Source organism: Gobio gobio (genome assembly GCF_949357685.1).
Source record: "Gobio gobio genome assembly, chromosome: 17".
NCBI lineage: Eukaryota > Metazoa > Chordata > Actinopteri > Cypriniformes > Gobionidae > Gobio > Gobio gobio.
Genome location: NC_137110.1, coordinates 44075148 through 44147236, shown reverse-complemented (window position 1 = coordinate 44147236; position 72089 = coordinate 44075148). Strand labels below are relative to the sequence as shown.

At 40.5% G+C, this 72089-nt stretch overlaps 1 protein-coding gene across 1 annotated transcript; it reads right to left on the bottom strand.

Moving 5' to 3' along the window:
• Nucleotides 1–41729: 41729 nt before the first annotated feature.
• LOC307141146 (uncharacterized protein) lies at nt 41730–45215 on the bottom strand. The gene is made up of 4 exons (XM_079841123.1): nt 44430–45215; nt 43785–44145; nt 43303–43585; nt 41730–43092 (listed from the first exon to the last, which is right to left on the bottom strand). Exons 2-4 carry the CDS (start codon nt 44096–44098, stop codon nt 42421–42423), a joined length of 1269 nt encoding a protein of 422 aa, XP_079697249.1. The 5' UTR covers nt 44099–44145; nt 44430–45215; the 3' UTR covers nt 41730–42420.
• Nucleotides 45216–72089: the final 26874 nt, after the last annotated feature.

Below are 72089 nucleotides of genomic sequence, written 5' to 3'. Positions count from 1 at the left end.
GACCACAGCTGCTTCTCGTGGTAATTGACATGCTGCAATTAAGCGACGAATTATGGAAGCATGTTGTATTATGCTCCCACTGCTGGTGATGAGTCCACGTCTTTTCCATAGGGCAAGGTAGTCATGGACCACCCCGAAAGCATAACGACTATCTGTATAGATGTTGACTCGACCTCCCTCCGATAGCTCAAGAGCTTCCGTAAGCGCTATGAGCTCAGCTACTTGTGCTGAAAATTGCCCAGGAAGAGCTCCTTGCTTCACAACAGTTCCATCAGCCTTTACTACAGCCCATCCAGTATGTCGTTTTCCATCAATGTAGTAACTGGATCCGTCGACCCATAACTCATTATCTGGATTTTCAAGAGGGATTGGATTAACTGGACCAAGGCTTTCTTCTTCTACCTGTTTTTCACACTCATGTGGTATTCCCTCATGCGGTTCCAGCATCATTGTTGCTGGGTTAAGTGAAGTGTCTCTGATGATTTCCACTCTCAAGTCCTTGTTCAGCAAAGTTGCTTCCCATTTTGCTCTCCTCGCATCAGTGATAGTCTTGATGTTTGTGTTGTTCAACAGCGTTACTATACTGTGTGGAGTGTGCAATGTGACAGTTTGTGCACCAATCAGATTTTCCACAGCATTCACTGCCCACGTGGCACCATCGAGGGCTTGTATACATCGTGGTTGACCTATCATGGTGACAGGAATCTTTGTGGAAAAGTATCCAACTGGTTTGTATCGATCACCTGGTTTTTGACACAGTACTGCTGAATAGGTCTCATCTCCCACCCTGGTCCACAAATGAAATGGCAAACGACCATCAGGAAGACCCAAGGCTGGGGCTGAAATCAGTTTCTTTTTCATAGCAGTAAACGCTTCCTCAGCTTCTGGTGTCCATTCCAGCTGTTCCACTCCAGGCTTTCCCCCTTTATACAGATCAATGAGAGGAATAGTGATGCTGGCAAAATCAGGGATATATTGACGACAATAGTTAAAAAGTCCCATCACCTTCCGCATCCCTGTAACTGTCAGAGGTTTTGGAAGTTGCTGCAAGGCCTCTACACGCTCTGTTGTCATTCTTCTTCCCTCAGCAGATATTTCTTGGCCTAAATAAATAACTTTAGCTTTGGCCAGCTGTGCTTTGTCGGGGTTAACTTTAAATCCACCTTTTCTTAGAGCTTGCAGAGTAATATTTAGAGCAGATAGATGGCTTTTTTCATCTGGGCTTGCAATCAACAAGTCATCAACATATTGGAGGCAAACACTTCCTGAACTCTCAATTTCAGCTTTTCGCTCAGTTAAGAATTGGTCCAGGGCTCTATGAAATACAACTGGAGAAAGGTTAAGACCTTGCGGAAGTCTGTTCCAAACATACTGGTTTGCGCCGACTGTGAAGGCCAATTTCTCTTGAGATTTTTCATCAATAGGTATAGACCAGAAAGCTGACAGCACATCCAAGACCGTGAAGATTTTTGCATTCCCTGGAATATCATTCAAAATGGTAGCAGGGTTAGCCACAATAGGGTGTGGTTTCGGCGTTACACTGTTAAGTCGTGTGTAATCTATGGTTAATCTCCATGAATTGTCTGACTTTTTGACAGGCCAGACAGGGCTATTGGTAGTAGAAGAAGTTCGTCGAACAATTCCCTCAGCTTCCAAGTCTGCCACAATCTCAAAAACAGCTTGTCTTGCTTCTGGTCGAATGGGGTATTGTTTATGAGGGGTATGTATTGGTCCCTCAATAATAACAGGGTCAATGTTGGCTTTACCACAATCCAATTTGTGTTTAGCCCAAACATCTGGATATACGCTACACAGAAGACCCCACACACCGTCTTTTCCCCAGTCTCTGGTAATTGGTTTTGCTATACCAACAGAACTTATGTTACATGTGCGATCTTCATGTGGTATTCCAGCTGTTGTAGTAATTTGACGACTGTCGGTAAATATGATCATGTTTAACAATGGTAAAATGTCCATACCTATAAGGCTTCCTTGTGAATTCGGCCCCACCCAGAAAGGTGTCCATAAAACTTCATCTTCATGTATTTGCAGAGGAACTGGTATACTTTTGTGAAATATCATGATATCTCCTCCAACTCCTTCAACTTCTATGGTTTCATGTGTTGTAGGTAGGTTCAAATCAGTTATGGAGAGTGAGGCTCCTGTATCGATTAGACAGTCACATTGATGGCCCCCTATCAAAGCAGGGATGAAAAGTCGATTGTCTCTTTTGTTACTCTTACAGGGGGCCGCTAATTCCTATTGCGGACGTATAATTCCCTCAATGAGCTGACGAACTTGTGCTTCAGTCCACGTCTTTCCTCGAAAGGTTTTATCATTGTTTTTGGCATTTACCTGTTTAAATGATGGGCCTTTACCTTCTGCTCCACCTCCTTTAGCCCAGCAGTCTTTTACGATGTGGCCAGTCTTTCTACAATTGTGGCAGAACTTCAACATCCTATCTGCGTCGATGTTGGATTGAGCGAATGCCACTCCTCTTCGATTTGGTTTGTTTCCTTCATCCTTGTTTGATCTAATAGCCATCTCTAGACGACCAGCCCATTGCATAATTTGGTCAAACGTTTCTCCTGGATTGACTCCAAGTGATAAGGCTTGTTGGTATTTTGTGCTAAAACCATCCACAAGTGTGTCAGTAAACTGTACATCATCTCTGTCTGGTTCTTTTTTAGCACAGAGGGCCCATCTTTCATAAGCATTCCATTTACGCAAGGCATATTCATCTGGAGATTCATCATCTTTTTGCTTAATCAATGTTACTGATGTGAAAGGAATCTTACCACTGCCCAGGATCTCTTGGATTTCTTTTCGGAACACATCTAAGGCTTGCCAAAGACCCAGGGGTCGTCCCTGGCCATCAACCCACAAGTCTATCCATTGGGCTGTTGTTATTGACGCTGGCAAGCGTTCCCATCTGTCTCTTGGGATTTTAGCTTTCACAATGGTGTGTATGTCTCTCAGTGTCATTTGATGTGCTTCAACCAAGGAATCTAATTCTCGCCAAAACTCTGTGTTTGGATCTTGTCTCTTCAGAGGAGGCAAGGCTGTGAGAATGGCTTGACGTTCTCCTGGTGTGAATGGTCTTTCCTCCATCATCATTTCAGATTGTACTTCTTCCCTTTTAATAGCAGGTGAAGAAAATTCAGGACCAACCTTATCAATTGTTATCATGTCGTCCTCTCTTGTCTCATCACCCCAATCAGAGGCAGGTGCTGGTATAACTCGCAGCATGTCTCTGTTTGGCTGGGTTGATTTGGATCTGGTTATTACTGGAGCGGCCTGTGCAGATGCAATAAATATTTTGTCAACTGGCCCTCCATTTGGCTTACAAAAAGTTTTACATTGTTCAGGCAAAGTTGGATAAATTGGATTGTAAGGAGGAGGCATTACAGTTTTTGCTGAGTTTACTGGTGCTTGCAAAAATTTACTTTCAGCCTCAGCTATTATATTTGTCCAATCTGGATCAAATGAATCATTAATGATTGTTGTATCTTTTTCTGAACATGTAATAGACATGATTTTATTCAACTTGTTATATGCTTCAATCTGTGGCTTCATTGCTTCAACAAGTGGAACTGGACTCCCATCCGCACTGCAACAAATCCCTCCTTGTTTCACAATCCAGTTAGCTGCAAGGATCGGAAAGGCTTTCAGTTTAACAGAGTCTTTTTGGATCATGAACCATCTAAACTGTTCATCCAAAGAGGCATCAATGTCCAGTCCTTTCTTTGAAAACTTGGCTTGTTTTTTGTTCTTCTTTTCTAAGTACCAAGCAGATATTGTTCTGCTATTATAAACACCCTCTGCCATTTTGCAGATGGTCTGTGTCTCTGTGCTTCTCAGCAGCAGGGCTATGTATAGCTTTGTGTGTGCGTGTATGAGTGTGTGTCTATGTGTGTGCGTGACTGTGTGTGTGTGTGTGACTGCTGGGGGTCCTGCCCTCCACTCTCTCCCTCTCCCTCTTTCTCCCTAGCTGACAACTCAGAAAACAAAGAAAGAAGAGAAAGAAAACAAAAGTTAAATCCTAAATATTCTTATAATTCTTACAAATTTACAGTTGAACTCAGATCAGTTTCTTCCCCAAATATTGAACAGCTTTACAGTCAAAATCAGAAGGCCAACGATTCTAGCCACTTTTATTCATCAAGGCGCCTTTATACCTTTAGCGTGTTTAAACGTTTTAGGGTTTTCTAAAGCTGCGCACCCTTTAGCGCAGACCCGCCACTTTAAACCGCTTTAATCTCACAGTTCGTTGCACTTCCCCGTACTTCTTCTAAGGACGGTTCTAAGGCCCGAAGGACACATTAGAGATTTTTCTCTGCTCCAAAAATAACAAAATTTAAAAATAAAACAAAACTGCAGTCTCGCCGTGTTCCGACCACCTTACAGTCACAACGAACTAATTGCTAAATCGCATTACGGATTAATCTCCCGAAAATTTGACTAAATGGTCTTTTGCACAAAAGATTCCACTTTTAAACCCAGCTTCATTCAATATTTTGGAGGTACACTGATCAGAACAACTCAAGTAAATCACATCCAATTAAATTACTTAAAATGTAACTATGTCTGACACATATTCATTGGCAACACAACTGGTATTTCAAAATAACACAGATCTTTTTAGCAGTTTCAGTCACTGTCTCAACAATATAGATCATCAGGCAGACTTAGAATCTTTAAGAAAAAGAAAATGTCTTACCTGATGAATTGATTGAGACCAATGTCTGAAATGCAGATCCTGTTCGTGTGACGCCAAGTTGTAGATCTGAAAATTCAGCTTTTGTCCCCGTTATGATTGAATCACAGGACCGGAACACCAGTTGCCTTGTCAAAAAGCTCTTTATTGTCATATGTCTCGACATAGGAGAGAAACGTGTTGTTATCGTGCCAGCTGTATGTTTCTCTGAGGTTGTACATTAACAGTGAGCATTATATACCACTGACCACAGGATTTGCAATTCCTTACAAGGTAAAGAAACATGTTGGTCTGTTTAAAATAGAATGTATACTTCATGCTTACATCAGTTGATAATATAAGCTACTGTTACATCATCGGAAACAGGTGCTACATGTACAGTGAGGTCCTTCATACAGAACATGTACACACATTCTTGTATGACCAAAATATCTCCCTGTCCTTCTCCATCCATATGACAGTAATATGTCATGCAAACTTTAGCTCATGCAGTATATATAACTTTCTCATGCACTTAAACTTCACAAATACATTATAGATTTAATTATACATATAAATAATATTAAAATAACAAATTTCTGATCTACAAACGCACACTACTTGTTCAAGTGTGACAAACCCTGTCCCTGTCTTTAATACAATTACACTGCCAATACTCTCACTTAGACGGAAGGAAAGCTTCAATTCCCCCGTCCGTCATGCTGGTTAGCAGCCTCTGAGCTGTATCAGTGTATTTGATTTGTTGCTGTCCTTTGGGATCTAAAACACCAGCAGTATTGAAGCTCATGACGCTAGCATGGCAGCTAAATTTCACTGAACACATCTAACAATTGTCCGCCCGTGACCTGTGACCTTTGTCACACTCCTCTGAGGACGTTTTTCTCAGAGACGGTCCAGGGAGTGCGTTCATGTGTTGTGTTGTGTTGTGTGTGTATATATATATCGTAAAAAGAAAGACCAAACACACAGGACCTCCAATCAGAAATGTTCTGTGCTTTCAGAAGTCCTCGACTGCACCACGCCATGAAAGATTTATGAGGGGCCGATCAGTGTGTGTTTATATGTGTATGTCAGTGTTAGGGAAGCAATAACTTTAAAGCAACATCTAAACACACTGAAGCAGCTTTAAATGATCTAACTATAAGAGTTATATGATTCAGTAGAAACAAAAAAGATACCATTCAAAACTGACATTGCGATTTCTTGTTTATGTGCAATATATACTGCATTATGAACCACCAATACATTTTCACAGAATGATTAAATAGCTATATTTAAAAAGAATGAATCATTCTAGAATGGATGGCGTGATGGGGAGTGCATAATAAAAATAATTTAAAAAGCTGAAAAATTTCTTTTTCTGAGAGCTGTTCTCTTAGGGCCGAATTATTTGGGCATAACTTGAAAAAGTTTTTGACCCATTCAATATATAACTATAAAATAACATCCTTTTATTGTGATTATTATTAAATAAACAATTTTTTTAATTGTGTGTACAGTAAAATAAAAAAAATGTATTAAATAAATAAGAAAACATTTTATAGTACACTGTAAAATTACAATATCAATATTTAGGTTTTAATTTCTTAATTTTCAAACTTTAATTCATCACAGCCATATCACAATATCAATTTTATTTTGATATACTGTATAATGCAGCCGTTGTAAATACAAATTTATAAAAATTACAAATATTATAACAACTAATACAAATTACACAACAAAATTGCTAAAACGTCAAATTAAAAATATTAACAAAAACTACAATAGTATATCATTGATAATAAAATACTAAAATAACGCTTCATCAAACACAGTATATTAAAATAAATAAACTTAAACTAAATTCTAAGCTAATAAACAATATCAAAAAAATTTGTTTAGACACATTTTGTCACAGAAGTCTACACACATTTACTGTGATTTCTTCTGCAATAGTTAATGGAGACCATTACACCTTACACATTACAAATTATTATTATTATTATTCGCATGCTTGTCTGTTATTGTGGTATTTGCACTGTCAATTTCGTACAAACCCGTCCCTAAATGGCACAAATAAAATAAAAATAAAAACCCTGGCTGGTCACTTTACATGTCAGTCAGACGTTCTCTTCCTGTCTAAGTGGACCAGACTTAAGACTTAACAACATAAGACTAGTTACTTCTCAACACTGCTGCATGTGTTCATGTACAGGAGAGTGAGTGACACCAGGGACTAAACCGGTGCAGCCTCCTGTGAATTAGCTGTGATTACAGGCCTGGCGGGCACCTCTCTCTCTCTCTCTCTCTCTCTCTCTCTCTCTCTCTCTCTCTCTCTCTCTCTCTCTCTCTCTCTCTGTGTGTTTCTGAGGGCTGGAGGGCTGTGGGACACTCATAAAGATGGCATCCGCTCTTATTGGAGCCTGTCAGTCTGTGTGTCTGTCAATAGTATGATTAATAAAGCCAAGAGACAAGCGTGAGCGCTCAGAGCCACAGTCTCTCCGCAAGTATACAGACTGCCAATCAAACACCACAAAGACAGAGAGGAAATGAGGAAAGAGAGGGAGGACATCCCCTCAGTCCCGGCACAGGGGCACTCAGCTTGTCCAGAGGGTCAGCGGTTATGGGGTAAAGTGTGCCATGCCTGTGTCTCTCTCGACCGCTGTGACAGTTTGAGCTCCTTGCAGTCGCATAAATGTCTGAGCATGCTGTCATACTTGTTGACCATGTGAGTTGGTGTAATTGGTGTGTGTGTGTGGGTGTGCATGTGTTTTGGCTTGTGTAGGAGCCAGGAGAAGTACTCTCTAAAAATTAACATAACAACTATTTACTCCAAGTACCATTGTTATTACATTTATTCTACTAACTACTAAAAGAGTACTAAAGAGTAGGCCCTATCAGAATAAACCGGTTCTGTTTTGCTGGTTTAAGATGGGTACTTATCAATTGAAACCAATTTAAGACTAATTTTAGACCAGATTTAGACCAGTAAAAACATTTTAGGCTGGTTCTTTTTTATAGACATGAAAACAGTGTTGTATTTGTATTAACCACCACAGACACACACAGACACACACACACACGCACACACACGCACACACGCACACACGCACACACACACACACACACACACACACACACACACACACACACACACACACACACACACACACACACACACACACACACACACACACACACACACACACACACACACACACACACACACACACACACACACACACACACACACACACACACACACACACACACACACACACACACACACACACACACACACACACACACACACACACACACACACACACACACAATGAATAAATAAATAAATACATTTTGGACTTCTGGAAGTAGAAATTGAGATATATTCCATTTATATGAACTCAAATTCAAAAGTCTGAGGTTTGTGAAGTCTCTTATTTGATAAAAAGATACAGTAATATTGTATTTTTGTTTATGTGAATACATTTTAAAACTTTAAATTAAAAAGTGATTTATTCCTGGGATCAAAGCTGAATTTTAAGCATCGTTCCTCCAGTCTTCAGTGTCACATGATCCTTCAGAAATCATTCAAATATGCTGATTTGCTGCTCAAGAAACATTTCTTAGTATCAATGTTGAAGTTGTCTTCTATCCCACGTAGTTAAGTTAAAAATTGCCCAGGACCTCTCTAAAACCAGCAAACAGATCAGCTTGACCAGGCTGGGAGAGCCAAAAAAAACATCTAGCAAGCCATTAAAAACAATATTACCACATAGCAACTCTCTGGCAACCATCTACAATGCTCTAGCATTGTGGTAGTGAGATTAGCATGGACACTTGACATCAGGTGCGTTACTTGTCATCACTTGACATCAGAGTCAAGTATCAGTGAGACTTTAAATGCAAGACAACAAGCTTCATTTTTTTGTGTGCGCTTGTCTTCAGGTGTTGCAAAAGCTATATAAATGTGCATTATACTGTGCATTATAGGGTTTAAGGTTCACTAGATGTGCATCAGAAAGAACAGGGACACTCAGTTAGCCACATGGGCATGCAAAGTCACAGAAAACTCAGAGATACAGAGAGAGAATGTGTCTTGAGGCGACTGCCTGTGTTTGGGAAGCTGTGATTCGCGCATTACAGAACACAAGTTCTCTTCACAGCGCAGAGTGAGAACAGCAGTATTCCCACTGAGACTGATTAACCCAGGCCTGTCAGAGTATGAGGGGGAAATGACGGGGGTCTCGCCGGGCCGTATTTCTCCTAAACAAGGTGAAGGGCCATCGGCTATCAGCGCCACTGCACATGGGCTGCGGTTCACCAGCCATTGGAAGCCCACAGCTTGGCACGCTAGAATCCACTCTGAAAAACATTTAATGCTCATTAAGATTAAAATCTATTTCTGTCTCCATCAGCAACATTTAATGTAATCTATTCCATCTTTATTTCTAAGTCTACCTACAAATAATTGTCATATCCATGAGAAAAAAAAGATATTTACCGGTATGTAATAATTATATATCCTTTTTTCAAATACTTCAACTTTTTCATAATTTAAACGTTTGCCATATTTATGATTTATCAAAGCATGCTTTAGAATGATTTCTGAAAGATTATGTGACACTAAAGACTGGAATAATAATGCAAAAAATTTGCTTTGACTTCACAAAAATAAATTGCTTTTTTAAATATATTAAAATAGAAAACAGTTATTTTAAATTGTAATAATATTTCACAATATTACCGTTTTTACTGTGTTTTTGATCCTCGGCAAGAAACAGTAAAAATCCAACACCAAGAACTTCTTGACATTAGTACATGTTGATATTGGGGGGAAATTGGATTTAAAGGGACAGTTCACCCTACAATGAAAATTAAGTCATCATTTACTCACCCCGGTGTCGTTCTAATGCCGTATGTCAATCTTTCTTTTATTGACCACAAAAGGAGAATAAAAAAAAATCCATGTCCATATGAATTATTTAAAGGCACAATATGTAATTTTCGCCGCTAGAGGTCGCTTATTCAAAACAAAGCTGTAGCTTGATCACGATTGATTAACCGGAATCTTGGGACTCACCTCTACAGCTGGTGGAAAATAATCTGACAGGACTCGGGCAGAAATCATATTCATGAATGAGCTAAAGTATTAAAGATTTATTAATGTTACTGTAGTATAAAGCAGGATGGGGCTGAACGCTGTTGGAGCGGAACGAGGCCGCTGGAGCAATTGCTAATGAGAGGCAAGCGCGACACACAGCTCGAGAGCAGTGGAGCTTTTCTTATGCCGCAGACGATTGTTTCCACTTCTTCCGCTCATGCGTATGTGGGATAACGCAGCATTGTTTTATCATATTACACACATTTGAGTGTGTTGAAAGTTATGTTATAATGCTACTCTGTGCGTTCGCTCGGCAGCTACTATGAGACACTTGTTGCAAACTCTAGTAAGCTAGATCAACGCTATCTCACGACCAATTCGTACGTATTTTACGAGGTGGCTAATTAGTACAAATTTGTACGACCTCACTCGTACGAATTTGTAAGTTTTTTCTAAACCCCAGTGACTGGTAGGGCGGTGTTTGAGGTAGGTAATTCGTATGAATTCATACAAATTTGTCAACTCTTGGCAACTCGTCAAATACGTACGTTTTAGCAAAAATCGTACACATTTGTACGAGTGAGATTGTACAAATTCGTACGAATTAGCCACCTCGTAAAATATGTACAAATTGCTGTGAGATTGGGGTGGCTATATTAAGCATGGTAAAACATGGTACTCGTGGTTAATAAAGAAAAACAGATTTAAACAATAAGACAAACTGTGTTGAGTTGTATAACAATGATTAGTTTTCTGTCGATGAATGTATCCAAACAGTTGCTCACCTGTCTAATACAACACATAATATATTTAAGTGTGATAGGCGACGCACGGACACAGCCCATGTCCTGGTTAAAATAGCTTATTTCTCTAGATTTAAACTAGTGGTTCTAGTGGTTATTGTTTTTATCCAAAAATCGTACATATTGTGCCTTTAACAAATGCTTGACCTTGGCCGTTAGAGAGACTCTAGTATTAAACTCTATTGACTTGAAACACAACCCATGTAGCTTCTTCTCTGAGGTGAAGTTATCTCGTTCACATCTGTCAACTGTCATCAGAAAAACGGAGTTCTGGTCCGGTGATATTCAACTCAATTGTCGTGTTTTTGTTAATCTTGATTTCTTACAACTTGTGTGTCAGAGTGAACTGCGGCACTAATAGTCTCATGAACGCGCATGTCGTGCGCAGAAGGCCAATGGACAAGGTCAAGAATTTTGTTAAATAGTACATTAAATTTCAGTTTGTTTTTCACAAAACCCTATCGTACACGCCCAGAACACTTGGAATATACAACAAGTGATGCATGGGATCATTGTGATATTTTTGCTTCTTTTTAAAAAAGCTTGATGCTGGTCGTTATTCACTGCCATTAAATGGACGAGCGTGAGCGGGATATTTTTTTTGTAAAAATTATCCTTTTGTGGTCCATAAAAGAAAGAAGGCATATGGCATTAGAACAAAACCAGGGTAAGTAAATGATGACTTAATTTTCATTTCAGGATGAACTCTCTTTTTTAAATATGGTACTGCTTTCATGAACAAATGCCATGCAGCAAGGTTAGTAACAGGCCTGATACCCGCAAGGTCAGAGTGACCTACACGGAAACCCAAGCCCTTCCAAGGTCCGACCGCCATACAGAGTAAAAAAGCTTTCGACCCTAAAATAGCCTTGTGTGTCAGCAGAACCGAAGCATCCTCGCTGGAGGCCCGCGACTGTGATCCACTCCAGCCACGGCACTCCTGCAGCGACAAGGCTTACCAGAAGAACCATCAAATACGACGTAAAGCAGTTACAGAATACCCTGAGAGCTGTTGTGAAGACACCGCCGGTATAAGAGAGATGAAAAGAAGAAACCCTGCGGTGTCTTTAAGCCTAAAACCCACACACAGAGACATATGGAGTCCCTGAAGTAAGACTCAAACAAGAATAGGGCCCAGTTTAGGAGGGAAAAGACTTTTACAGCAACCGATCTTCATTAGAAATGATCCTGTCCATCAGTGGCATTTAAAATCAACTCACCAGACCAGCCCAGGCCAAATCCCACCCCCATTTACCTTAATTATTTATATGTTTATCTCGCTGATTTTGGGCTTTTTGACGCTCCCCAGCGTGTGCTTGTGAGAGGGGCATATTTGTCTACTTCTGCGCTCGCTGTGGTTCTAAACGCGGTCTGCAGTGTGTCAGAATTGTGTGCATGGTCTCCGGGGAGGTGTCCTCAGCATTTACTGCATCCAAAGATGCATCTGAGCGTTTATATACATTCAATCTACTTTTGCAGGTATCACACCATGCACGCTGATAAACACACAAATACACCTGCAGATGGTTCTTCTCATGTAAGTCGAAGTCATGCATGTTTTGCATCAAACCAGATGAGTACTGAACATCTACAGACTTTGTTGTGTATGTATGCAAATGGTTAAAAATCCTCCAGAGGCTGCAAAAGACATGAAATGAGCCTCTCAACCCAAAATGTTTATTTCAAACCCACATTTTATCATTGGTATTGAAGCAGTCCCATACTACTGATAGATTCTATTTCTACAATAGTTAATGCTAACAACTCGGTGTGAAAGCCGTTTCTGGATTTGAAAGGCCCAGTCATGCTCTTTCAAGGAGAAATGCTGCCCTCTACTGCTCAGGATCTGGTATGTGTTTTTGTCCATGCTCTCCCATGAATGCATGTACTCTGGTAAATAAAGAGCAGAAAACAACAACACTCATATTTGAACGAAACAGGAACAAGTAAGAAAGTGGCTAATAATTATATCACTCATATAATATCACTAATGTTCACATTGTGCAGTCTTAGCTTTTATTTTTATTATTACTTATTTATTTTTGGTAGAGATTTTTTTTCTCTGTGATATTTGCCTCCACCCAGTGGTGACATATTGAAAGGGATGATGAGCAATACCACTTATTTGATCGATATTTGACCATTCTGAGATAAACTTCAGGTAAACTTAAGCTCACACTCTCACTAGCTTGTTCAATTAATTCCACCAATAAAGGCCCACCAAGGATATACTTGCATTACAGATACATTTTTTAATATGTTTTTTATCATTTCTACACAATGTAATTTCCCCTACATTTGAGATTATGCACATGTGCACTGTTGTGTAGTATTTTAGTGTAGTATTCTAAGTAACAAACAATTAAATTCTATTTTCACACGTTTGTATGGCCAAATTACAGCTTGATTAAAAATGAAAAGTTTAAAAGTAAAAACTTCAATGTCACTGTTGTTTCTGGTAAACAAACCCTAATCCTAGTAGCACTAACTTAAAAAAAAATGTGTTAAAGGGTTAGTTTACCCAAATATTTTCTGTAGTTTACCAAAATTCTGTCATCATTTACTCACCCTCATGTCGTTCCAAACCCGTAAGACTTCCATTCATCTTCGGAACACAAATTCAATCTGAGAGCTTTCTGTCCCTCCATTGATAGCTGCAACTACCACTTTGACGCTTAAAAAAGTTTCCAAAGAGATCGTAAAACTGCTCGGGTTATGTATATAACCCTTGTTCCCTGAGAAGGGGAACGAGCACTGCATCGGGACGACGCTTTGGGGATGCTCCCTTAGCATCAGCGAATCTGAAACCAGAATGCCAACTAGGCCAATCCGATTGGCGTGCGTGATGACGTCATTGTGACGGCATACCCGGAAGTATAAAAGGGGAGCTGGAACGTAATGGCGGTAGTAATTGCTCTGAAGCATGCGCTCCAGGCGCGCCGAGGTGTGGCGTCGGGATGCAGTGCTCGTTCCCCTTCTCAGGGAACAAGGGTTATATACATAACCCGAGCAGTTCCCTTTCGAGGGAACTCGCACTGCATCGGGACGACGCTTTGGGGAACGAGTACCCACTAGGCCACACCGAAGGGTAGCACCTGCCCTAGTGTGAAGCCGGAGACCGGGCACAGCTAGGACTGGAGCACCCTCGCATCAGGTGTCGTAGGGAGATCCAGGCTATAGAACCTGATGAAAGTGTGTGGGGTAGCCCACCCGGCTGCCTCGCAGATATCCTGCAAGGGGACCCCAGAAAGAAGGGCCACCGAAGAGGCCATGCCTCTGGTGGAATGAGCCCTCACGGCCACAGGTGAAGGCAAACTGCGCACCTGGTAGGCCATGGTAATCGCCTGGACAATCCAGTTACTGATTGTCTGAGTAGACGCAGGCAATCCCTTCTTAGGTGAACCAAAACACACCAACAGTTGTTGTGATCTCCTCCACTGTGCAGACTTCGCCAGATAAACTCTTAGAGCCCTAACCGGGCAGAGTAGGTGAAGCCTCCCCTCTTCCGCCGTCACATGAGGCGGAGGATGAAATGCCTGCAGGACCAATGACCTGACCACCCTTGATGGCACCTTAGGCACGTAGCCCGGCCTAGGGTGTAAGATGGCTTTTACTCCTCCCGGGGCAAACTCCAGGCAGGTCGGCGTTACCGCCAAGGCCTGGAGATCTCCCACTCTCCTGAGAGAGGTAATGGCAAGGAGAAAAGCCACCTTAAGGGTCAGATCCTTTGGTCCAGCCGACTCCAATGGTTCGAAGGGGGCCTCAGCCAATCCTTCGAGAACCACTGCCAGGTCCCAGGTTGGAACTCTGGACCGAGCCGCAGGCCTCATCCTCCGAGCCCCACGGAGGAATTGTACAACCAGCTGGTACCTACCCAGAGGCCCATCACCCAAAGGAGTGTGGAAAGCCGCAATGGCAGCCACGTACACCTTGAGTGTGGACGGGGTAAGCCCTGCAGAGAAACGATCTTGGAGGAACTCCAGCACTGAAGCCACTGGGCAGTTAACTGGGTCCACCTCACGTTCTCTGCACCAAGTGGAAAATACATTCCACTTGAAGCTGTACAGTCTCCTCGTAGACGGAGCCCTGGAGCTGAGTAAGGTCTCTATCACGTCTGCCGATAGGCCAGCCTCTATGAACCTGGTCCCCTCAGGGGCCAGACCCACAGGTTCCAAATCTCCGGGCGGGGGTAAAATATCGTACCCGCCGCCTGAGATAGGAGATCCCTCCTCAGAGGAATCTCCCACGGCTGACCTGCTAGCAGAGCTATGATATCCGAGAACCAAACTCGAGTCGGCCAACGGGGTGCTACCAGAAGTAGACTGACCCCCTGTCGACGGACCCTTTCCAGGACTCCAGGGAGCAGAGCAATCGGGGGAAATGCGTACAGATCCACTTCCACTGGGCCGAACCTCTTGCATATGGCCTCCACCACCTCTGGGTGGAGTCGCCACTCCCCGGGCCTCAGCCCCTGCCTCGACAGGATGTCTGCTCCCTGATTTTGGACCCCCGGGACATACATTGCCCTGATGGACAACAGTTTCCCTTGGGACCACAGGAGGATGTGATGCGCCAGTCTGCAAAGAGGGCGCAACCTCAAACCCCCCTGCCGTGCCCCAACCAGTGAGGGAGGCGTCTGTTGAAACGGATTTCCGGCAACAGGACGCTCCCAACACTGGCCCTTGGGACAGAAACCAAGGTTTCTTCCATATGACTAGGGAACGAAGGCCACTGCGCGTTACCCTGATCATACAGAATGGATTTCCCCTCAAGGAAAGCCACCTGGTTTACCTCCGTATCAGTACATGGTGGCTGCGGAGGTCCGGGAAAAAGCTCCTCAGAGCTTTGTAGACCGCCAGCATTTCCAGGCAGTAGATGTGCCAGGAGAAATGCCTGGTCTCCCACAGACCTCTCGCAAAGCGGCCGCCATGACCACGTCACAGCCAGTGAGGGAGGCGTCTGTTGAAACGGATTCCCGGCAACAGAACGCTCCCAACACTGGCCCTTGGGACAGAAACCAAGGTTTCTTCCATATGACTAGGGAACGAAGGCATCTGCGCGTTACCCTGATCATACAGAATGGATTTCCCCTCAAGGAAAGCCACCTGGTTTACTTCCCATAACCACGTCCCAGCCAGTGAGGGAGGCGCCTGTTGAAACGGATTACCGGCAACAGAACGCTCCCAACACTGGCCCCTGGGACAGAAACCAAGGTTTCTTCCATATGACTAGGGAACGAAGGCATCTGCGCGTTACCCTGATCATACAGAATGGTTTTCCCCCCCGAGGAAAACCCCTTGATTCCCAGCTACCACTGTAAGGGTCTCATGCAGCAGGCCAAGAGATATTCTGTTGGACGCAGCCGCAATGAGCCCCAGCAGCCTTAAACTGCTTCACAGTGATGCTGTGGCCTAGCTTCTTTTTAGAGACCACCGCCCGTATGGACTCGATACGTTCGGGAGACAATTGTGCCCACAACGTAGAGAATCCCATACGACTCCCAGGAACACAGTTCTCTGAGAAGGCGACAACACGCTACTGTGTGTAGAGTCTCAAAGGGCTAGGCCGCCTGGAAGAACCCGATATTGGTACGCTTTGCCCCAAAAAGCGAACCTCAGGAACTTCCTGTGACACAGAAGGATGGATACAGGGAAGTATGCGTCCTCTTCAGACCCATCGTGACAGACCAGTCCTCAGACTGGATCTGAATCACAATGGAGGAATTGCTAAGCATCTTGAATCTGAATCTCCTCAGAGAACGATTCAAGTACCTCAGGTCCAAAGTTGGATGCAACTGGCCATCCCTCTTAGGAACTGTGAAGTACCGGCTGTAGAACCCGGACTCCCTGTCTGGCGGAGGAGCACATTCTGTGGCCTCCCTACCAGCAGGGAGTGAACTTCCTGTTCCATTACCCGAACCTGCCCAGGGACCACTGCCGTCCAGACCACCCCACTGAACTTCAGGGGAAGGTAATCGGACTGCAGTCTGTATGCCCCTTTCTACAGTCGCAGGCCCCAAGCTGATATATTCGGAGGCATAACCATGCGCCGAGATAATCTGCTAAGGGAACCAGCCTCTCGAGGCCGGTCTCGGGTGTCAACCGAGCCTCCTCCCCGACCCCCTGAAGCGGCTAACCGGCAGGGCGAAATCGAGGAAGATTTTCGGTGTGCGTACGCGTTTGCTGAACCACCGCAAGTCTTGCTAGAGGCGGCTGGTGCAGCACGCGTGCGCGGGGAAACGATGTGGCCCGAAGCGTACTAGACGGCGGGAACACAGCGTCGATTCCCGAAAACTCCACAGGGGAGGCGACCTTGATCGCTCCTACCCGGGAGAGGGGGCTGGCCAGCAGGGGCCTCATCTAAGGGAGCAGCTCAACAGGGCCACAACCCTAGAGCGGACACTGCGATTAGCAATTGCCTGAAACTGATGTGTCCCGCAGGCCACAAGGCGGCGAGAACGACATCAACTTCAGGAGGGCTCCATCTTAGATGAATATCCAGTTCACAAGTTAAACACGCCTGGGTGACAGAATTAAAGTATCCAACTTATCAAAGTCGGATAACATGACACTCAATTCCTCGGAATTAAATGCCATCATAATCACCAAACCCGTGCAACCTGATCTGAATAATAGGCTGAATAAAAAATATATCTAACTCCTCAAAGTCAGATAATATTTTAATTTAATTCCTTAGAATTAAATGCAGCCACAATAAGGTGAACATAGTCTGAATGATAGGCTGAATATCTAACTCCTCAAAGTTAGATTATATTTAATTTAATTCCTTAGAATTAAATGTAGCCGTAATTAATCAGACGACACTGTTTTATTTGTATTTATACGGACTCATAGACCCCGCGTTGCCTCAGCAACGTGGTTCCCGTCATAATACAATTGGCTTTCATCCCTCGAGAAAAAAGCCAAACAGTGTCACACAATACAGTGAAACATGGTCTGAATGACTGAATGTCTAACTCCACAGAGTCAGATCATATCTCATTTAAATCCTCAGACTTAAATGCAGCCATATCAGACAAATACTGATTTTTTATTGTACTATACGGACTCGTCCGTTAAGCCAACCAGTATCTCATGCACACCGATCGCGTGTGTTCACATTAATTGCAGACCCATAACCTGCGCGCTGCCTTTTTTTCCAGCAATCGTGAGGATGGAATCTTGCATATTTAAGAAGTGCTTATGACTTTGACTGCCTCGATGCTGAGTACGTCTAATTCCTCAGAATCAGACCGCTCACACATCGGGTCCTCCGCCCCGGGGGAAGAAGCCGCAGCGCGGGCTTCCACACGGGGAAGGAGAACATCTGAACTGTCAGACAAAGACTGGGAAGATGCCTCAGCAGTCCCAGTCCCGCTGACAGTCCATCCGTGAGCCCCATGACCAGCCTCCACGCACCGCCTCGGCGGATGCGGGACCGATCCACGGGGCTCACGAGGCTGGCCGGCCTCATCGAACACGGCCAGCCGAGAGCGGAGCACTCTGAGCGTCAGCTTTCATAATGCTCACAAGCGGCTCCCTCGAGAGCCGCTCGAGCATGCTGAACGCCCAAGCAGTGCACACACAGCAGGTGTGTATCCGAGCCCGACATGTAGCGAGGGCAAGGATGCACACACTGCTTGAACTCTCTCACTTTTTCACACTTCATTTCAATCACACACTTTCACTGACATACAACAGTAAATAGACAGACAGTTTGACAGATAGCGCTTGCTGAAGAGCAATAACTACCGCCATTACGTTCCAGCTCCCCTTTTATACTTCCGGGTATGCCGTCACAATGACGTCATCACGCACGCCAATATATATATACAATATACATAGAAAAATATAATAGCTTATATCCCATATATACATACACACTTGCTCGAAAGGGAGTGGAAAAAAGTAGAACTTATTTACTTCCACCCCCAATTCATTTATATTACACCATATAGCTGCTGTCATTGTCTGTTAAATTACTAATCATTTATGTGATATTATAATATTTTATATACAAAATACCCAATTACATTATGACCTGTTAAATAACAGTTTTTTAATAACAATAATAACATTAATAACAATAATGACAATAATAGTAATTACAATCTCTACTACATCGCAATAACAATAACATCATTACTGGTGCTAAGACTGAATTTATAGTGCAATTTTGTTGTAGATTACAATATAGTGGTCATGTATATCATATAATATCATTATTATTATTTACTCTCTACTATTTACTTTAGTACTTTAGTTCTGTTAACATTGATCATCGAATATAAACAGAAACACAACCGTACCTGCTCATTGGTTCTTGCAAAAGCTCAAACGTGCAGGAGAATGCTCATTGGTTCTCACACTTCAAGCGAACATGCTTGAGCTTCCATTCACCACAACTGATGTGTGAGTTGCTGAATGTTTATATGTGAATAATAGCTTAAAGTAAATCTGTTCATCATATAAAGTGATAGATAAACATGTAAACTAAACCGCTCAATTCATTTGGATTATTTTTTCGATTTCTTTATGAATTTTTTGAAGCGTCAAAGGGGTAGTTGCATAGCTGACAACGGAGGGACAGAAATCTATCAGATTTCATTAAAAAGATCTTCATGTTTCGAAGATGAACGGAAGTCTTATGGGTTTGGAACGACATGATGGTGAGTAAATGATTACAAAATTTTCATTTTTGGGTGAACTATCCCTTTAAGGGTAGTAATTTTGGGTGGAATAAACAAACAAGTAAATAAAAATATATATGTTTTCATAGTTTAAGATTTAAATCTGAGCTTGGGACACGGGTGAAACTAAATGTATAACTAAAAGGCATTTTAAAAGTAGCAAATTTAAATAATGTAACAGAAAGAATCATCATTTAACAAAAAGAAGAAAAAAAAGTTAGATCATTTGCACTGTGCACAGTACAGACATGCGCAGGGTGAATATTGACAGCAAATCAATGTTCAATAATCCGCTTGCCAGAGAGCAGGTGGGTTATATTGGATCCCTGACTGTTGCCACTGTTAATGGGCACAATGAGAAAGTAAAAAACCCACGAGAGAAAGATGAGACAACAAATCAGAACTAAAAGGAAAACAATGCTGATTCTAGTGGTCTTAAAACTGAGCTTTAACACCCATCCAAAAGAGTACTTGTGCAATAAATGTAGTCAGTTCACATCAGACACATCTGCACCCACAGGCTTTGCATATAGGTGCACTCCATGAGCTGTATTAGCTCTATTGACTTCTCTAATGGGAGCCAAAGGTCCCGTCCCATAGGAGTGTCCCATTAATGGCAAAGTATTGAGTGTTGTGGAAGAGGAAGCTTCTACTTCATAAGGCAGGAGAAGAGCTAAAGCCCTTGAGCACTGTGACAGGATTTAAGCCTAAAGAAGGATTAGACCGGCAGTTTATGACAAACAAGAAAGATCTTTAATGAGGAGATCCACTCACCGCACAGGAGCTTATGATTCTCCACATCAGCTCTCTTAGGGTTTATCAGGACAGTCAACTTTATTTATTTTATATTATTATTTCATTTAAAATGAAAATAAATTTTTTTTTTTTTACTTTATTTATTCATTATTTCTATCCACCTGTTTCCGGGGGGCGCTACTGTAAAAAAGAACGTGGGTACAACTTCCGGTGAGGCGGCGGAAGTAGTATACCAATGATATTTCACGAGTTCACACTTACAAATAATCAGATCAGTAAATATAGTATACATAATAGTATGCGTGGCAGTATGCGTATTTGGTGTGCTGTCCGAGGAGAGGGCTCAGAGCTCGGTATTTGGCCTGAACCCAGAGTACTCCCCCCGTATCTCTGGTTAGGAAGTAACCAGGTGAGTGTGAGGAAGATGGGGTGGTGGAGGGATGCTGGGAAACTGGAAAGAACTTTGGTGAGTTGATAGGGTATTTATTAGAGCCCGACCGATAAAGGATTTTTAAGGCCGATACCGATACAAATATTTGGTGATTTAAAAATCCGATATATCGGCCGATATATATTATATTAGATATATATACAGAAACACGTAAAAAACAGATTTCCCTTATTTGTAGTTATTCATGATCCCTCGGCCTCTAATATAAAATGATAATGCAGTTTAAAAATAAACTTGTTTGTTTTATTGTTACAACAGAAGAGAGGAGCATAAAAATATATTAAAGTTCTGATAAATAAAATGTATAAAAATATAAACTTAAGATATAAAACGTCCTTTGGACGAAAACAGAATAACAAAAACAAAACAAAAAATCTATATAGTATTAATAGATGTGGTAAGCTTCATAAATATAACTGAGCAAGACTGGAAGAAAATATTCAGTTAAGTTCTGATAAATAACAATAACAGCAAAATATAAACTATACAGTATAAATATGAGTTACCTTAATTACAATGTCAACTTGCTTATCCCTTTACATGCACTCTTTTAATTCTATCCATCAAGCTACAACAAACCATTTTCAATCATCATTTGCTGCCTGCCTTCTAAAATCTACTACTGATGATGATGCAGTGAACCCATCATGGGACTCGTTAATGCTGCGTCTGAACAAAGTCAGCAACACTTTCCTTCACTCCAAGTGCCTAACTTACAATGCAGGGACTGGAACTACAAATATACTAGTTATAAATACAGTAATAATTACTTTATGTAGGCAGAAAAAGTTTGTTGTGATTTCCAAGCGCATATTACAGGTTAGCGGTCTTCCACTAATAGCCATGGCATTAGCTAGCTTTGTGGTTAGCTCAAGTCTAGCTTTAGAAATGGACTGCAAAAATATTGTAAAACATACTTTTTTCAAAATAACGGGCAGGGGAGAGATGATACGTCTCATGCTGTCAAACTGTCATGCTATTAAAGAATCTTATTCAGTCACTTTGTCCGAGTTAAACTGACAGTCAGTCAACTAAGTTATACAGTAACAACCTGACTTAAGCTAATTCCGTTTCACTCTTGGCTTAACGTTACATGTAACAGCAAAACTGGACTTGGCAGTCACGAATTTTGTCATGCTTATTTGAGTTAAGAAAACTGATGGGGATGTTCTTTTAATTGTTATTCAAGCAATGTACGGTATGTCTTGTGACAGTTGCCACCTTACCATGCACTTCATGGATGATCTGTTGTGAATGCAATGTTCGCGGCGCGCAGCATGACTCAGCTCAGCTGGATCAGCTGGTGTGTTGCCAATCGTTGTAGAGTGCCCTCTGGTGGACAAACTATGAAACGCCAACACTCATAATGTGGTTGAGCGTGTTTCGTCCGTTTTTTTTTTTTTTTTTTTTTTTATATTCATTTATCGGCCATCATAAATGCCGATACCGATAGTTTGGAAAATGCCTAATATCGGCCGATAATATCGGCCCGCCGATATATCGGTCGGGCTCTAGTATTTATGTAGTCCTTCCCTTGTGCTGATTGGGTGGACATGTTGATTGCTGATTGCTGACAGCTGGTTTAAATGACGTGATAATTGGATAGATCATTTGAACGTGTTCCTCCCGAACTTTGTTAGTAAAAACATAATTTTGTGTGCTAGTTAGTAAAGAGGCTAAGTGTTTTTCCTAGCCTTTGGCAAGGTTTTCAAAATGATCATTTAAAAAAAAAAATAATTATCAGATGGTGCCACAAGGGTTAAAGGAACTGTATGTAAGAAATGTATCTCAATTAATCATAAAATGGCCCTGATATGTCACTAGACATTAAGGAATCATGTTAATTTCAAATACTTATATCACTGACAACAGTTGTCCGGGCAGGATATTGTCATTTTAAAAGTGAAGTTGCAGCCCTCAACTGATGTTGATGTTGACATGTTGTGTTTTGGCCTGAAGCGCCACCCTCCACTTATCTACCAATCACAAAGTCAGTAGTGTTTCGGCATCGGGGTTGCCAGCTCTAGTTACCACAGCTGCAGCTACAAACTTTTTGGATAAATAATGTCTAACTTTACGAAACCTAAAAGACCTCGTTATGAATCAGAAAAACGTTGTGACAATGTCCAAAATAAAACAAGGATTTGTATAGGAGATGCCTTTGAAAGATGGAGACGGCTGAAAACAGAGAAGTATTTGAAGACAAAGTATAACGTATAAACGTATAAAGTATAAGGTGTTAGGTTAGCGCATATGGAGGAGGTGGGTCATTGAATTGTCATTATGCTGAGACGCTGAGGAAAACAACATTAGCACTCCCATTATGGCAATGTGAAAACGTATATGAGACAGTAGCCTAACGTAAAAATTATTCCTTATTCGTTTTTCGCATCTATATAGTGGACAACACATGCTGCAAGTTGACCTGTATGACACATAGTGACTTAGGCTTGGGCTTGTAACTGACTTACGTTAATGACAGATACCGTTACAAGTTAGACTAACAGCTAACTTACTGTTCTAACAATGTACTGTCACATACGAGCGTTCATATTTACGATTATATTTGGCTAATCGCCATTAGTACATTTTTGCGATACATAATTACTTCACAAAACATCTCTCATGAAGCATAAACATAATTAACATAAGAAAAAAAAAAACTTGATGTGTAGGACTCGTCACTTGCCATTGGAAGCTCCTTGTAGCAGCCTACGTTCCTGCTGGACCCTGCAGCACAGTGCCATATAATAATACAATATAATAATTATATTATAGCCGTATAATAATTTTCAACGGCTCTGCTGCAGCCTGTCTGGCAACCTCGAGTCAGGGGTAATTTGTTATGAGTAATTTGAAAGTGATTGCAGTACCAGTTTTGGCCACAATCCTACATACAGTTCCTTTAAGTGAAGGTTACTGTGAAGCAACATTTTCAACATGAATGACACACACTAAACATGTCAGTTAAGTACATTTATCAGTTAATTAATAATATCACAATACAATAAACAATACAATTTTCGTGTCCTTAATTGTCCTTACTTTACTGACCTTCCACAAAAGTGCTGCTGCAGATTACTTTTCAACAGGCCCACCCAAAACTTTTCTTAAAAAACAAAAAAACTAAAACTTTTAATATATTTTAATTTTGTCAAGAATGATAAAAAATCGGCAAATAAGCTCATAATTTGTGGCAAAATAGTTTAAATGTTTAGTTTTCAAAACTATTTTAAACAGTTGGTTATGTCTATTTTGATGTTTCCGCGCAAGTTCAGCCGCGTTTCCATTACAGATTTGCGCAAAACTTTTGCAACATTTTCTAAATGTCGATAAAAAACTATTGTGAAATGACAATCAAAATGTTGTAAAACTTTGCATAAGTGCATATTGATTTAGAACATTTAGTTAATTACCGTTCCCCTGTCAGGTTGTAGTCACCACGTAGGGAGAGAAGGGCGAAATGTTTGAATTTGCATGGTGGTAACTCAAAGTTGTTGTTTTTTTACCACTTCGTTATTTTGGCTCGGAATTTTGTTTGTTGGAAATATTAACTGAATTTAGAAATGCTTTTGAAATTAACTTTGCGTTTAATAAACAAAAAATTTTTTTGAAATGAAGACAGCGTTTGGAGTGGAGTGCATGCAAATCAATCTGTTCCCAGAATCCACGGCCTTTGTTGTTATTGTGAGTTTATACAAATAAAAGTATACCATTTATAGTTTATAATTATGTCTTGCAAGTACCTGTATGGCTACAAATGATGGAGTGTGAGTTGTTTCCGCTGTCATAAAGGAAAAAATGCACCGCCGCTTTCGTTGGACAGAGGGTTAAAGAAAATGTAGCCTATTTAGTTTCATAGTTAGGCTTTGTTTAAAAATTTGCCTATGACATAATTTTTTAATTAACGAATTGTCAGTATATTTAATAAATAAGAAGCAAACCAAAATCGCCGGGAATGGATTGCCCCGTGTAACGTTTTCCTGTTTCGTTAAAACAATTAAACAGAATTGTCAAATATTCGGGCTCATGTTATACGAGCAGAACTAAACTTTGTTTGTGGAAATATTAGATTCCTGACCACTTTTACAGTCTATTGGCCTTATAGAGAGATGCGCTAAAGCACAGCTGGGAGCGTAATGGAGATTCCAAAGCACTCTTCTCCGTCAGAACCACGGAGAGCAATCGCAGACAGGTCCGTCCTATGCACCAAAACTTTTTACAATGCAACAAAATATTTAAAGTTATTATTAAAATATCTATTATGTAATAACAGACAATATAACATTATATTAGTCAGTCATTTTAATTAGGTTAAACAGTGATTTGATGACGTTTTTAATTAAGGCCCACCCACAATTGGTCTTGCCCATCCAAAACTGGAATCCTGGTGCCGTGCCTGACATGAACAACCCACTGTCTGTACTTCACCTGTGACTGATGCTAGCACCCATCCCTTGTGATGGGATACGTGTAGGCTCAGGCTCGGCTCAATGTTCGCTTTTAGGTTGTATCCGACTGATACTGATACGCCTCTGAGCTTTTCAAATTGCTCATCGCCTTACCATGGCCTTACCATCACAAGCTCTAGAAAATAGCTAAAAATGCTACTGTACATGATACGAGGCCACTTCTTCACATCATCCTCCCAACCAACTACCGCGGATGGTAAAGGTACTGTTGTTTCACCCTTTTGAAAGTTCGTTGAGGTTGTGTTCCCACATCGTTAGCAAATTTGGATAGCTTGAATGACTGTGTGTCAACTGTTGAATGTCAATAAGCTATGTTTCCATCCACCTATTTTTATGCGCATCTTGGGATATTGCATCAAAAAATGCGAATGGAAACGCCAAGAGACGCATGAATTCTATAAATGCGCATTAAAAAACGCATGCGCTCGTTTGAGTCGGATACATTTTCTATCCGATACGAAAACGTGCACATAAACTAAGATGGAAATGCGTGAAGTCCTGCTTGTTTACTTCGAACCGGAAGACGCTCCCACTTTTGATGCAAGGCTTCATGGGGCGTAGGAAACTTGTGGATAGAGGTGCAACGATACCCCCATGTCACGATTCGATACATATCACGATACTGAATTCACGATACAATATTATTGTGATACTCCAAGACTCATGGTAAAAAAGTTCACAAAAAATGTGCAGTTGATTAAAATTTGATTTTTTTTTATTAAATTAGACTTGGTGCGATGGAGACACCAGAATAAAAAATATTCATGATTCTGGAGCTGCAAATACAGAATTATTTTAGACGAATATGCTTGCACCCTGTCATTGACTAGATTAATAAAATAATGTAGGCCACTTTTTACTGGTAACATAAGATATTTGGCATTATCAGGACCCACAAATATTTTCCCATTGCATCATTATACATAATTAAAAAAAAAGAAGTGATTTCTAAATTTACTTTGACTTGTATTTCATTGCAGACAATATGAACACAAAATAATTCATGTTTTGTCCGATCAACTTCATGTCATTTGTAAATATGCATCCTTTCCTGTCATTCAGACCTGCAACACATTTAAAAAAAAGTTGGGACAGGAGCAATTTAGGGCTAGCCTAGTAATGAGGTAAAATGGTTAAATAATGATGTGATTTGAAACAGATGTTAACAGGTGATTGTAATTATGATTTGGTACAAAAGCAGCATCCAAGAAAGGTCTAATCCTTTAGGAGCAAAGATGGGCAGAGGATCGCCAGTTTGCCAACAAATGCGTGAGAAAATTATTGAAATGTTTAAAAACAATGTTCCTCAAAGAAAGATAGGAAGAGATTTGGATATTTCACATTAAACAGTGCATAACATAATTAAAGGATTCAAGGAATCTGGAGGAATTTCAGTGCGTAAAGGACAAGGGCGCAAGCCTAAGCTGAACAACCGTGATCTCCGATCCCTCAGGCGGCACTGCATCAAGAATCGTCATTCATCTATAAGCGATATCACCACATGTGCTCAGGACTACTTTGGCAATCTTTTCCAGGGACATCCATGCCTATTTCAACAAGACAATGCAAAACCACATTCTGCACACATTACAAAGTCCTTGCTGCGGAGGAAGAGGGTACGGGTACTTGACAGGCCTGCCTGCAGTCCCGACCTGTCTCCAATAGAGAATGTGTGGTGCATTTTGAAGCGCAAAATGCGACAACGAAGACCCCGTACTGTTGCCCACCTTAAGACTTGTTTGCAGGAAGAATGGGACAAAATTACACCTGAAACACTTCATCACTTGGTGTCTTCAGTCCCTAAACGTCTTTTAAGTGTTGTGAAAAGGAATGGCAACATTACAAAGTGGTAAATGCTTTACTGTCCCAACTTTTTTTTAAATGTGTTGCAGGTCTGAATGACAGGACAGGATGCATATTTACAAATGACATGAAGGTAACCAGACAAAACATGAAATATTTTGTGTTCATATTGTCTGCAATGAAATACAAGTCAAAGTAAATTTAGAAATCACTTCCCTTTTTTTATTTGCGTTTTCCATACTGTCCCAACTTTTTCTGATTTGGGGTTGTGTGTATATATATATATATATATAATATTGCATCATTGATTTGTAAATTTTTGTATTGTAAAGCCGTTGTAAATTACTCTACAAACATACACCTGTGACCTCATTACATTAGTCTGTGTGTTGCTGCGGTTCCATCTATTATGTATTTCAGTAAAAGTAACTTTATTATTTATATGAAGTATATGTGTTATGTATTCCCTGGTTTTGTGTTTCTTGTGTTTTTTTGTTATGTGGTCTTTTAGCTTGCATTTTGCCCTGGTTCTGTTCCTGTTTCCATTTTTGTGTGCCATTTTTGTAGTCCTTTGTAGTTTTCTTGTTTGATAAGTTCCCTGATTGTCCCCAGGTGTGTCTTGTTAGTCTATTACCCGTGTGTGTTTGTATATAAGCCCTTGGCTGTGTCCGAAAACACACCTATACCCTTAAACAGGGCACTATTTGGGGGGGGGAGTGTACAACTGATGTACATTCTAGTGATGGGTAGTGATGGGCAGACCGAGGCTTCGTGAAGCATTGAAACAGTTGAAGCAAATGTGCCATATTGTTTCGAAGCTTCGAATCAATCCGACACCCGTCTCTACGGCGACATCTAGTGGTCACTTGCATGTGTTGATCTGAAATACCTTGATAATAATCCATGTAAAAAAAAAATCTGTAGCCTCCTCATTGTGAATAACTATAGTTTTTTTCTTTTGGTCATGAAAAATGAACATTAATAAAATAAATAAAGCCACAATGTGTCACATTTGTTACATAACATTTTTATTCAAAAATATTATTTGCTCTGCTGTTGAAGGAGTTAGCTGACTTCTTTTTTTACATATAATTTCTCCAGCCTTTGAAAAAATCCTCTCACATGGGACACTTGTTGTCCTCTGCACCCTCCAAAATGCCAGGATGAGTGCTCCTCAAATGGTGCATGAAGGCTAGCTGCCTATCACAATACACACATCTCACTTTATTTGGTGTTTCCAAGTGGAAATGCTCCCACACCACAGATGTACGGCATCTCTTCTAATGGACAATAACAAAGATAACTTCCTGATTAACAACATCCTCATGCTGGGAAAATGTTATATACACAAATGCAAGTTCTTAAAGGAACTGTATGTAAGAAATGTATTTCAATTAATCATAAAATGGCCCTGATATGTCACTAGACATTAAGAAATCATGTTAATTTCAAATATTTATATCACTGACAACGGTTGTCCGGCCAAGATATTGTCATTTTAAAAGTGAAGTTGCAGCCCTCAACTGATGTTGATGTTGACATGTTGTGTCATGCCTGAAGCCCCACCCTCCACTTATCTACCAATCACGAAGTCAGTAGTGTTTCTGCATTCGGGTTGCCAGCTCTGCTCTAGTTACCACAGCTGCAGCTACAAACTTTTTGGATAAACAATGTCTAACTTTACGAAACCTAAACGACCTCGTTATGAATCAGAAAAACGTTGTGACAGTGTCCGAAATAAAACAAGGATTTGTATAGGAGATGCCTTTGAAAGATGTAGACGGCTGAAAACGGAGAATAATTTGAAGACTGATGCCAACGTTGCTAATTTTCTCCTGGACAGATAACGTTAAGGTTCATCTATGTTTGGCTAACTTGTAACGTTACTTAATGTAAATGGACATTTCAAATATTCATGACAGTCGAACAAAGATATGCATGTTCGTGCAAAGTAACGTTAGGTTAGCGCAGATGGAGGAGGTGGGTCATTGAATTGAAAAGGTAACGTTAAGGAATTGTTTGGTAAATAAAAACGGCGAGTCGTCATTGCTAACATTAGTAATGCATTATCAGAGCCCGTTTCTCTGTCATTATGCTGGGACGCTGAGGAAAACAACATTAGCACGCCATTATGGCAATGTGAAAACGTATTTGAGACCGTAGCCTAACGTTACCTCATATTCCTCATTCGTTCTTCGCATATATAGTGGACAAAACATGCTGCAAGTTGACCTGTAAGACCATTGCTAATGTTATTTAGCTTTGCTGTAATTTTACTATAATATACTATAGTATTTTTTCATGTGGGAATGTACGAGCGTTCATATTTACGATTATATTTGGCTAATCGCCATAAGTAAATTGCGATTCATAATTACTTCACAAAACATCGCTCTTGAAGCATAAACATAATTAACAGAAAGAAAAAAACGTACTGTTTAGGACTCGTCACTTGCCATTGAAAGCTCCGTGTAGCAGCCTACGTTCCTGCTGGATCCTGCAGCCTATCTGGCAGCCTCGAGTCAGGGGGAGGGGGAGAGGGGATACACCGCTCAACAGTAATTTGAAAGTGATTGCAGTACCAGTTTTGGCCACAGTCCTACATACAGCTCCTTTAAAGGTGAAACCACAATTTTTAGAGGTTTAACTCTTATAAAAAAGGCCTCAAAGTTATGAAAATGCAATAAGTCTTTTTTCCATTATAGAAGAATATGATATTCAAACAAAACCCTAGCCCCTTTAATGTTTTTTGTGTCTTTTATTATGAGCCTGATATATAGTTCTACTGTACTTTCAAGCACCTGATCTGTATTCTGTAATACAAAAATGTTCTGTTATTGCCATGCTGTTTGTAAATGATTATTTGTTCAGCAATAAAAAAATGTACGGCATCTCTTATGTGGAGCCTCCATTTTTATCTATACTATTAATATATCTATCTATCTATATATCACCTATGAATATAATTCTATATCTCTAACTTATGCTGTGCTATCTGTCACTATCTAACTTAGCCTATATGAATGTGTCACTATATCTATCTGTCACTGTCTATATACCTATCAGTCAATATATCTAATTTCAATCTAGCCTAAATATAGCCTAACTAACCAAAGCGCACTATAAATCTCACTTACATCACAAAATCACTGCTATCACAAAATCTCTCTCCTCTCACAAAAACCCACGAGGTTAAGATGGATTTACTTCACTTTTAAACTGTGGTGAATTAGGTTCATACAGATGTGTGACTGTGTGGTTTGTTCCCGCCCCCTTTAATCAACGCAGTTTCGACAGGCGCCACCTGATGAAACACTTCGAAGCTTCATTTAGCCATAGTCACGTGACTTGGGTGTTTCGAATCACAGTTTGGAGCAGTGTTTCAAAACATCTGCGCTTCGGGATCTCGGCAAAGCCCCGAAACGTCTGTTTCGCGTCAGCCATCCCTAGTGATGGGCAGACCACGGCTTCGTGAAACACTAAAACAGCTGAAGCAAATGTGCCGAATTGTGTCGACGCTTCGAAACAATCCAACACCTGTCTCCATGGCGACCCCTGCTGGTCAGAACAGTGTAAATGCAACACAAACCCAGGCCAAACATGCATAAAACACCTTTTACTATTGCAAATGTTTTATTGAAAGTACAATTTTTCAAATGCAATTAACTAATCATCTAACAAAATTATATATTAAATATTAAGTATTTTATGTTCTTATATCAATTGTTAGGGCTTGTTTTGTTTGTTCCATGGATGGCTCAGATAAACAGGCCAATATGAGACTACCTGGCTTTGTGAATGTGAAGCCGGTGTGTCTTATATGCAACAAAGTTGTCGCTGTTTGTAAAGAGTACAGCAAACAAGCTAAAGAAACACAGAAGTACGTTTTTATAAGTTGTCGACCTAAAAAAACGAGCGTTTAAGGAGACAAAAGTGGATATAGACAATAAGATGTGAAGCTTCAGCAGGAAGAATGGGTACATTTTGGGATCCTGACACTCAGTATGCCTCAGTGTGCCTAGGTGTGCAGTACACAATCTGTCACTGTCAAGTCAAATATCCAAATGTCAGTTTTATATATTATATTTCCTGTCACTGATCACGTTCCCCTCCAGTCGGCGTAGTTCTCAGTGTAATATAACATGTCGCGCTCTGTCTCAATTGCCTGTATCCACTTTTGTGTCGTTAAACGCTTGTTTTTTGGGTCAACAGCTTATAAAAACTTCTGGATTTTTGGTTCTGGATTTTTTAGCTTGTTTGCTGTACACCTTTGTCACATATCAGCTTTTATACTTTGTTCTGTTTTTGTTATAAGTCAAAAATGAGAAGGAGGCCGATTCACGCAATACAAAGTCAATGGAGACAGTTTGATTGTTTTCCCCCCGGTGGGCAGGGTCTTCAGAGTATGACGCGTGTCTCTATGGTTCACTGTTCGTTTTTTCATACCACACATTTCATGACGGCTATTTTAGTGGCTAGTCTAGCGATCCATTCCACAGACTCTTTTGAATGTCTTTCAGAACTTTTCAAATGAAAAGCTCTCAATTCATCCCAAAATAAAACATTGCTGCAAAAGCGTTCTCATACTTTTTTTGAAGGCAAAATCAAGACATATTGATTGTGAGAAACTGTTGTTGTTTTAAATCTCTCCAGTTTGCACCACCCGCTCCTAGCGGTGCTTGAGCCCGGGTCTTTCTGCATGGGGGTCAGACTTTCTAACAAGGAGGCTAAAGACTACAACCTCTAGCATTAGTCACTAGAGCTCTCTTGACAACAGGGGATTTACCTGCACAGCTCTCACTAGCTGGCCTCCGTTACACTATCATGACAGCTCTATTTCAGAACCAGCCGCTATCAAAATAATCTGACTGCAGAAGCCGGCCAGATATTATTGCTGGTGGTGGGCCAATTTTGGCCAGCAGGCTGCCTGTTGCCGACCATTATATTATATTATATTATATTATATTATATTATATTATATTATATTATATTATATTATATTATATTATATTATATTATATTATATTATATTATATTATATTATATTAATTATATTATATTATATTATATTATTTTTTTCTGTAATTAATCGCGAGTAATCGCAAGTTTTTAATATTTTGATATTGTAATAATTTTAATTACTTTCCAAATTAATGTATAAACAAAATGTTGTAATGACATCTTTTTATGAATGAAGGCCAGTATCACTGATACTAATGTCTATGAAACATTAATGACGTTACATTACAGTATAACTGAAAGCTCCCAATTTCAACATTTATTAGGCTTTAAAAAAAAACTTTTTATTTAAGTGAACTTAAAACAATTTTCACATAAACCCAAAATAATAAATGTTATATTTACCCATGGCCTTCCCTGTTAGACATATACAGAAATGTAATAGTTATCAAACACCTTTCTTAACTGAATAAATAATAAATGAAATATAGATTAATCATCATTAAAGCTACAATTTTCTCTGTTCCCGTTGTTCTTTGATGAACATTAATGACAGGCTTCATCAGTGCTCCTGTCACTTTAAGAACGGCCGCTGACGAACATGGCGCGGATCTGACGCGCTGTCCCGCGCATCTCATTTCCTCACAACTCTTTAAGTTAATTTAAGACGTTATTTAACTAATTTAAGACTCCTAATATGAGAATACTCAAAATTCTCTGTGTTGTTGTTATTGTTTGTTCAAGAGCAAAAGAGAACTCGATATGAGCAGGAGACTGACGCGAGTCTGTCTGTGCGTCGAGTGTGTGTGTCAGAGTGTCCCTCGATTAGCTGACATGAGACGCAGCCACACACACAGGACATTGACATACAGCGCGTTCTCGTGTCTTGACGTGCTTGGAAGCATTTACATGAATAGGAGCGTGATCATGTAACGCTAGGCAAAAATGGATATAAAAACGGACGCTGCGTTATTTGCGTTAAATATTTTTAATGCGTTAAGCTGAAAAAATTAATTGCCCGCGTTAACGCGTTAATTTGCCCAGCCCTAATTACATTAGATTATATTAATTATATTATATTATATTATATTATATTATATTATATTATATTATATTATATTATATTATATTATATTATATTATATTATATTATATTATATTATATTATATTATATTATATTATATTATATTATATTATATGCTCTATAACACTCTAAATACATTTGCAATTCTGTTTGTAGTTTATCCTTCCTCATAACTTTCCCTCTTTTATTCTTTATTTTGGCTCTGATGGAAGCTCAGTGCTTAGGTCACAGGCTCAGACAACAGGTGGACGATGACGATAACACATACATTCTAAGAGGCAGCGCACGAAAGAAATAAGAGAAGAGAACAACTGGGCAGAGGTGAGTAAAATATAGAGCAAAAGAAAGAGAGACACAGAGTCAGAGTCGGTCAGTCCGTCTCCAGCGTGTATCTCTCTGTCTCTATCGCTGCAGCACAGGACACTGTGATGATTCAGTCCAGGGTGGCGCCAGGCAGCGCAGTGGAGCCACGGTGAGCAGATAAGCACAGGCCATTGTGTGAGGGGTACAGGGGCTACACACAAACCACGCCAAGACACGCTTCAGCGATAAGACCAAGTCTTATGAGGGGGACGAGATACTGGGCTAACATGGAAGATTAGGCATGCCCTTTGTCTTGGTTCACTGAACGTTCCAGGTTGCCAGTTTACAACACAACTGTGGTTGGAGATGTTGGAAGTCCTAAAATGTACAGAACTGAATTTATTTCGATTGCAATTTTGCTCTGTGGGTCTTTCAAAACATTACTCAAACCATTCAATATGGATATGAAAACTTTTTGTCAAAGCACATCAAATATAAAATGTCGATAGGTATATCTAAATGTATTTGAATAAGTGTATAAGTGTAGATAGATAGACATTTTCCCATAGTCTCATATTATTAAAGTTTTTTGGCAAGTGCACAATCAAACACAGTTCATATAGGGTAGGGGTGCTGTTACGGATCTTCTGAAAGAGGACAGCATCTCCGGATCCAAAATCAAGTGAAGATCTGCATAAACCATGGCTGAATCCGAAATCGCCCCCTAAACCGTCAATCACTTTTCCCTACGTTAGTCCACTAATACTGTTCACTTGAAGGAGTGAATAACAATGAGTGAGCACATTCAGACAGCCGCTGAGTGTACATCGGCTGTACACTCGTTATTGTGGTGCAATGTGGGATTGAATGAGCACTCAATAACATCAACTATGGTTTCGGACACCACTACAAATGGCTGCCCCCTCAAGTAATGCCCTATTAGAGGGTATAGGTGGAGATTTTGGATTAAGCCAAGGGCTGTGTCCACAATGGCCCTCATTACCCTCATTCACTATTCCCTACATTTGTCCACTAATATAGTTAATTTGAAGGAGTGGCTGCGGAGGACGGGCTGCCGCTTTTGTATAGTTTTTTCTTCACTTTTTTGTATCACTTTTTTGCTCACCAGCCACTCAGCATTTTCACTTGATACCATGGGGAAAACTGACATATAGATATTTTTTATATTATCTCATTGGCAGCAGGTATATTAGGCTGCTGTCACTTTAAGACCGAATGCATGGATCCATTATACTGTTGCACATGCATATTCTTTCTCAACTGTTTACGTTCATTTACAACAAGACACTTGTGGTTTCCCCAAATTCAGCTGAAAATGCAACTTTTAATGACTTCTGCAGTCTCAAAATTATTCAACCCCTTCATGGCAAGCATCTTTAGCACTTAGTAGAACACCCTTTTGCTGTTATGACCTGCTCCAAACGAGATGTATAACCAGACACCAGCTTCTGGCAGCGTTCCAGAGGAATCGTATAGCCCATATCTCATGAGCAATGGCCTCCAGTTCAGTAATATTCTTGGGTTTGCATGCTGCAACTGCCTGCTTCAAATCCCACTAGAGCTTTTCTATGGGGTTCAAGTCAGGTGACTATGATGGCCACTGTAGAATATTCCAGGACTTCTTCTGCAACCAAGCCTTGGTGGAATTTGAGGTATGGTTGGGATCATTGTCCTGTTGGAAGGTCCAATGACATCCAAGCTTCAGCTTCCCCTGTTGAAAAAAACAGCATATGCTTAGATATGTTTTGAAGCATGGCAGCTGGTTTGAGCTGGTCCTTAGATGGTCATGAGCTGGTTTAAGCTGGTCAAGTGATGGTCCTAAGCTGGTCCTAACAAACTAGCTCCAGCTCAGGACCAGCTTAAACCAGCTCATGGCCAACTATGGACCAGCATAAACCAGCTCAAACCTGCCATGCTTCAAAACTTACCTAACCACCATATGCAGTTTTTTTTCAACAGGGTCCTCATTGACATAATGAAGCATCTTCTCCTAGGATTTCCTGATACATCAATGAATCCATCTCGTCTTCCACACGCTGCAGGTTTCCATTGCCAGAAGATGCAAAGCATCCCCAGAGCATCACCGAGCCACTACCATGCTTAACTCTAGGCAGAGTGTTCCTTTCAGCATATGCTTCATTCTTCTTCATTCTGATCCATAAGGCCGAAAAGTTCCATCTCTTTAAAGTTCCATCCATCGTTTTGTTTCATCGCTCCACAGAACAGAATCCCAAAAATGATTCAACCCCCTGAATAGAATCCCCCACAACAGCACAAATCTGCAAAACAGGTGTTTTTCCAAGCACACCTGATGCAACTAATCAAGGGCTTCATTAGTTGCACCAGGTGTGCTTGAGCTAGAACACATGAAATATCTGAACTGGCTAGGTTTGTTGAGTGTCACGTTTGACTGCATGTTAGAAATATGGCTAAGTCAAAAGAATGGTCCAAAAAGTTAAAAGAAGATATCATCACCCTTCATAAACAAGGAATGGGATACAAAAAGATAGCAAAGGCTCTAAATGTTTCTAGAGCAACACATTATTGGAAGCATAGTTCGCAAGTTCAAAGTTAAAAGAGCAGTGGTTACACGACCTAGACGGCGCAGAAAAAGGAAGCTTTCAACGTCTGCAACCAGATTTCTGAGAAGGCAGGTTTAGAAAAAATCCTTGAGTGTCTGCAAATGACCTGCAGCAAGACTTGTTGGCAACAAGGTTTCAGCTTGCACAGTAAGACGCGTACTATAAAAGCATGCAGTTTACATGCTAGAACTCCAAGACGTACACCACTACCGACCCCAAAGCACAAGAACAGTGGGCTTCAATTTGCTCAAAATCATGTAAATAAGCCACAGAAGTTTTGGGATTCTGCTCTGTGGAGCGATGACATTTTTAAAAAACTTTTCGGTCAACTTCCACCAAGGCTTGGTTGCAGAAGAAGTCCTGGAAGAGTCTACAGTGGCCATCACAGTCACAGAACTTGAACCCCATAGAAAAGCTCTGGTGGGATATGAAGAAGTAGATCTTAGATTGCGCACAAAAAAATCAAGCCTGACCCTACCCGAGCCCGTGCATGTTGTGTCCGAGCCCAGCCTGGCCCGTGCACGTTGTGTCCGAGCCCGGCCCGACACGAAACATTAACTGTAATTATGAGCTTGGGCCCGATTTAAACCCGAAAATGTTTTAATACGTGGTCGTTCTGACGAGAACGAGCCTGTAATGAGTGAAGCGGACCGGTGTGACGCTCAGCTCAATAATCCGCTCTATGCCAGCGCGCTCCACTCATGATCCGCTCACCGATAAAATGATGACATGACATTTATCTGTACTGTAGCCTACTATACTTGTTGTATCCATTAAACAATGCATTTTTTTTCATATTTATGTTTAAATATTATGTTATTTTTAAAAAATTAATCTAGGCTATATTGATTATGTAAAGTGCAAAGATGCGAGTGGGTCAGAAATTATTTTGACCACTTCATTAAGTTTTGTTTTGTAGAAAGTCTTTATTTAAAGTGAATTTCATTTTGTATAAATTGTATCTTAATTTTAATCAATGTTTCATCAGCCAAATTGCCTAGATTTAATAAATAAGATGCAAATGGCTATAGCAGACAATAACCGTGACATGGAGGCGCCAGAGCTATCACTTGCATTGCTCTTGAACATGTCTCATAAATAAACCGAAACTCAGCAGGCTACTTGCCTCACAGACGTGAGAAATATGTGTATAGAAAGCTTGAAATGTCTACTTTTAAACTAAACAATTCAAAACGAAAATAAATAGTTGAGCAAAATGCACTGTTCACGCAAGCAGCTCATGACTGGCATCTCAGAGCGTTTCTGTTCAGAATGCTGCGCTTCATCACTGCATGTGCTGTAAGTTTAACACGCATTTTTAGACTAATCCTGACTTGCGCAACTTTGTACACACTTGTTTCTTAGTTGTAGTATTAGTTCTTACTTTGCTAAATATATATATTTATATATATTATTTCAGATAATTACATATCTTTCTGCCCACCCAATTAGGCTAATAAAGTAACGATTAAAATAACACAAATGCTTGATCAAGGGCCCGGGGGGAGAATCTAAACTCTATGAAGAAGGCAGTTGCAGCATGCAAACCCAAGAATATTACTGAACTGGCGGCCATTGCTCATGAGATATGGGCTTTACGATTCATCAGGAACCCTGCCAGAAGCTGGTGTCTCGTTATACATCTCGTTTGGGGTTGAATAATTTTGCTAACGTTACAGAGAAAAATATCGAACACACAAAGAGGTATAGGACTGTGCAAGCTCTGGAGGTGTTGATGGACTCAATCTACTATATATATATATATATATATATATATATATATATATATATATATATATATATATATATATATATATTGACAGTTTACATATTAATACAACAAATCATTCTGGGGCCCATGAAAGTTTTGTAACTATGATCAAAAAAGCTGGCTGGCAACTTTTTTAGTAAATGCTGGCAGGGAAAGAGTTAAGCGTGACTAAAATGCCCAAGCACTTTTGGGCTACTTTGTTCTCTGAAACCAAATAGGAGACATATGTTATGATCCCCATAAAAAATAACAGAATTAAAAAAGGTGACTTTAGGAAGGATTTTTGGGAACTTTGAAAAGGTGAGAGAAGGTTAATTGAGTTACAAATCTCTACTTGTTCTCACCTGGCCTTTACGGAGGACAGGCTCAAGGTGAGCTTGGGTTCTTCTTGTGTGCTCAGCGCTTTGAGTGACTTTGTTTTGGTCAGTTTTTTCCATTTTCCCCCTGAGCTGGCAGGATTCTGATGAAGACCCCCCATTCGGCAAGCCAGCCGTTTAAAGAGTGTTTACTCGCCGCCATATGGCAGACGGAGCAACTTGCCCTACTCCTTAACATCAACAGTCAGTGATTAGCATGTTTGGGCTACCTGAAGAGAAGTGAGAGGAGAAGGACAGTGTGTGTGTGTGTGTGTGTGTGTGTGTGTGTGTGTGTGTGTGTGTGTGTGTGTGTGTGTGTGTGTGGTAATATTAATCATACTGTGCATCTGTGCGACCAGCGGAGGCATGGCAGGATGCCATACTGCTGCCCTCGTTTTCTGCTCGGGCGGCTGCATAATGACTCGCCCTTTACCTCCACACCCTGTGCAATGATCACAGATAATAGCAGCCCATCAGATGTGACCAAAAAAGGCTGAAAGACCCAAAATAAGGACAACAAAGGCCAGAAAAAAAGGTGCAGGAAGGTTGTTCCTTCACTTAGGTGACGTTATGTTTCATCTGAAGGATAATTTGTCCTCAAGAGTTAAAGGACGCCATGTACTGATATATAAAGTTTAATTAAGCTTTGTGAAAAAATAACTTTGGGACCCACTTTATATTAGGTGGCCTTAACTACTATGTACTAACATTTAAATTAATCATTTGATACAACACACGTGTTGTATACATGCATGCTTTTACATTGTACTTACATTTTTTATTATTACATCTGTTATTACATCTGTAATTAATTTCTCTAGTTACATTCATAATTACTCTGTTGACAATTCCCTTACACCCAACCCTACCCTTAAACTTACCCATACACCTGTCCCTAACCATACACGTATCCCACCTTAATATCAGCAAAAGTGTTTTGCCATACATTTAGTCTGTTTGTTAAAGTGGCTCACAGGGCCCCCTACAGACAGCCTGTAGCATTATACACTACTCAGGTTGCTACACTGCATATATATATATATATATATATATATATATATATATATATATATATATATATATATATATATATATATATATATATATATATATATATATATATATATTCACCCATAATTTCTTTCAACATATTCACCTTTTCATCCATGGGATCCATGGCAACACATATTGCAATCAAAGCACTGTCTGATAAACACACAACTGAAGACATTTACTGCGCTAAAAGGTTACGAGATAATGGATAAGCACTGCTTCATGTCCTTAGACGTCAAAATACATACTGTGTTACCATGAAAAATATTATATGAAGATGTGAATTCATGTCTGTGAGAGGTGACAGTAGTGGGGATGCATTGTGTTCACTGTTACATGCACTCAGAAGTCATTAATTACCATGGAAAACAAGGGGCATGATTATTTTAATCATTCAAAAAACATTAAACACAACAATGCCCAGAGGACAATTTTATTTTTTTTAGTAGGGTTTACCTGAACCACACACACACACACACACACAAGCACACATGTAAGTATTCTTTCAGTAAGATGCTTGAGAAACAGAAAAGACTTAAAATAAGACAATGCATTGCTAATTACTTGCTCAGGCTACCTCATAATTATTGTTGATTGTCCTGGAACTGCAATTAAGAGGACAACTTCAGCATGGCAACCAAATACACGTGCCTTCTCATTTTATGTCTGTGAAAATTGGAAATAAATGCATCAAGCATTATTAAGATGGAAGAAGGAAATTAATAGAGGAAAGAAAAGGTAGAAGACAAGAGTGGCATAAAAAATAGAGAAAATAGTGAAGTACAGAGGTTGGAAATACATTGTTTACATGTTTTCTGTTTCTCAGCATGTGTATTTGGAGTCAGATCACACGAAAATGCGTATAAATAATATGAGTGTGCAATGTCGTGGAATGTATAGCCACATTCCAGCGTGCATATGGAACGCAGTTTTTCACGTGCATATGAAACGCACTTTATGGCGTAGCCTATTATACGCACAAACCCACCACCCCCCGCCCCATCCTACCCAAGAGTGTCATGTCATAATGTGTATAAAATGCCATAAAATCATATGCACGCGAAAAACTGCATACCATTTGCACGCCAAAATACATTCCACGACATTGCACACTCGTACTATTAATATGCATTCTCATGTGATCGTGTTGGTATATACTGTATGTACATGTATTATCAGTTCTTTTCTGTGGACGAAGTTCAACCAATCACATAATAGTAGCATCCATGAGACTTCTGGTCATTAATGCAAACTAACTGTGCTACTCCTACTCTTGAAAGAAAATGTTTTAATTCACAATAACATTCATTTTATTTATTAATAATTTGTCCAAGGATGTCTCTTATGGAGTCCTTAAAGGGACATGGTGATGGAAAAAAAAATGAGATGGGAGGAAGAATTATATGTCAATGTGTAACAAAAGTAATAGTTCAGGGAACCAGCGAACGTTCAACGTTTTAAAGTCCCCCTGTGGTTAATGTTGTTTATAGTTCTATGTGTTTTTAATAAACGCAGAAAACGCAATTCAAAAACGCAGTCTGAAATCGCTGGTGTTTCTGACGTCACAAACTACCTTGTAATCAATCACATCAACATGCCGGCGGAATTTAGCATATCATTAACTTAAAGGTCCCATAGCATGAAAATTTCATATATTTTTTTTAACATTAATATGAGTTCCCCTAGCCTGCCTATGTTCCCCCCAGTGGCTAGAAAGGACGATAGGTGTAAACCAAGCCCTGGGTATCTTGCTCTGCAAGAAAGCTCAGATGGGCCAATCTGGAATCTTCCCTATATGTCGTCATACGGGCAAAGGTTACCTCCCCTTTCTCTGCTTTGCCCACCCAGAGAATTTGGGGAAAATGAGTTCAGTTTATTTTTTTACATTTAATTCAGTCGTAATGTCAGCACAGGCTTTACAAACAGACTTTTTCAATATGGATCCGACAGCACCGCCACAAACAATAAGTATCAATGTTCATTAATGCCTGATCTGTGATCGGTGATTTCTGATGTGTAGCTAATCATTCAAGTTCACACAGGCTTTCTTTCTAAATCTTAAAAAGTTGAATACTGTTCATGCATCAGTGAATCAAGCCAGTGACTAAATGATCAACTCCACATTGTTTCTCTTAGTAGCATGAGAAAAATCTGTCATTTAAATTGTAATTAAACTACAGAGAGCGATCAAAGAACACTCTCTTTATAATGGCTGGAGCTGTCAATCACGTCGCGAATATATCTGCACATTTGCCCAAACTCCTGTTATAATGAATGACGCTGTTATGCTGCACAACGAAGCTCTTACTGTATTCATATCGATCTCGTGTTTGCTGTTAGTTGTGGTGAAATAATTTTGTGAGAGAAATAGCGTTGCAATGACGAGATCTGTCTACTCAATGCTCATCACTGCAGCCTTTCATGTGATGGGAAAAGATATGAAGCTCTAGTGCAAGTTCTGCCAGGAAGATTCAATGTTACGTCACTCATTACATCCAGACCTAACCAATCATGTTCTAATTCTCAGAGTATAAAAGATTGGTATTCACACGTCAGAGTTCTCCAAAATTACCTCCATCCTCCCCACCACAGTATGGCACCCGTCTATACCTCCCAGGGGGTCAGCTGCGCCCCTGCCTTCATCTTCAAGCAGGAAATGCAGAGTCCGTTACCCTCGAGACAAGAGCTATGCCAAAGATCTCTAATTATAATACTTGCTGGTCTGTTAATAAACTTGCTATTTTATCGTATATCATCTGGCCTCCCGAGTCTTTCTGGTAGAAGTAAAAATAATGCTATAATCAACACTTTCACATTTTGTTAATCTCGACAGCTGTAATAGTAAGAAAGTAGAAAGTATTCGAGAGGGTTACACATGTAATACACATTTCAAATGCAAAGATGTCAGCCAATCACCTCAGGAAACATTATAAAATAATAATGAAAAAAACCACAACATGGGACCTTTAACTATGACCGCTCTGAAGCAGTGGAGTATCAAGAGAAGTCAGGTTATCCCGGTATATTTTAACATTAGCAACACATTATTAGCTGTTTGACAAGTAAAAGGCTAATCATATTACAGTTTTTCTCGATTGCTAAAACACATTTCTTGAAACAGTCAACCATTTTCTCAGAACTGTAAACACAAAACCAAATATTCAAACTAAATTTCCAAAACCTTTGACTCTTCTGGCAAAATCAAACACTCGCCCCTAAACTATTTAACCTGTGCTCAAAATCAAACTATGCTTTCAGATCATAAACACAACCCATCAATATATAAACACTATGGAGCAATCATTAGACACAACACAAAAAAATGGAGAACACAGCATCCAGGGCATGCAGTTAAAGAAAATGTTGTTTGTTACTGTATACACAGTACGTAAATGCCATTTGCAATAAAGAAAATATTACAGTAACCATCACTTAGTACTGTCAAAGAAAATTATAAATGAAAAGCATAATAAACTCAAATGTTGTGCAACTGAAAAGTCTGTTTTACACAATTCAGTCTGCCTCAGCGTCGCGTCTTCGTGCTGGGTCTGGCCAGAGGACTTCATCCACCTCACAGGCAATGTTGTCCCTTGCCAGGCAACGGGGGAAAAACCCTCTGGTGTGTCGGATCCAGCCTTGACAACATTCCACACCTATGTCACCACAGGCCAATTCCATAGCCTCTAGAAGACTTACCCCGTTATATGGGTTTCGGTCATAGACCTTCCACCGCCACGCAGAGAAAAATTCCTCGATTGGGTTTAGAAAAGGGCTGTATGGTGAAAGGAAAACATTTAAGAATTGCTGGTTGATATTGAACCATTCACGTACACGGACACTCCGGTGAAAGCTGACATTGTCCCAAACCACCACATACACAGCATGCACTGCCTGCTGATAATCCTGGTGCTCACGCTCAAGCAGAACATCCCGAAGACCACCCAGAAAGGTTAAAAGATGTTCAGTGTTGTATGGCCCCAGGGTTGCATGATGGTGGAGAACCCCACGGTTACTTATGGCTGCACAAAGGGTGACATTGCCACCACGCTGGCCAGGGACACCCACGATGGCACGTTGGCCAATAATGTTCCTGCCTCTCCCTCTCCTCTTTGCCAAATTGAACCCTGCTTCATCAACGAAAATGCATTCATGGGGCCTTTCCATGGAATCCAGTTCAAACACTCTCTACACATGTAAAAAAGGATACATACAGTAATTAGTTTACAGTCGTAAGTGATACAGAAAGACAAACTTCTGCAAGTGTATTTGTATACACACCTTACAGTATTTACATACCCTACACTAGTATAAAGGGCAGTTTACAGTAACGGTTGGCTAGTAGCATAGAATTGTACTGTAAGCATCAGAGCTGAACGTTTCTGAGTGTACACTTACTTGTACATATTGACATCGTAGTTCTTTGACCCGTTCTGAGTTGCGCTCAAAGGGTACTTTGTACACTTGCTTCATGCGTAGCCTGTTGCGTTTGAGGACACGATCAATGGTCGAAAGGCTGACACTGTTCATTCCTTCAAAGTTTGCATTGTCTTCAACAACTCTTTCCTGTATTTCACCCAGGCGGATTGCATTGTTTTGAAGGACCATATCAACAATGAGAGCCTCTTGCTGTTGGGAGAACATACCAGTCTTTCCACCCGCATGTTGTAGTCTTGCAATTCTACAAGAAGGGAAAATGCACTTTCAGTATTACATACAGTAAAGTATAGTGTAAATAGTAATGGACATTACATTGTATGTGTAAAATGTATGGAAAGAAAGGTTATTTCCCCCCAGTAATTTTTCTGTTGACAAAGATATGTACTGGCTCAAATGAATACAGTAAACTTTCAATTACCGAAATGAAAAGAAACATTTACCTGTTTTCTTCTCTGAATGTCCTGACAATGGTGGCCACAGAGAATCTGCTCAAATTGGGTTGAACTCGTAGGCCTGCTTCCCTCATTGTCATACCATGAACAAGAACATGGTCTATGACTGTTGCTCGAATATCATCTGAAATGACTGCTCTTGGTCTTCCTCCTCCTCTTCCTCCTCTTCCTCCTCTTCCTCTTCCTCCTCTTCCTCCTCTTCCTCCTCTTCCTCCTCCTCCTCCTCCTCCTCCTCCTCCTCTTCCTCCTCTTCCTCCTCCTCCTCTTACTCTTCCTCTGCCTCTCAGATTGTTTCCCACCATTCTTACATCCACCCAACACACCTGTGCCCTCTGAACTGGCTTATATTCTGGGCAATTGGTTTAATCACATCATTAGAAACAAGTGTGTTCAATTTTGAGTCATTGTGTTTTACAGATGACAACTGTGTTGTAGTTGTGTTTACTGTTTGCCGCGTGTGTTTACCAATTTGCAGCACAAGTGCATCACAGTGCAAAAGGTGTTTAGTGAATGAGAATGTGTTTAGAGTTTTGCCAAAAGAGTGTCTGATTTGACAAATTGGTTTAGTTCACTGAACATTTGATTCAGAGAATGGGGTTTAGTGTTTTAGCAATCGAGAAAAACTGTAATTACCGTTATGTGTCCGATGTTGTAAAGAGAGGATCTCTGCCGAGAGGATCTCTGAGCTTGTGCGGATGAGTGGAGGTGGGAATAATTAGCATATTAATATATCTTCACATACTAAATGAAGCTAGCGTAGAGTTACATTAAAGCTATTTTAAAGCATAAATTATTTTTTTTCACAGGAAAAAAACTTAAAATATGTCATTCTGGTGATCAAAGATGAGATTTAAGGGAATTATTGATTACAGGGGGACTTTAACAAAAGAAACTAAACGAAAGTAAAATGTCAGCCCCATGCATAAATTAAAACAAAACAAAACAACAACATAAAATATCAGGCCTGTGGCCTGTTGCATAAAGTTAGCTGAACAAGAATAGTGTCAGAGTTGACAAAACCATACAAATCCATCCTGGTTTAGAGGGCTCACAATGCTCGGCATAAACAGTGTTGGACATGTTTGATCCAACGCTGGATCAATCCTGTCAACTCTGGAGTGCGTGCAAAGTCCAACCACATCACTTCTCCCGAGAGCCAATTCACTTCTCTGTGGAAGTTTAAGAGATTGTTATGAAGAAATATCATGCATTTAAACAAAATTACATGGCAAGACTGAATTTGAACTATAAAATTACTAGAACTAATAAATAATTCACATAGTTTCAAAGAATTTAAAAGAAAACACACAATCTTAGTCATTTTATATTGAAGCTTGTATTCATATGTATATATTTCTATCATGACAACTCTGAGTGTTTGGAATGGTAATGGATATGATAATGTTGATATGTTTGGTCTTGGCGGAATAGATCTGTCACGCTGCTGCTGCTGCAGAGCAAGTACAGGACTTGCTACTGTTAATACATGCACGACACACTGCTGTGAGCAAGGAAGACATGCTGCTGCTGTACAATAGAGCGTCCATGAATTACCCGTAGCAGATCTATACAGGTGGAGCTGGGGAAGGTGGAGGGTTTCTGAAAGCGCACTGCAACTGCTACAGCAAATACTGATCAAGTATTGAAAGGTTGAGCAGCGAGCTCATTGGCTACTGATAAAGCAGGTACCAATCAGCTGTGCCCTATAGAGAATGATGTGATTGCAAGCAGATTGAATTGAGGTGAGAAGTTTCATGTCAGAACATTTTCATATGAATTTAAATGCTAATTTAATATTAATTGTCAATTCATATAATAATTATTCATATAATCATTATTTCATATAGGATAATATAAAAATAATAAATTATTAGAGGCAACTGGGCAATTGTGTCTCATCAGATATATGTCACTTTGCTCACAGTTGATTGGTCCAGTTTGGTTTGTGATCTCTAACCCAGAATAAAGCAGTGTAGCGTAAATTCCCAGCAAGCAATAGCCATCATTTCACCATCTCAGTTAACTATATGAGCTATGAGTAACCCACTTCTAGCCAAAATAACCTTGAATTTGGTTACATGTCGTTTTTTTGCCAAAATATGCTTCAAGACGAACACAAAGTTTCTTGGGGGAAAGCAAAAGTTGCGAGCGAACGCAAAGTCTCTCGTGGGAATGCACATGTTTTGCGAGTGAATGCAAAGTTTTTGTGGGGGAACACAAACGTTTTGAAATATATATTTTTTCCTCCCATCTCATATTTTTCCCACCATCATGTCCCTTTAGGGGCTCTGTAGTCTCTGGATGTCCCCAGAATGAGAATTTGTCTTTTTGGGCACAAATTGGTAGTGCTTTCTGCTAAAAAGGGTAGTATGCCGTTTCAAGCATGTTATTGTTTCACAGAACTTACAGATTGACAGTAATTAACAGTAACTAGTTATGCAAGGCCTGGAATGTGTTTTAGTTCATCATTGGATCATCATCATTATAATGCCGCCTGTCTTTCTTTGTCTTCCAACATGATTTGCTTTAATTTGTTCTCTCCCTCATGCTTGGCAATAAAAAGCCTGCAGTATTTCCCTAAGGATTTGGGCCTCTTAATAAGATACAGCCAAGGCCACTGTTTCTCTGATGGTGTCATCTCCATAATTAGATTTCTCATTATTTGTATGGTAAAAGAACTGAATCTACAGTCGCTATTGGATCAAAGGCACCATCCAAACGTCAAGATCATATTTACAGACTGTAATGTGCTGGAGAGGAGTCTGTTCAATCAGTCCTCATCATTTGATTGTTTCTTTATGTTTTTACGAAGAGATCCAGATACTTTACTCAGGACTGCAGTGAAAGCTGTTGATATCAGATAACGTGCTGGTGTGCAATGCATGTTCTGACTTTGTATCTGGATTTTAATACATTCATTTTGCTAGGTGGGAACCATGTTGCATGTTTGTGAAACTGGTTGTGATTGACAAGCACCGCATTCAATGGTGCGTGCTGCGAATCTTCTCATAGTGAGGTTTCATGGTATAGAAATAGCACATTTAATTAAAAGAATGAAAGTATGTGTTTCTTTCTCCCCCCATCTCGTTCATTCAACATTGCCATGGCGATGTGTAACAGGGCATCAGTGAATAAGTGGCCGTTAGGTCTCAATTATCTCTGCATGACCTTGCTGCTGTCATAGGAACAGACGTGCGCACTTAAGCCGGGCTCATACTACAGGAGTTCCAGGCCGATTGCCCCTAGCGACATTCAGAGAAAAAAAATTGCATCCAGGGATGTTCGGCCCAGATTATTTGGTAATGTGAGACGTTTACAGATCAAATCTTAAACCTCCCGATCTGCTCAGGGACACATCAGGGCCACACCGACAATATCAAACATGTTTTGGGTGAGGGTTAAATTTGTCATGAAATGGAAGTTGCGATAGTATTTTCTTCCCTAATGTGACATATATATCTGAGTGAAACAGCTTCTCGAACAAGAAAAAAAAATGTAGGACGGGGCTTGATTTTGTCCATGGGGAATTGATTGGATAGTTGTGGTTTGCTATTGGTGGATCTCATGTGAGTGACAGGTTGTCCCGCCCTCGTGCCAGTAATCACGTCACCAGAGAAGAGAAGAGATGTCGCTGCAAGAAGTAGGGGAAGTTAGCCTGGATGCCAGCAGAATTTAGCTCCGCCCACAACATTTGAGTAAGGGGAATTCGGTCTGGACTTTATCCGTTGTGGAGCAACTATGCCCGAACAGGAGCTGTTCGAACCAATGAAATTGTCAGGGTGGGCTTTATACGATGATGGACAGATGATAAACAGTAACGTAAGCATTCACGTCACCAAAGATCGCTTGGGTTGAATTTTTTCTAATCCCAAACAGAGAACTCGTTCGTATATGCATTCACCTTTACTATTTCTCTCAAAAATTATAATCGTGTTGGTAAGTACTCTGTGTATCCTTAAATTCTTTTTACAACACCGGCAAAGATCGTTTACTCTCATCTTCTTCTTCTACTTCTTCCAGCATGTGAGAAATTGAGTTCTGTTGACAACTATGCGTCGCTCTGTTGCTTTGATTTGTTGTTGGTTTATCCAATTGAGGTCTTTCCTGGTTCGGTTGAAACACGCCCCATAATCACAGCCCAATGAAGCAGTTTGAAGCTGGTTTTTAGCATACCAAGAATAGAGACTACTTTGCTGTTATTAGTTCTGTAACTGTTATTTAGTGTTAAATTCGGCCTGTTGGGGTTGGGTTAGGTGGCTTAGGTTTTAGTGTGAGCTTGTTAAGTAAATTGTGTTTTGTATCTATTAATATATTTAAGTATACATTAAACTTGTAATAAATTGTTCAATAAAAAAAATTGTATATAAATAAAATTATATTCTTTAATGTCATCCACCGTCGTTTTGAGGTCGTTTTGTGGAAAAAGTATCGGTTCAGGCACTGTTTAGGCACCGGTACCATTTTAAAAGTACCGGTTTTGCACCGGTATCATAAAAAACCCAAACGATACCCAACCCTACTCCTCAGTGAAAACACATGAAAAAAAGCAGCACCTAAAGGACTCTCAGACTGTGAGAAACAACATTTTTTTGGTCTGATGAACATCAGTTCCAAGCATCATGTCGAGAGGAAACCAGGCGCTGCTCATCACTTGCACAATACCGTCCCAACAGTACAGTGCGGTGGTAGCAGCATCATGCTGTGGGGGTGTTTTTCAGCAGCAGGGACTGTGGGACTCGTCAGGGTAGAAGGATAGCTTGACACAGCAAAATATAGAGTTAGCCTTAATGAAAACCTAGTCCAAAGCATTCAGAACCTTGGACTGGGCAGAAGGTTCACCTTCCAACAGGACAATGATCCTAAGCATACAGCTAAGACAATGCAAGAGTGGCTTATGGACAACTCTGTGAATGTCCTTGAGTGGCCCAGCTATAACCTGGGCTTGAACCCAATCGAACATCCCTGGATAAACCACCGACAGTCCCCATCCAACCTGACAGAGCTTGAGAGGATCTGAGGAGAAGAATGGCAGAAAATCGACAAATGCAAATGTGTAAAGCTTGCCACATCAAAAAGACTTGAGGCTGTAAAGGTGCTTCAACTAAGTACTAAGTTAAGCGTTTGAATACTTATGCAATGTACTATTTCTTTTTTCAAGGATTTTTAACCCTACCTCAAATCTGTCTACTAGGGATACTTTCTCCAGGGTGAAGCAATATTAATTTAATATCACAGTTGCTATATTTCCAAAACCACTTTACATGCTAACACGATAATCTCTACCTCTGCTTTAAAAAAGATCAAACAGCACCTACCTGTGCTAAAGATGGGACAGCATGTGACAGAAGGTAAGTAGAAATATTTAGCTCTCATTTAATTTATAAAGCATTTTTAAGAGCTAGATAGATAGATAGATAGATAGATAGATAGATAGATAGATAGATGATAGATAGATAGATAGATACACAATAAAAGACAAACTAGGGCTTGTAAAACACTTAAATTAATTAACTCAGCGAAACTTTTTAACTAAATATTGTATGTACTGCTTGATTTTAGATTTATTTTATATGAAAAAATGAAATATGCCAGAACAGGGCTTCAAAAATTCTTCTAAATGAAGCTAGTTTAGAGACTAATCAACACTGAAACTAAATATTTCCTACATATAGATTAATTTGATCCTTTTTTCTTTTCTTAAAACAGCTTTGGCGACAGGGTTGAGCTTGACATAGTCGACGTAAGAGTTTGTGTACAAAGTAAGAAAATGTACATAAATAATCACATTTTATTCCCATAAAACAGCAGAAATGACTCAAAATGATGCTACTTCTTGGGTGTCACGTCTGGATTTAACTTTACAGTAGCCTACATACCTCATTCCTCAAGGGCAAGCTGTTTTTCTTTTAATAAATTAATGCAATATTTTATGGTTATACATTATGTTAGGAACAATTTGATGTAATACAGAAGTTCCTTGAATTCGGTAAGTCATAGGACACCAAACTGTATCCTATCCATGGAAAATGCTTTGTGCATTAAAGTATAATATTAGTTTTTCCTACTCAAACACATGACCTTGCTGTTGTTTGTGTTATACTCTACACTAAATCTTGGGTTATTTTTTCTACCCAAATCCTGGGTTGAGCCTTTTGGGTCTTTTTTTTTTTTTTCATTCGTTTTTTCGTGTTTGGGTAGTTTTTGTGTAACCCAGCTCCTGGGTCAGACATAACAACCCAGGGTTTGAGTTATTTATCACAGCACTCGCAGGCTTTTTGCGACCTCTTCAGGAGAGAGCAGTGTAGCGTCAATTTGGTGCATGTCTTCGGTAAAATACAGGTTTGTGTACATTTTTATTTTATCGATAAATTCATTATTGTGATTTATAGTTTAATTTTATGCAAAGCAACATTTGAGTTATAGCCTATGAACCTAAACGAGTGTCGCCCTTGCTAAAAAAGATAAAGAATAAGGATGTTAAAATATGTTCTCAGAACTGCGCACTAAATGTTTATGGACAGGTTATGGAGTCAGTCAAAGCTTGTTTCGGCTATGAGTGAAACACAGGCCGGCGGTCTAAAATTAAAAGTTCCCCCTCTGAACATGATACAAGCTCCAGCACGAGATCCAGCGCTGTTACGGTAGAAAATGGTTGACTACACTTGAATTACTTCTAAATGTTACATTTTTACTTCTAATATTGGTTAAACGAGATTAAATGTAGGCAATATGTATTAAAACAATGTAAAATATGCTATACTGTAAAATATGATCGAAAATAAAGGAATTGTCATGCAAACCAGTGCTTGTGTGGAGTACTTAAAAAAAGTTTAGAGGATTTAAATTAATCCGTAAACATAAATTATTGTATGAAGTAAAAAAAAAAAAAAAGAGCTAGTATTATAGTAAAAATTAATCAACACATTATGCTTGGTTAAGTAAACAACCCAATTTGCTGGGTAAAATTAACCCAACGTGTTCTGTCCTATACTTACCCAGCCCTTGGGTTAAAAACAACCCAAATTGGGTTGTTTTTAACCCAGTGTTTTTTACTGTGTAGCAAAACAAACCAAAACAATATCACAGAGATTTAATAAATGACTTGAGTATTATTGCTATGATGTATATAGGCTATGGATCAGATGCATGCATGTTCTTTGCTTGATTTTCCACTAAACCACAATCAGCAGATGGCAGTCTAACACTGACACACAAACATACAAAACCTTTCTCTTCCCGTCTGTCTCTCTTTCCTCCTTTCTGTTTGCTTAGGGAGGTGGGACACTAGAGATTCATTAAATGTAACTACTACCAGGGCTTAGTGCACAGGGCTCAAATGAAGTGGCACTAATATGGGGATTACATCAACAAATCCACCTTAGCTTTTCTCCCATCATCTCCAAAGAGCCGAACATGTGGCGAGGAAGACGCCAGCAGCGGACACCGTCTTCACTCGCACTCATCGCCTTCAATAAAGAACGATGTTTTCTTTTTGTGTGTCCTTTCACATTGAGTCACGGCCTTTGCATTGAAAAGGATAAATCTATTGAATATCTGGAGGGTTCTTGAGAAAGTGGTGAATAAAAAAACTAACTTTTTTCAAGTATTACAAGGAACTGCGTCATTGGTGGTGAGGTTTTGAGTTGTTAGAAATGTTTCTGAAACAAATTTGTGCGTTAACTCTTTAAGGCCAGTGGGCTAATAGTTCAAACACCCAAACAAACGTTGTTGCTTTAAATGAGTTTTTTTTTGGTATTATGGTCAATAAAGCCATCCTGAAAAAGGGAGGGATGTTTTCACATACAAAATAAATGATTTTGGTTGATTTTCTTTGTCTCAAAAAACACAAAAGGATTTTGAAAGAGAATTTCTGAGTGTAGCGCGGCTTGCTGATAAACAAGCGATTTGCTCGCACACATTCAAAATGAACAACACCGTCATTTCAAGCACTTTGAGGTTATATTTGCGGTGTGTGACTTCAAAACAAAAACACTTATCTTCTTTGGGGTTATTGCAAAGTTGTGAAGGAATTGCGAACGAGGGGTCAGGGTTTGTCTTGGTCGAGCCGTTGATGACGGCCATTGAAAAGTTGTGCATTCATCTTATTATTAATGAAGTGTTTCCATTATTAATTCAAATTCAATAAGTGCCTGTGAACAAAGATCGTGCACATGCAGCTGCTGAGCAAACGCCATTGAGATGAATGTGAATGCTTGCTCTCTCCAAGTATAATAGACCTGCTAGTGTCTATTGATCGGTGCTATCAAAGGGAATTCCACAAATATAGGCATTTCAATTATTGATAGACGTGAAACACATTCCCCGGAGGCATGTTAACTTTTCCTAGTATCCAATTAATCTTTTAGCTGAGTTCAGCTTGAATCGTTTCGCCCAATCCAGATAACAAGATGTTAAGGGGAAAAGAACAACAGAGGAACCTCCCTCAGAGAGAGAGAGATATAACATGGCAACACATCACAAACCTGCGACAGGGCCGGAATTGAACGTCAGATATGTATTGCTCAGACTCTATCGTTTAGACAAAATAACACGGTGTCAAATATGAGCACTTTTCCCCCATTACGAAGAACAAACAGGCATCTAACGCATCCGTGAGCTTGAGCTTTCGCGGATCCAAGGTGTCTGACAATTGCAGTTTGACAGCCGTATTCCTTTGACACTTCATTAATTTTCATTAATTAACGACCGCACATTTTGCGCTATTCGCTCAGCCGACGGGAAATGCGCATGACAAACACAGTGTGCACAGCCCAAAATGCGAGGTCTAATGGAACACAGATCTCAGTTCCGTCAGAGGAGGGCTAATGTTTCAATCAGAAGAGCTTACACCTTTTTCGAAGATCACTGAAAACTGTGAAACATTTCTTTCTTTCACAATGAATCATTTTGGTAAAATTTGCCCGATTTGACGAGATTGCAGGGAGGCCGTCAAAGAAAATAAAAGATGTCTAGATGACATGTTAGCCTCTCCCCAGATTTCTGAATGAAATGAAAATGGCTGTAATAATTACTACTGTCATGCTGAACCCTTTTACATAGCATTGGAAACTGAACCTCCGACACAAGTAGCGCCATCATCTGAGACCTTTTCAGCTTTTATTTCTTTGTCATTTGACTGTACAGTACGTACCTCATTCCTCAATAAAACAAAAATGTAATGAATTAATTCAAAGTTTTATGGTTATACATCATGTTAGGAACAGATAAAAAAGGTCCAAAACTGTCTAACAGGAAAAGTCTGTCCCTTAACATTTGCTGTTTCGAAGTTATATAGATACAAGATATACATATATATATATAATCGTTATATAAGATAACGATTAAATATAATATGATTGAATGTTATATATGTGCACACTACCATTCAATGTTTTTGAAATAAGTCTCTCATTCTCATCAAGGCTGCATTTATTTAACAAAAAGACAGAGTAATAGTGCAAAATATTATTACAATTTAAAAGAACTGTTTTCTATTTGAATATATTTACTAATGTAATTTATTCCTGTGATGCAAAAGCTGAATTTTCACCATCATTACTCTTCAGTCTTCAGTGTCACATGATCCTTCAGAAACCATTCTAATATGCTGATTTATTATCACTGTTTGAAACCGTTTGATTGGCTAATATTTTTTTCTGGAATACAAATGATACTCTGCTCATATGCAAAAAACAAAACAAAAACAAAAACAAAATTAACTAGTGTTATCATTCATTTAATATTTTGAAGTTTACAGGTAGAAACGCCTGAAGAATAAAACAACACTGGCTTGGATATGTCTTGGCTTGAGGCTGATGGATTTGACGGCCTTTTCAGATACTATGGGGTTTCATGTGGAACGTGGGAGGTTAATAAGCAAATAAATTCCAAGTTCATCATGCAAATTTGCCCATCATGACCGCAGCACATTCTTCAAACAGACACCTCCCTCGGAGAGAGAGAGACGCAGACCGATAGTGACAAATGAGCTGCAAGCTTTCACACGAGACTCTTTTCTGATAGCATGAACGGGTAGCAAAGAGCTCTATAACAGTTATAGAGAAAGCTCGCCGTTAGCTTTCCCGAGGGCTAACGGGGGCCGTGCTAACCAGCCAAACCCTAACCCCTTGGCATAGACAACTTGAATGAGAGAGAGAGAGAGAGAGAGAGAGAGAGAGAGAGAGAGAGAGACAGGTTGGTGTTTTTCAGAAAAACAGAGATGACCTCTCTGGTGAGGACAGAGGATGGCTGGGTGTGTACAAATCTGCTCATTCTTCAGTGTTTGGAGTGTGATGTTTACCTCAACAGCTGTGACTTCTGAAGTAATTACTCCGCAATTCTCTTCTGTTCTGCCGGTCTGCCTCGTCCCAGCACACACTGTTCCAAAAACGAGTGAGATTGTTCAACCCCAAATGGAATGTCATAGTGACCAATTTGAAATGCTCTACATTAGTAGAAACAGAGTTTAACAGAGTTTGACAATAGCAAGTTGCTAAGATAATGGTGTGATGCTCCAATAAGCATAAAAATACACTTCTATTAGAAAGTGTAGGGCCGGTAAGATCTTTTAGTGTCTTTGAAACATCCTTCAGAAATTATTAAAATATGCAGATTTGGTGTTCAAGATCATCATGAATTAATTAATTAATTAATAATAATAATAATAATAATAATAATAATAATAATAATTATTATTATTATTATTATTATTATTACTACTATTATCAATAACTATAAATTATCAATGTTAAAAAAAAAATTATGTTTCATTTTTTTGAGTAAACCATAATTATATATATATATATATATATACACTCTCTTAAAGGATTATTAGGAACACCTGTTCAATTTCTCATTAATGCAATTATCTAATCAACCAATCACATGGCAGTTGCTTCAATGGATTTAGGGGTGTGGTCCTGGTCAAGACAATCTCCTGAACTCCAAACTGAATGTCAGAATGGGAAAGAAAGGTGATTTAAGCCATTTTGAGTGTGGCATGGTTGTTGGTGCCAGACGGGCTGGTCTGAGTATTTCACAATCTGCTCAGTTACAGGGATTTTCATGCACAACCATTTCTAGGGTTTACAAAGAATGGTGTGAAAAGGGAAAAACATTCAGTATGCGGCAGTCCTGTGGGTGAAAATGCCTTGTTGATGCTTGAGGTCAGAGGAGAATATGCCGACTGATTCAGAGCAACGTTGACTGAAATAACCACTCGTTACAACCGAGATATGCAGCAAAGCATTTGTGAAGCCACAACATGCACAACCTTGAGGCGGATGGGCTACAACAGCAGAAGACCCCACCGGGTACCACTCATCTCCACTACAAATAGGAAAAAGAGGCTACAATTTGCACGAGCTCACCAAAATTGGACAGTTGAATACTGGAAAAATGTTTCCTGGTCTGATGGCCCCCACAGTCACCAGATCTCAACCCAATTGAGCATCTTTGGGATGTGGTGGAACGGGAGCTTCGTGCCCTGGATGTGCATCCCACAAATCTCCATCAACTGCAAGATGCTATCCTATCAATATGGGCCATCATTTCTAAAGAATGCTTTCAGCACCTTGTTGAATCAGTGCCACGTAGAATAAAGGCAGTTCTGAAGGCGAAAGCGGGTCAAACACAGTATTAGTATGGTGTTCCTAATAATCCTTTAGGTGAGTGTATATACAGTGTATATATATATTAGAATTCACATTTTCTTATTTTATTTATTCTTATCATTTTAGTGTAGAATGAGTAAAGTTGTATGTTGTTAGGATGACAAAGTTAAAAATATTTTTTTTAGGCTGATTACATTTTTAGGCTGCACTTCTTTATCGGTCTAACAGCACTCATCAATGTCAAGATGATTGAGATGGCCAATCAAATCAAAGAAGGCGGGTCTTAATGTCTTACTGTCGCCTCTTTTACGATAGAAATGTTCAGCGACCTGCAGTAATAGACTAGTTCTAGTGATGCAAACCACTCAACTTTTTATGATATAATTTCGCCGTTTTGAATTGAAAATATGCAATTCATGTAATTCATAAATGCATGTGATGATGAGACAAGAAATGTTTGCATTTTCAACATATTAAATATACCAATAAGAGTGAATGTGTACACATTTTAAAATAAACTATTTCCAAAGAGTTTAAATTACTTCAGTACTACAATTAGACCTAGAACTTATTTTACCATTTATTCCCTTAACCCTTAAATGCATGAATGTTTCGCCAATCATTATTACATATTTGGGTCTTTAGCGACCCACTTCTATATCTAACATGGATGTATCTCTACCTGTCACGATGATATAAAATTCTCCTGATATTAGAGTAACAATTGCAGAAGAATAAAAAAAAAACATATTTTGTTATCTTTTGGAGCTTGGAAGGGTTCAGTTTGAGCAGATGTTTTATACACTCATCACTGTCCTCGTCAGAGCTCATTTCCCAGTACATTCAGCATCTGGCTCATATTCACCATCTCAAACACATTCTCAAAACTCTAATTTTCAAAATCAATATTTTGATCGCTGACAGCTTCTTGACCAGATCAAGTGACAGTGACAATAATATTCGATTGCGTTCAGTAGTAAATCGCTGAGCCATATCATGTTTTGCTGATGATTCTTCCAATTCTTTTGTTTTCTGCCTGCGGTAACTATGAGTGAAACGTCCCTTCATCATTGTGTATCAGACATCGCCACCTTTTATATCAGACATCGCCACCTTTAATATCAAGGTGCTTATTCAGTCATCAAAGATTCAATTATTGTTGTGAAGAAAAAATATACTTACACTGTTAAGTTTGGTTCATACTCCACAAGGACAAAGAAATTTGTTTGTTTTCTCGAGGTGGGCAAGAACAAGAACAAAGTTTGTTCTGGCAAGGACATTCCATACCTCACGAAAAAATTGGGTGCCGCACATTTACATTTCTCCGCATTAACCCCGCCCACTTTACATTTCTAACCAATCACACATTAGTTCTCGGACACACCACAAGAAAAAAGTTCTGCTCAGAGGATGTGTCGAGAACAAGCTGCAAGAACTCCCAAACCAGGTCATTTTGTTCTCGCAGCCCTGGGAGCAAGAACTTTTTTCTCGGTTCTTGTTGAGTATGTAATGGCCTTTACACTTTTCGGGTTGTTATCGTCCGTACACAATTTTTACAAAATGATAATGGGAAAACCAAAAAAAAAAAAATATATATATTGTTTGTAATGAAGGGATTGAGGAATACTAAAAGGTTGATGTCTAACTTTAAAAAATGAATGAGGAGGAGGGTAGTGAATGACGTCCCGGGTATGCGTTTAACATAGTCTCACATAGTCATATAGTCAGAGCCCACTCTCAAAGGTCTTTAGCTGTATTCAAAAGATAGACCATTCTGACCTTTGAATGTGAAACAAAACTCAGCAACAGCAGAGGAAGTGGAGCCATTCTTCTCCAGGTTGTGGTCCCTGCTGTCTTTGCCACACTGTTCTTGTTCTAGCGCACTCAATGTTCACTCACAATCTCATTTTTTCTTGGTGTCTTTTGAAAGACCGTCAAATGCTTCAATACAAAAAAAAATCACTATTTGGTGGGAGATTAAATGTGTTGAATGAAATGAGCCCAAACAAAACGCAAATAGAGAATTGCATATTTCAAAGTGATTATCATCCGTGTTCAGCTGCGAAAGGGTAATTGCAATCTTGATTGCACCCCACTGCCGTGTCCTCTTTTTCCGTTAACCTCTGACCCCCGACGATATTTCCCCAATGGAGCCGTCCCTATCGCCAGTCTCTTCAAAAGATAATGTATTCGGATTTCCGACAAGGTGATAACAAAATTACCTGACATTTTCAGATTTATTGCTGTATTTTCTTATTATCGGCAAAGGAATATAGGCAAATGCTGCTCCATAAATCATTTTGAGAGAGAAATGCTCGGCCTACTGTTTGTGTCTCTTTTTTTTTCTCCGGTTGTTCTTTTCTCGATTGGGAAATAAATTGCAGCCTCATTTCAGACGGATGGAAATGAAGAGCTGGCGGCTCGGGCCATGAGGCGCACGTCCCCCTGCGAGCACACGTCGATGGAGAAATTTTCCCAAGCGCAGCTGCAACGTTTTAGGGTCAATACTGATTAACGTTCATTGGCTCTGACGGCTGCTGTTTGGTCTCCTGGAGTTTGTAATATTTGTTCTTTCTTGTGAGGACGCACTTCACCGGTTTCCTGCATTGCCCTGTTTTCTCAGACACGATCCTCTCCCTCCACGTCTCCTTCGGCATCCGCTAGATATGGACTCCGCGGCACGCCGGGTGGGGTTCAAGCAAAGTGGAGCGTTGCTCGCCAAGGAAGGTTTTTCATGTGAAATTGAACAAGAGCATCTTCGGAGGTTAAACCGACGGCATGTTATATTCAGCTCTTATGTAAAAATGCATAAATGGATGTTGACTGCGAGTTGCGGTGACCTTTTACAGACTACCTTGGAGAGGACATGCCTGTAAATATTTATGGCTTGTTGATACCGGGGAAGGTCGTGACATGGAGCTGTGCCTCATCTTGTAGACAAATATGTACTCCCCCCCACCCCGGAGCCCTAGAGCAGGATTTATATAAGACTGCATCCTGGTTTAGCTGCAAATGGGGTGAAGACTTTGTGCATGCCGTAACGGAGCTCAGAGTGCCTCTTTCCTCTAAAGGAGAGTGGACTAGTGCCTGCACTACTCTCATGAAAAAAATAATAAAACACCGTGATGCTATCACGGCACAGTGGTGCATCGGATTTAACTTTGATATACATTGGCCCCTAAAAGTATTTGGACACTTAAGCCACGCTTAAAATGTTGGAATGTCACTAAATAAGAAAACATCAAACCAAGAGTCATCCGCAAACAAATGGCGCTGGACCTTTTCCTAGAACTAACTTCAATTCTCAGAGTCGTTTTTTCCAGTTACTTTTGACTGGTGATTTTAAGTGCATGTATGAAGTCATTTCCCCTCAGGTTCACACAGGAGTACTAGCAGAATAATCATAGTGTAGAGAATCACATTAACAATTGACTCGTTCCACAACCATAAAGTGTCACAATATTTTTTAACAGTACACTGTAAAAAAACAAACAGCTGCTGCCTTAAATTTTTAAAGTACAATCAACTCGGATGTTTAAGTCATTTCAACTTAAATTACATTAAACTGACTTTATTTTACAGTGTCCTTGTTACACGTTACATGTACTTACCATAGTAATAACTTGCTTCATGAAGCTTCGGAGGGTACCGAATCAGCGAGTCGAATCATGATTCGGATCGCGTGTCAAACCGCCAAACTGCTGAAATCACGTGACTTTGGCCCTCCAAACCACTGAATCGACTCACTGATTCGATACGCTCCGAAGCTTCATGCAGCAGTGTTTTGAAATCGGGTATCACAATATAAGTCGTTATTTATTTATTTTTTTGGCGCACCAAAATATTATCGTCGCTTTATAATATTAATATTGAACCACTGTACTCACATGGACTGATTTAAATATGTTTTTTAGAACATTAATAGATCTTGAGGTTGTAAATTGCTTTGCTCCCTGTGGAGGCCTCACTGAGCCTTCGGATTTCAACAAAAATATCTTAATTTGTGCTCCGAAGATGAATGGAGGTCTTACGGGTGTGGAACGGCATGAGGGTGAGTAATAAATTACATTATTTTCATTTTTGGGTGAACTAACCCTTTTAAGCAAAAGCTACATTTTAAAAATGAACGTGAACATCAATTAGTCACTTCTTTACTTCTGCTTTGAGTATCTTGTATCAACATGATAAAGTCAGAGAGAAAGTCTTGCTTACAAAGACTATTCCCAAGGTCTCTGCGCTTAAGCGAGACTATAAACCTCACAGTTTTCTTGTTCTAGGTTGTCTCAAATATGCTGGACACTCTGAAAAGATTCTGGGATCAGGAAAGGCCTTTTGGTCCTTTGCACTTGGAACCTTTATGAGTCATATTATCATGGCTTAATGGAGAGAGGCTGACAGAGACATCAGTGATAGAGCCAAATTACTCCCTTGCCATTTCTAAACTTATCTTGAGGAAAAAAAGTGACCTTCTCTCAGAGGACATGGTGTTTTAAAGTTGATATTATGTTTTAATACCCACAGCAATTAATCACGACACAATGCGCCTGACTTGAAATATTCAGGGATCACTGGTTTGTGGTAAATGCGTGGAAAGGTAACCGAGTTTGTTGGAAATAAGCCATGATGGTATGTGGTGCATCATCAGGCTATTTGCTTCACTGAAAATGCACTTCGTCCATTAGCTGAGATGCAAGGTTATTATGAGGAATTTGAATTGATAATTAGTGGTGCTTGATCATACTTAGGGATTTAAACAACCCCCGAACCATAAGTATTAAACTTCAGCTTGTAATTCATCCCGCACCCGTTAGCAAGTGATTCCTCAAATCATGCAGCCTGTGAATAGAGGTGCGCTATTACTTTTCTAATTGATCAGGGGTGCGTTTCCCGTACAACAACGTAACTCACAGCTGAACTAACATAGTACGTTGCATCGTTGAAGAAATCAACTAGCTAGTCACGACTGTTTCCCAAAACCGCATTGTCGCAAATCTGTCGTTTAACCACGTTGGTTAATGATGTCACGCAGTAATGGAGTAATAACTGCTTTTAATTAATTATTTTGAGATCGAATTCATGCTAGATGTTTTGCTATAAACTATGGACATGGCACCTGAGGACTAATTCTTATTATTCTCAGTTATTTTGCTTTATTTTCAGATTCAAAAAGGCTTCTTCTTAAGTATTAGTGCACGTCCGCACATGCGCAATCTTCAAAAAAGATGCTTTAAATCTCTTGTCAAACTAAAAGACAGAAATGAAATTTGTATGTATTCGAAAGAAAATATATAGTTTGAATGTCATCTTGCTTATTTTGCTCAAGATAAGGATTTATTAAGTCCACATGTCATGCAAACAAGAAACTATGCTTCTAACCACAGGTTGAGAGCTGTCGTTCCAACCACACAAGTTTGCGATGCTGTTTGCGAATGTTCGTTGGAACTATGGTTTCGGGAAACACAGATTGGTTGAACTATGTTGATAACGACGGAACTTGCGACCATAGTTGGCTAACAATGCTTTTGGGAAATGCACCCCAGACTGATTGACAAAATTTCCACAGATTCACATTAAATAAGGAACCCAAGTTACATCTAGAAAACAAAAAAACACTGACGCTGTGTCCGAAATTGTGTACTGTCTGAGTAGTTGCAACATTTGAATTTACTTTGCGACCGTTAAAGTCCCCATTAAATAAAAATCGACGTTTTTTTGTCTTCTAGTATGAATATGTTAGCCTTACTGTTACTGCTGTACTCAAGACCGGTCTTGGTTTTAAGACCATTTTTTGACGGTCTTGGTCTTGTCTCTGTCTCCACCACATTTGTACTCGGTCTTGTCTTGGTCTCAGACTAAGAGGACTCTGGATTTCGTTTCAAGACCAGTCAAGACCACAACTGCTGGGATATTAAAACATTTCCAGTGCCTTGCCTGATTTATTTATTAACATCATTAATGTGATTAGATGTAAAACTTACTGCTTCAGATGCAATCAATAACTAATTTCTTTGATTTATTTATTTTGCCGATTCAGAAATGAATTGGGGATTGTGTCAAAAAGCGTCATCAAAAATTAATACAAATGCTCACAAAATTCAAGATATTGTTGCAAAAAGTTATTTTATGAGATCTGGATTTATAACATGTGATATAATTAACCAATATCACAAGAGCAAGAGAGCTGTTTTCACAAATTTGAGCATGACTGCAGACATGATATTGCTTTAACAAACATTCTATATATATATAAGGAGTGCTGGTCTGGGCTGCGTTTCCCAAAAGCACTGTAAGCTTAAGCTGTTCGTAGAACAATTGCCACCAATGGTCTCTATGATCAACTTAGACTTACGATGCTTTTGGGAAATGCAGCCCTGGTCAGGTCAAACCCTCAAAGTCTTGGTCTTGTCTTGGTCTCAACACACATTACTCTTGGTCTCGACTTGGTCTCGGATTAGGTGGTCTTGACTACAACTCTACTTACTCTTATCTTTAAGCTAGGCTGCTCCAAAACAATGACAACATTTACATCTAGAAGATATAAGCATTCCAAATGGGGGCAGTCGTGGACTAATGGTTAGAGAGTTGGACTTGTAACCCACAGGTTCGAGTCTCAGGTCCGGCATGAATTGTCGGTGGGGGGAAAGAATAACCAGCGCTCTCCTCCACCCTCAATACCACGACTGAGGTGAGACCCTTGAGCAAGGCACCCCCAACTGCTCCCCGCAGCAATATGGCTTCCCACTGCTCTGGGTTTGTGTTCACGGTGTGTGTGTTCACTTGGATGGGTTAAATGCAGAGCACAAAATCCAAGTATGGGCCACCATACTTGGCCACACGTCACTTCACTTCAAACTTAGTCTCTCACTTACTGTTAAAAAGGCCCATTGGGACTTGTATTTTGAAAGTTGTGTCTGAGAGACTTGCTCTGGCAATCAGCCAATGTCAGAGCGCACTGTCTGAGCAGCAGACACTTTGCTCCGCCCATCTCCAGCAGGTGGCATTGATTAATGTTAGTGAATAGCTCAGCATGGCATGAGTGTTTCAAACAGACTCTGTGCTTGCTTCACCTTTGATGTGTGCGTATATAGTATGAAACCACACACATAGACAAACATATGGAACCAGCAATGTGCTGGAAATAAAGAGCAAAGAAATTGAACCCCTATTGCTTCTTCATGTCTCTAACCGGACATCAGTGGTGAACTAGTCCCCAACTGGCAACCCCAAACTGATTGAAATTAACAGTTTACTATATGGTCCTTCGAGCCGGAGACAGAGTTTTCCACAGTTATGGAGAAGCAACCATCAGCTGAAGTCCTTGAGCGGCCCAGGAGACAATCATCTCTTCCAGCACACTTGCAGGATTATGACTTGACTGGTTATAACCTACCTGAACCCTTAACACCACCCAGCTATTCCCGAAATTCACCTTGTGCTCCATCAGCCGAAGAGGATGCCAGCATGGAGACCCCACAGGCAGCAGCATATCATGGTGATTATCACAGTCCACAACGATGGTTTACCACAGATCGGTGGGACCAGCATGTGGAAGCACTACGTGAGGAAAATGCTGATTTAAGGAAACTCCATAGTGACCTGATTACCACAGTTCAGCAGCTGAAGGAGGAAAGAGATGATTTCAAGCAGGTCAACAGTAAGTTCACGTCACAGATGTCTCAACTACAAGCAGAGGTAAAACAGTTGTTAAGTTGGCAAACTCAGCAGCCACAACTCCCTCAAAGATTAACTTCACTTCCTGTACCCGGTCCATCAAAGACCCTAGACCGCCCTAAACCAGTACCAGCCCCACGGAGGCCAAAAGTAACGGGCCCGGGGTCGAATCCAAGCGATGCACAAGCCTCTCATGATACATCACAATGTAGTAGCTCAGTGGAAAGTTGGGGAAGCTCTGAGGATTCAAGCAGTCAAGAAAGTATTTTCTCTTCTGTCGATGATGGCATGAGAAACCTGCACCTGAGCTCAACCAGGCAACAAAAGGTTAACCCCGGTCCACCAACTGGAAGAACGATTAGTAGGAGGCAGGGTGGGGGACATGAAGCCAACATGGTTCCGAGAAGTCATGTCCGATCTCCGCCTCAACAATCTTCCTCCAGAAAACAGCATAAGCTATCATCTAAGAGTAGGAGAAGGCACCACCACTCTCCAAGTTCATTGGTTGACCAAGAAAGAGTATATCGTGGACCTACTCCTACGATTCCCGACCTGATTCACCCAAACCCCAGAGAGTTTGCAAGGCTTAAGATTGCTTTGGAAAACATTCTGCCAGCTGATACCACAGAGCGCTTCAAATTCCATATTCTGCTAGAACATCTGAAGCTTGAGGAAGCACAGCTAATTGCTGAATCATACAGCAGTTCACGTCATCCTTATACCCACACCATGGATGCCCTCAATAAGCAGTATGGCCAGCCACATCAATTGGCGTTACAGCGCATAGTGGAATTGATGGAGGGACCGAGCATCAACACTGGAGACATCAAAACTTTCCGGATGTTTGCTCTGAGGGTGAGATCCTTGGTGGGAATGTTGCGACAATTAGGTAAACCTGGCAAAGTGGAATTAAGATGTGGATCTCATGTGTCCAGACTACTGAGTAAATTGCCACATGATCTGCGAAGCAGTTTCAGAAGATTCATCTATCCCTTGAATGTGAAGATTCCTAACCTCCTTGACTTCTCAGACTGGTTAGAATATGAAATCCAAGTGCAAGAAGATTCCACAAGATATACAAGCCGCTCCGGTAGAGGGTACTCAACCAGATCATCTTGGGACCCACCAAGGAAGGTAAACCCATTCCACAAAGGGACCGAAGTCCTACTCAGCACTGAGAAATACCCTTCTGCACCTCCATCACCTGTCACAGTTAAGACCACAATGGCAAATCCTTACTGTCCTTACTGTGATAACAACAAACACTCTTTGAATAACTGCGCCAATTTCTCTCAACTCTCCAAATCTCAGAGGCAAAATTGGATAAAGGGGCACAACAGATGCTGGCGCTGTGGACGGGGCCATAGATCATCAGAGTGTAACCTCAAGATGCGCTGCAAATCATGTAATGGCCGCCACTTGCTTGTTCTTCATGAGGTTAATGTAAGGAACAAGGACAAAGTAGTGGAAGGAGAGGATTCATCTGCAAACCCTATCATGGGGGAGGCCGCCAACGATGTATTATTCATTGACAAGCCCCTAGGAAGCCAGAAGGTACTGTTGAAAATGTGTAAAGTCATTCTGAGAAATGGAGATCGATCCATAAATGCTTATGCCATTCTTGATGATGGCTCAGAAAGGAGCATCTTGTTGCACGCTGCAGCTAACCAGCTGAAATTGAAAGGGAAGCCAGAGGACCTGCCCCTGCGCACAGTCAGGCAAGAGTTAAAGGTCCTGCATGGGGCGGCTGTTTCCTTCAACCTTTCACCAGCCTGTCAACCAAACAAGGTATATCCAATCAGTGGAGCTTTCACTGCATCAGAGCTGGGGCTTGGAGTACATTGTCATCCTGTTAAGGCTCTACGGGAAAGGTACCGTCACCTTAAAGGACTTCCCCTCCAAAACATTGAAGCAGCTCATTGCTCAGTTTTGCTCATTGGATCAGACTGCCCTCATTTAATTACCCCAGTTGAACCGGTTCGCTTGGGACCACCAGGTGGTCCTGCTGCAATTAGAACTCTCCTTGGATGGACTTTACAAGGACCAGTTCAAGCTTTGCAACATCGCTTCACAGAGCAGCAATGTCTGTTCACAAGTTTGTCACCTTCTGCTACTTTGCATGAACAAGTCGAAAGACTCTGGCAAATGGATGTCCTTCCATGGAGGGATGCGAAGACGAGTACTCGATCAGTACAAGACCAGCAGTCACTAAAATTGCTGGAACAAAAAACGATCAGAGTTGAAGTCGATGGGATTCAGCGATATGCTACCCCACTGCTCAGAGTTAAAAATATGCCCCCTCTTCATGCACCTAAAGCAGCAGTAATGCCTCATCTTAGAAGCCTAGAGCGTCGCCTCAGTAAGTCTGTTGATCAAGCAGCTATCTACCAGGCTGAAATTAAACGACTGGAGCAGGCGGGTTACATTGCTGAACTACAGTCAGGAGCAGAAGACACTCCAGTGAGTTGGTATATCCCACACCATATGGTTGAACATAACGGGAAACATAGGGTGGTTTTCAATTGTTCATTCCAGTTCCAAGGAAACAATCTTAATGAACTGCTACTTCCAGGACCTACTCTGACTTCCTCGTTACTGGCTGTGCTACTAAGATTCAGAGAACATTCAATCGCCATCAGCAGCGACATTAAAGGAATGTTCCACCAGATAAGACTCCTTCCCGAAGATCGACCCCTTCTCCGTTTCTTATGGAGAGATCAAGAAAGAGAAGTGCAGCCCAGAGTCTATGAATGGCAAGTCCTTCCCTTTGGGACCACTAGTAGTCCATGTTGCGCTGTCTTTGCTTTGCAAAAGAATGTCCTGGACAACAGTCAGCCTGGTGAAAAGGTACATGATGCTGTACACAAGGCATTTTATGTCGACAATTACCTGCAAAGTCTGCCCTCTGTAGATGAAGCAAGGCACATGGTAGACCAGTTGCAGAGTGTCTTGGCAAAAGGAGGATTCGAACTTAGGCAATGGGCCAGTAATGCACCTTCCACCATCAGTCACTTACCAGTGGCATCCAGGTCTGACAGTGCTGAGCAATGGATCGCCATGGGTAATGTTTCAAATCATGAATCAGTGCTTGGACTCCAGTGGAACTGTCAAAATGATACCTTGTCATATAAGCTCCGTGCTATAGAGTGCCATAAAGTTACGATGCGTAACATCTATAAAGTGATCGCCAGCCAATATGATCCTCTTGGGTACATCATCCCATACATCACACGTGCCAAGGTAATAGTGCAGCGACTATGGGACAAAAAGAGAGATTGGGATGATCCCATGTTACCTGAGGATTTAGTGAATGCTTGGAACAGATGGGCAGAGGAGCTCGGTAATCTACAAACGATAGTTTTATCCAGATGCTATTGCAGTGCACCAAAGGATGATGTATCCAGCCAACGAGATATCCATATCTTCTGTGACGCGTCAGAGTCAGCTTATGGGTCGGTCGCTTATCTTCGAACAGAAGACCAGCAGGGAGAAGTGGAAGTCACATTCATTGTGGCCAGATCAAGAGTGGCTCCCAAAAAACGTCTGTCAATCCCTCGTCTAGAACTATCCGCAGCCCTAACAGGTGCCCAGTTGGCCAGGATCCTGCAGAATGAACTGACTTTGCCCATTCGACAAGTTTTCCTTTGGACTGATTCCACCACAGTCTTAACTTGGATTAAATCAGAATCCTGTCGTTTCAAGGTTTTCGTTGGTACACGAGTTACTGAGATTCAGGAGCTTACCAGCCACTGTGAATGGCGCTATGTGGACTCCGATAGTAACCCGGCAGATGATATCACCAGAGGTAAAAGGCTGGCAGAACTAGGGCCACAAAGTCGATGGAATACAGGGCCACCATTCATTCATCTCTCACCTGACCAGTGGCCGGTTACACCCACATCCTCTCTTATTGACAGTGATGAACTAAGAAACTCTACATTCTGTGGTCTGATGAATACTGCACGTCGCTTGTCCATACCAGATCCAAGCAAGTTTCTGACCTTTCAAGAGTTACTGACAGCCACTGCAGAATCTCTCAAGGAAAATGGGGCCAATCTCTCAGCTGAAGACTTTCGACGGGCTGAAATAGCTATCTTTCAGCAAGCTCAATGGGAAAGCTTTCCCTCCGATGTGACACAGCTGACAGCGGGAAAACAACTGCATAACCACAGTCGACTCCTTAGCCTCGCTCCTGAACTTGACTCTGCAAATCAACTCCTTAAGATAGGAGGGCGCCTTCGTCGTTGTGAAGAGATTGAGCCTGAGTTTATGCATCCTATTGTGCTTGACCCCCATCATCCTGTCACTTCGCTTCTCATTAAGGACTATGATGCAAAGCTGCTTCACCCAGGACCTGAGAGAGTACTAGCGGAAATGCGTAGAAAATACTGGATCCTTCGGGGTAGGGAAGCAATCCGACGTTATCAACGCAAAGATTGTCCAGAATGTCAGAAATTTCGTAAAAATCCACAGATACCCAGAATGGCCGATCTGCCTCCAGCCAGGCTACGTCTATTCAAACCGGCCTTTTATTCTACTGGCATTGACTGTTTTGGGCCATACTTGGTAAAGATTGGGCGCAGAAGTGAAAAGCGATGGGGTATTCTGTTCAAGTGCATGACTACACGTGCAGTGTACATTGACCTCCTGCCTAGACTTGATACAGACTCCTTCCTTATGGCCCTCAGGCGTTTTATAGCCCGACGTGGGAGACCTATGGAAATTTTATCTGATCAGGGTACCAATTTTAAAGGAGGGGAAAGGGAGCTGCAACAGACATTTGCTGAACTAGTTCCAGAGCTTCGGGAACAGCTTGCCAGCCAGCAGATTATCTTCCGCTTCAACCCACCTCATGCCCCACATTTTGGTGGGTGCTGGGAAAGGGAGATCCGGTCCCTGAAACAAGCTCTACAGGTCACTCTGGGAACTCAGCCGATACCAGAGGAAACTCTTCTCACTACACTCATTGAGATTGAAGGGATCTTAAATTCTAAACCCCTAGGGTATATCTCCTCTAATGCCTCTGATCCAGATCCTATCACTCCTAATTCGCTCCTTATGGGGCGGCCTGATTCGTCCCTTCCTCAAGTGATATACCCTCAAAGTGAACTATTGAGTCGACGTAGGTGGCGTCATAGCCAAGTCCTAGCAGATCACTTTTGGAAGCGGTTTATCAAGTTTTATTTGCCTGGTCTTCAGACTCGTAGCAAGTGGCAGGTAGAGTCACCCGATATAAAGGTGGGAACTACAGTTATGATTGTGGACCCTCAATTCACCAGGGCCCTGTGGCCCATTGGGCAGATCTCTCAAGTATTCCCTGGGGTGGATAACAGAATCAGGACTGTTGAAGTGAGAATTAAGGACAAGTTTTATGTGCGACCTGTGGCTAAGGTGATACAGCTACCTGAGATTCCAGACTAAAATTGGACTTTGACCTTTTTATAATGGGCAGATTTCCTCAGTCTTTAGAAATCTGGGGGCGGCTGTTAAAAAGGCCCATTGGGACTTGTATTTTGAAAGTTGTGTCTGAGAGACTTGCTCTGGCAATCAGCCAATGTCAGAGCGCACTGTCTGAGCAGCAGACACTTTGCTCCGCCCATCTCCAGCAGGTGGCATTGATTAATGTTAGTGAATAGCTCAGCATGGCATGAGTGTTTCAAACAGACTCTGTGCTTGCTTCACCTTTGATGTGTGCGTATATAGTATGAAACCACACACATAGACAAACATATGGAACCAGCAATGTGCTGGAAATAAAGAGCAAAGAAATTGAACCCCTATTGCTTCTTCATGTCTCTAACCGGACATCAGTGGTGAACTAGTCCCCAACTGGCAACCCCAAACTGATTGAAATTAACAGTTTACTATACTTACTCCATGGATCAACTATTTTGATGACATCATTCTTTAGCTTCTCATCAGATTTTCTGTCCAATCAAATGCTCTCTAGAATCTGAAGCGTCCCGCTCCCTACACTATAAATATAAATAGACGCTGAAGATGCTGTTGAAATCGGTCACTTTTTCACACATTTACTATTTTTCACATGGTGAATGGCACATAGTGCACTTTATAGGGGATAGGGAATGATTTAGACAGTATAAATATGCTTTCCATTGAGGCGAATGAAGTCTGGTTTCACGTTAGTGTCACGCGAGCCGGTCCTGAGACACGATAGAACAGAGTGGATCATTTGCACGAGTTGGTGCAGACCACAAAACTTATCGGACCCATTTGAATCCTGCACAGAATACTGTATTTTAAAGCGATATGGAGGAGATTAAGAGGAGAAATGGTTTGAGATTATGAGGAAACTACTGGCCGAGCTGTGACATAAGATAAACACTATTGGCTATTTTAAAAAAGGGAGGAGCTCTTCGATATGTCCTTGCGTCCTTCCCTCGCATCCTGAAAGGGTGGAGCTAAGACGCGAGGAAAGGAAGCTAGGAAAAGACACGAGGAAGGAGGAATTGAATCAAGTGAAATTATATCCTCACTCCCTTTAGCGTCCCTTCAAAGTGTTGTCAATTAATTATTTAATGATTGGTTTGATTTAAAATGCATGAAAAAACCATGTGCTTGATGGTGTACTCGATTGGCACATGTTGCTCCCACATGCATAAACGACCCAAACTCGCCATACCGAATCACTGAAACACAAGTGGATAATTGAACACAGTGCCAGGCTTCACACAGTGCATACAGTATATTCTTTGAATCGCTGGCTCTGTGATTTGATAATCACTCTGTGCTATATCACAAATTTGGTATTGCTTTAATTAATCCACCTTTTTCTTGAGCAAACGATCAGTGCCGCCATGAGGAATTCCAACTTCTGTTTAGATGATGTCCTGTTCCGGTCTCCATAGGAACACATTCAAAACGGGGTAAAATGAGCATATGAATGAACTAAACAGAAACTTTTTGAACATTACTAAAAATAAAAATGTGCAAAGGGTTAAGCGGTGCTGTTGTTGGCTGCTACATAACAGCAATACACTGAAGAAATTCTTGTAAAGTACGTGTTTTGAGCACAAGCGAATCTGAAGAGAAAGTCCATTTACAGCACTGTATGCCTTGCATTTTCTAGCTAGACTGGCAAGAGAAAACGAGCATGGCTTGCAGCACTTAAGTTAAAATTCAACCCAAAGAATGTAATCATTCTGAGTACAAAATCATCTCGATCGGGAGCTGCATGTAGGATATGAGCGCTCGTATGTTTTCAGTGCAGGCAGCAGCTAACTTTGGACAGCTTTGTGCCATCTACGTAGTACACACTCATTAAACTTTGATGAGAAACTGAGAAAAGACTACACTGTAAAGTGGAGCCATGTGCTTTTTAAACCATTTTCATAGGTTTAATAATACATTATCAGCTCAGAAAATACGCTAAATTGACTAGAAAAACACAGGAGACCGGAAATGTAAAGCATCATTCGGGTACGAGTAGGGCGAGATTTTTTTTAGTGCAGCCCTACTAGCGATCTGCTAAAAACATGTAGCAATGCCCTGACTACATTTCTTCAGAAAAAGTTAAAAATCAAGTAAGAATGGAGCACTACATCAAGACTTACTGAATGGATCAAAAATTGCACTGCAAGCACCAGGATTGCAATAAGTGAAGTTTTAGTAACTAATTTCGGGAGGAGCACGTCCAGATAATTAAACCTATCTAAACAATGGAGCATGCCAGATAATGTAACCTAATCAAACCCAAGTGGAGCACCCTCAGATAATTAAACCTAATTAAACACATGTGGAGCATATCAAGCCAATCGATTTAATCAACGATAAGAGGTGTGTGTATATATACAGCATATTTACCTTCTTTCGTTGACCGTTTTTATTTTTAGCATCCCTCCACCACCCCATCTCCTCACTTTGATTTAATAAACTCATTAGACGTCAACACAATCCATAATAAAATACAGTCTAGTTCTAGACTATCTTCATCATGGGGGGGATACTCTGGGTTTGGGCCAAATTCCGAGCCCGGAGCCCTCCCCCGGACAGCACGCCAAATACGCATAATCTTTACTCCATTTAATTTGATGTACGTGTGAACTCGTGAAATGCCCCATTCTTTTGAGGAAATAACAGAGTGTTATGAAACACAATCCTTTGTGTCTAACATGAATGCGCGTACATGCATTTGTGCGGAGCACGCGCATTGGCTTTTTTCTGGTCACACTGTATCACAAAAACTGAACAGTAATTCGTTTTTCCACTCATTTGAGGCTGTGTGTGTTTATGCAGCTCAAGGGCATTGGTTTGTACCAGACAGCAGATTATTATTTACTACACTGAGTCAGGGAGGACCTAATCCAATTAGCAAATTCCCCCTTTCCTCCTCCTCGCTTCAAGGAGAGAATCATCTTTTTTCCTTTTTTCCCTTCCCTTTTTGCTCAGCCCAGCTGACGCGTCCCAGGAAAGCAAAGCTGCAAAAGCTGCAATAAAAATGCATCTGTCTCCATTAAACAGCGCAGGGACAAGAACAGGCGCTTACAGATACTGTGTCTTGGCCAGTCACTCGTGGAAACAGATTGCAGAGCAGGCGGCATCATTACTTTGTGTGTTAAAAACACATTAGGTGCCAATAAGGTGGCAGCGTACTTGAATGAAAATACCCAGAGATTAGAATATGCAGATGAGAGCCGAAGAGGCAGCGGTGGCGATGTCTGTTTGCAGCTTTGCAATTAAGTGGCTTCGTGTCATTTTTCTGTGCTTTATTGTCAGTATGATATTGCTCATGCTAATTATCTGATGTTAGTGTCTGGGCAGGCGATGACACATTTTGCTTATTGTGTACTAAGTGACTCAGTTTCAAACCCTGATTTTGCTTTATTTCGGAGATAAATAGGAGCGCACACACAGAGACACTGCCGCAGGAGCATTTTATTGCTCACTTGTTGCTCTTTCATAGATCTGGCGACCTAACGCTGACTCTTGAGACATGGGACTAAACATGCAACAACCTTAACCTGCCATTCGTTTTTAAAATAGCAACATT

What these genes read in the sequence shown, in the direction of transcription:
- LOC307141146 (XM_079841123.1), bottom strand. Translation starts at nt 44,098, where the DNA reads ATGGTGGGAAACAATCTGAGAGGCAGAGGAAGAGTAAGAGGAGGAGGA. An exon ending in ACATTCAGAGAAGAAAACAG is followed by an intron (nt 43,586 to 43,784) that starts GTAAATGTTTCT and finishes CCCTTCTTGTAG; the next exon opens with AATTGCAAGACTACAACATG. An exon ending in TACGATGTCAATATGTACAA is followed by an intron (nt 43,093 to 43,302) that starts GTAAGTGTACAC and finishes TTACATGTGTAG; the next exon opens with AGAGTGTTTGAACTGGATTC.